The sequence below is a fragment of the Quercus suber genome, unplaced genomic scaffold (genome assembly GCF_002906115.3).
Source record: "Quercus suber isolate HL8 unplaced genomic scaffold, Cork oak 2.0 scaffold_327, whole genome shotgun sequence".
NCBI lineage: Eukaryota > Viridiplantae > Streptophyta > Magnoliopsida > Fagales > Fagaceae > Quercus > Quercus suber.
Window position 1 is genome coordinate 1 of NW_027069780.1, and position 72,089 is coordinate 72,089.

The following is a 72,089-nucleotide window of genomic DNA, read 5'->3' on the forward strand; positions in this document are numbered from 1 at the left end:
TGGTAGAGGTTTTACGCCGAGGACTTCGGTTTCCTCTTCGATAACACATCGTGTGTTTCCGTGTGTTTGCATCTTCCTTCCCTTTATCTTTGCCTTATATTTACTGCTGTAGATGCGTTTATATTTGGCATAGATTAGTTATCAATTCTGTGATTGGCTTATGTTCATGTTCCGCACATTAATTGTTTGATTATAAACTTGAATTGATATTTTATTATTTGGGGTCTAAACGTTCAAGGGTGTTTTAGACACGTATTGAACTTTCAGTAACAATGGTTACAAAGCTAGCTCAGGTTGCTACAATGTTTCTCTGGTCAAAATTCTGATCCCCTTTCTCAGAGCTCCTTCTTCATTATATACTACTTTCCTCCTTCATCTCCACCATACACGTGCATGTTAGATCTGCTGTTGTTGATCTTTGTCACATCAACCTTCCTTCCAAAACTCTTAGGTAGTAGCTATGAGTCTGAAAAGCTGCTGCTCAGGTATCACTTCTACATTTAATGCGGCTAGAGGGTTAGTTATGGAACATTTAATGTGGAGGCTGCAGCTTTTCCTGGAATTGATCTACTGCCATCTCCATAGTGATTGCTTGCTGTACTTATATTCTTCCCTGAGGCACTTTGGAAGACTATTTTTGTTGGTAAGTCTCTTTATATCAGCCTCGTCCTTCGCTAGCCAAGGACAGGATTGTCCTTGGCATGGTTTCCTAGGCGACCATGATTACCATTGCCTTCCTCACATGCGACTATAGGCCTCGTCATGGGTTTCAGGCCCAGTATAGAAGGTGGACGCATATTTTTAGGCTTCATGACCCCACATAAATCATGCAAGGACATATATAATAGCTATCTTTAGTAGGACTTACAATGTCCTAAATGTGTACCTTAATGAAAAGGTCTTCAGTGGTGACTATGAATACTCCGAATTCAACACCAATGGAGATATATGCATAGGCTAGAATCACCTATCCTTGAAGCACAAGAGAAAAAACAAAGCATAAATCAACACCAATAAAAAAAAAAAAAAAAAAAAAAAAAAAAGAGAGAGAGGATATTACATATGCATAGGCCTCCAACACTTGTTTTATAATTCTCCGTTCTTTGCCTTAGGTTAGAGTTGGACTTCTACTTAGGTTATACTTCCTTTTAAAAGAGGATAAATCAAATTAAAAAAATAATGATGATGTGGAAAATTATGAGAGTTACAAAGTTTATGTGTCAAGATATTATAAGGTTAACAAATAGTCAAACAATTATCTTATATTATATATAAATTATAATAGGAAGAAAAAACCGCTGAAACAAAAAACCAAGCTTGTTTGTGAAGAATAGTACTATATGAAAGACGTGGTGGTATTTTGTGTAACAATTGTATATAACATCCCTCATATATGAGGTGGAGCACACATTTGTATGATACACTTTCATTTAAGATGGATATTACACATAACCATTACACAAAATAATAAATCCTAAAAGAAGAAGCAAATAAGCCCTTTCCTGCTTTCCATGCGTGGACTGGTGCAAATGATAACGGCCTCTTGATTCAAATAGCTTGTCTTTCTCTACAATTTGCAAATATGTTCTTGATGCTTGATATAGAGGGCTTAGGAAGACGAGATGAGAGACTTTATGTTTTGGGCCAATCTATTGTCATTGGGCTAATGTGACAACAAATTAATACAAATGAAATGTCACCAACCAAGTACTAAACTCTTTGCTGATTGGGTCTACCTTGCTTGTAAAGCTTGAATTATTGTCCTACTGCACCACCAACAATAGAATATTACCATAAATGTTACATGTTTTAGCAAAGTTCATATCCAATTACACTCTACCCCCATTTGTTCAAGTTCTATTCTTCTGTCCAAACTCAAGACTTACACTAGTCACAAGGTCACTCGAATTCTAAATTCGAAAAAAAATTAGGCCACACTCTTAGTGTAACACTTCCTACTCCATCATCTACAACATTCATGTATGTCGTGTTTTTGTTTTTATTTTTGTTTTTGTTTTTGTTTTTGTTTTGTTTTTTTTTGTTTTTTTTTTTTGTTTTTGGTTCATTTTAAACCTAAGTTACTTTTTAAAGAAAAAAATATATATAAAAAATCATAATTGATGAAGTATAAAGTGAAACATTTGAGATATGATTTTTATTCGATTAGAACACTAGAGGCTTCCCTTCATTTAGTGCTGGTTTGGATACAAATTAATCTGGCGTTGCGTTTTTGTTCACACATTTTCTCCTTTTTCTTTTTCTTTTTTGGCCCGCATTTGTTGACAGTGGGAGACAATTTTTACTGTTCATGAACAATGTATGCACTGTTCACACACTGTGCATACACTTTTCACACATTAAAAAATATTAAAAATGGTCCCACAACACTATTCATATATTTAAAAATTATTTTGTTACAATGTTTTCAGCAATAATCAGTTTTCAGCAACAATAAGTTGTATCCAAATGGACCCTTAATTATTATTATTATTATTATTGAGTTATTAATTTCTTTTTAATGTTATTTACTTATTTTTCAGAAATTGATGCTTGATAGGTGTAAATGGATTCGGTAACATTTGATTTGAGAGCATCATGTGGAGAACAAGTTTTTATTTTGCCTTAATGAGATTTTATTTGAGCTTGTAGTAGAATCGTCTTGGATTGACCTAGGATCATGATCTTATGCGATCCCATGATTTGACATGCGATCTTACTCTAACTATATGGTTATAATGATTATAATCTAATCTAGATTGATTTAACAATCTAGCATTATAGGATTTTACAATCTTATCATCTGGATCGCAATTTGATAAGCATGAATTTACATTTATACCTAAAAAAAAAAATTATAGATGTTGTGCATAAACTAAATAAGATGAATAAATAGCTTAATGTAATTCATGCTTATCAAAACTGAGATCCATATCATAGTATCATAAGATCCTACTATTCTAGATTGCAAATTTGATCCTGATTGGAGTGTAAATCATTCTAATTCCTATAATATAGTTGGCGTAGTATTGGATGCCAGATTTCGGAACACGTAGGAGGGATCCTAGACAATTCTACTACAAGCGCAAATCAAATCTCATTCAACCAAAATAGAAGCTCACGTTCTCCACATGATGCTCTCGATTCAAATGTTAACAAAGCCATTTATATTTATCAAGCTTCAATTTCAGGAAAAAGAATCACAAAACCAAAATAATTTAAGAAAAGAGAGGGGGGGGGGGGGGGGGATTAATGAAGATGGCAGTGTCGGCAATCTCTTTCTTAGTAGCTTACTTTAACTTTTCACCATATATTTGAAAGCAATTACAACTTTTGATTCTTGAAGTTTCTAGACTATTCTTGCTCTCAACTGTGTTTATCTAAGGCAAGGCTTGGGTACAATGCATAGGAGCACCGAACCCAAACGTGTGTCCCTTTATCCATTTTGCTCTCAATTGTGTTTGCCTTTTGTTTATAGTTTGGTAAAGTTTGTGCACTGTTGCTAGATGTGATTGGCTATTATTATATATATATATACACACACTTTGTCTTTAAGGATGAAAATATTTTTTAATAGCTTAATAGTTTTTTTGACTGGTTGCCTGACGTCTTTTAGGATGAAAATATTTTTTAATAGCTTAATAGTTTATTTTTACTGGTATTCCATCAGGCAACCAGTCAAAAAAAACTTTTTGTCCTAATATATGTTTAAGGGTGAAAGAACACTATTATTTAATACATTTTCTTTTTATGTTGTTGTTGCTTAGCAAGGAGGAACTCTTTTATACAACAAGAGATTTTTTTTTTTTTTTTGTGTAATAATCTAAACTAATTTTTTTCTTTTATATATAATTTTAAATTTTATGAATTTTGAAAACGTTGATCATTTCCCATTTAGTGTCTGTTTGGCATGATTAATTTGTCAGCTTATTTTTGCTATCATTCATGAGCCCCATTGCACTTTTTGATACTATTTATGGGTTCTACTATACTATTTCAATTAACCGTTATCTTTACCTACAGTACTTTTAACAAAAAGTTTTTAATTTCAACAAAATAAGCAAATCTCAAACAGACTCTTAATAAAATTTATCTTAATTTATATAATTAGGCTCCATTCATTTCATTAATAACACATATCTTAATTTAATTTTTTTTTTTTCTTTTTTATAGATTTTCTCATCCATCCATTTTTCCAATAGTTACAATTACAAAAGCTACGGTTATTAAAATTAATATATTCAATAAAGATATAGGGAAAGGATAAGAAATTTACACTCAATTGTTTCTTTGTAAAATTTTTTTTTGATGTAAAATATATTCAGTGAAAATATTTTCTTTTTCAGTGTTAGGTTGTGTTCTTGAAAATGCTCCAAAAAAATCAAATAACACCCAAGATCAAAATAACATTGCACACACATTGAAATAGATATTAAAATCACCCCTAAAAATCCCAATGTTGACAACCACCATGAGATCCACCCATCGCCAATGAACTTCAACGCTATGAAAGGCCCTAGGCCAATCACCAATAAACTCCAAAACTGTGAAATGCCTCCATGTTTAAGCCTGAGATCGATGCTAGAGACTTCATCGATCACCTTTGTTAATGTTGCTCGCTCATTCGTTAGAGCCCCAGGGGTCTCTACAAGAGAGAAGGGAGGGTGGAGGGTGTGGGTGGGTTGTAGTGAGTTTTGTAAAACATTTTACATAAAAGTTTGATGTAAAACATTTTTCAAATTCTTACAAAGAGTTTTCCAATAAACGAAAAAAGGTTTTTTGTTTGACTAAATTTTACAATGAAAAAAACACTTGAAAATGCAAAAAAAGTTTTTTGGAAAATATCTTACAAACAAATTAACAAATGGAGCATTAACCAAACAAGGCTCGCAATAGTCTCATATGTAGTCCATATAAAACAATTTTTAAAAATTAGGGATGTGCATTCAACCCTCAAACTCAACGCAATTCAATCCAACCCACCCAACCCCGATGGCTTAGATTGGCTTTTTATGGGTTGATGGATTGGGTTGTGTTCTATTAACTTGTTTTGGAGATTGAGTTGGACTAGTTTGTGTTGGTGAGATTTTCAATCAAAGTAATGTGATCCAACCAATGCTATTAATAGTTTTTAAAATATATGTTATTTAAATTTGTTAGTTCAATTTACTTTGAATTTGAGACTTACTTTAGATTTGTTAGTTTGATTCATTTTTTATTTTTATTTTAAGATTTCATTTTTACAAAGTTGGGTTATTAGAAAGGGTGTTGGTATCGTTATACTATCAAATCAAACCCCCATTGGGTTGTTAATTTCTCAACTCGAGGAGAATAATTAGCTTGAGTGGATTGAGTTGAAAATACCTCAAACCCAACTCATGTACACCCTTATCTAAGCTAACCTTCACTTTTTTTGTTGTTGTTATTATTATTATTATTACTAGTCAATAACTTGTGCAAAGCACCAAAAAATATAACATATTATGGGTTTTTTTTAAATGTTTTGTCTATCTATTCTACCATTTAATGAACTATGATATAACAAGATTCTAATAGAATGTTAAATATAGAATAGAGTCTAAATTCAACTAAAAATATATATTAGAATAATAATTAACATTTACAATTTAATGAACTATGATATAACAAGATTCTAATAGAATGTTAAACATAGAATAGAGTCTAAATTCAAACTTAAAAATATATATAAGAATAATAACATTTACAATTATTATTTACTTATTATTATAATTTTCGTCTTCTCCCTTTTTTTTCTTATATATATATATATATATATATCAATGATTACATAAATGCATGATAGAATAAATGGAATAACGTAGCACATCTACCAAACATTTAAGGTCTATTATTTTGTTACTCTAGAACTGGTTGACTTGGAAGTATTACAAGTGCAGTAGGTGTAGTCTTGGTATATGAAGAATATTGATAATTCAAGATGAAAGTGGTATTGATGAGAATTGCAATATATGGTAGACTTTGATATGAGATGATAGAAGCTTAATTTGCATTTTATCCCTAGGCTAAAGTCCAACTCAAAGAAAAAAAAAAAAAAAAAAAATTCAAAGTGCTCATTCGATCCAATTGTTTAGGTTGAAATAAAGAACAACAAAATTATCGTCCAACTGTAAGGGAGTGGCCCTTTGGAGTTTGGACATTTATTTTTATTTATTTTTTATTTTATCTGTGGCTGAAGAAAAGGGTGGAAAATTTTGTGTTAGCCAATGAACTTCTAGGATTGGTCATGGAAATGGTTCGTATAAAAGTTAAAGAAGGTCCCAATTTTATTCTTTTCTGAGAAAAAGAAGGTCCAAATCAATTGATACTACCTATAAATAGAGTTATTCAAAATATAGTAGTTTCTGTGTGTATTTGTTTATGTGATTTTGTCTGTTTTGTTAACAAGTCATATATACAATCCAAGTGAGCTAGGAAAAAACAAAATCATACACAATCCCTTGATATGAATCTAGAATATTTCCTGGAGTACGTTTAAGATACATAATTCGATCAACAAAAGTATTATTTTGCATCGACACATGACTATATGAGGACTATTGATATACTGAGACGTTGATATTAGAAGTGTTGCACTAATTCAACCGGTTCCTTTTTTTTGTTTTTTGGACCTGAAAATATGACTTCTTATAACAGGCTTTGGTGTCAAGTTATAATTATGCACAACAACTTAATCAAATAATAATGACAATTTAGTGTGCGTTTGGGAAGCGCAAAAGCGTTTGAGTTTCTATCTATCTTTTCTTTTTTTTTTTTCTTTTTTTTTTTCTTTTTTATTTACTTTTCAGCGTTCCTAGGGATGTAAAGGCTGATTTTTCACTGTTCACGGTTACTGTGCGGCTACTGTTCATTTCTACGGTTCAATGAATAGTAGCCGCACTTGTTAACTTTTGTCCATGAACAGTGTATTAGTGCACTGTTCACGGACTCACAATTTTCACTTTTCAGCAACTTTTTCATTAAAAATGGGTCTCATCGTACTATTCACACATTTAAAAATTATTTTGCTACAGTATTTTCAGTTTTCAGCTATATCCAAACGGACCCTTAAACATGAAAAATAGCCAAAAGTGCATTCATAATATGAATATATATAGTAGATTAAACCCTAAATATACTTATAATATAAGTTGGAGACTTGATTTGTAGACAAAATAGCTCAAGCCTAATTCTATAGAATTAGGCTTGAGCCTAAGCTAATGAGCTAATATATCTCTAACATATCTGTATAGAGATTTCAGCTTCTCCTTTGAGTCTTTAACAAACAAGGTTCGCATCTCTAAATTTTTAAAGAAATAGATTATTAACTTGTTTTTAATTGAATGTTTGTTTTGACCAGGTAATGCAGACTGAACTTTGACCAGGTGTTTTACAAGTATAATACTGGCCATAGAAACACACTAGCACTGCTCTCATCGATGAGTAACTAGTTTTCCGATTACCATTGTGGTTATAGTTCTTATTCAATAGATTTATTTGGGGTATATTTTGAAACCCACTTGAGTAAATTTGCCTTGCATTTGGAAAATCCAATGGTAGTTAAGGTGAAGGCGAGGAATGAGGACAGAAACTTTATTTAGGGTTGGTATTGAAGGTTATGAGGAGTGAGAACCATGTACTGTATGGCGAAAGCGAAAGCAAAGTGAACGGTTTTAGACCCCTTAAAAACAACCAAATTGCGTAGCCTAGATTAATTAGCCAAGTTGTTACTTAGTCAAATTAAACAATTCTAGGTTAAAACAATCAAACAAACATATCAAGATATAAAGCAGCGGAAAATAAAAGAACACAAGATATGATGACCCAAGAAACCACACGGTAAAAACCTGGGGAGGATTTGACCTAGCTATCCTCAAGGTAAACCTGAATCCACTATGCGAAAGAATTGAAGTTCATACAGAAGGACTACAAGCTCCCCGCTTGACTTCCTAATGCTACCCACCAGTAGAACTTACTGACACGACCACGTGAAAACTCCGAATCCACGGACTCCTTCTTTCTTGGATTCTTCAATCAGCTACAAGCACCCCCGCTTGATTATCTTTAAGCTTCAATGGTAGCAACCAAGTTGATCATCAAGATGTAGATATTATCTTCAACTTGAAAACCCAAAGTTTTGTGTAAAGGAAAAATCCTCAAAGATCTCACAAGAGATTTACACAAAACAGCAATGTATGAGCAATAATACAATTGGAGCAACCCCAAAAATGTGGCTAGGGTTTTGTTTATATACCTAGGGTAAAAAACATAAAACCCAAAACGTTTGATGAAGTAGGGTTGAGTTGGAAATTCTGCAGAAAATTCAACCTGTGCGATTTTCGATCGATCGAGTCTAATCTTCGATCGATCGAGCCAGGCCGACAGTCCCAAGTACTTCTGCAGCCACTCGATTCCAACTTTACAATAATAAACCAACTTTGAGCAAGCCTAAACAAGACTAAATACTGTGTTTTGATCATGGTTTGCCAACATTACATATTAGAGTTCTAAATACATAAAATCCTAAGACCTTAGAACCTAACAAACTCCCCTTTGGCAATCCGTGACAAAACCCTAATTAAAAGCTCAAAGTTTCCAAGTAAAAAGCCCTTTACAAAGAAATGCTCATAAATTTCAAATTCAGCCTAACTACTATCCATCGGTTGCAAGTGTAGACAGCAGCTTAGTTGAATCAACCTATATATTCCTGAAATACTCAATAAACGCATAAACGCATGTGTGACAGAAAAGAGTAAAACAACAGGCATAACATTCTTGTAAAATTCACACAACATAAAATAAAGACATATATAAATGATCAACTCATAAATATAAATCAATAAGCAGTGAATCACTAATCAACAAGAATCAAAAACCAAAAATCTCAAACAATGTTACTCNAAAAATTTTATCAAAAAATACCTGCTAAGCATGCCAATATTCTTTACTACCAGTTACTTTTGTATCATTGTTCAGAAAGTTTGAAGCATTTAACTAATTCACATCTGTGTGATCAGTTTGGTTACAATGTTTATCTCCATATGTATATGGCTGTTGCTTCATCGGCTGTAATTTTTTTTTTTTTATTTGGGCCCCAGTGCCTGCCGGGGGGGGGGGGGGGGGGGGGTGGGTGGTGAAGATGATAACTGTGTCAAGGCTTTTTAAATTGGTAGAAAATTCCTAAGTATAAATATAGTGCAGTTCTTGTAAGGCTAATGAGTTTTAGTGTGACTGTAAGAGCATGTGAAGGATTGTATGCCTGTTCCACATGTCATGTAATTGAGCAGGTATGTGTGTTTGAAACTTGCTTGTTTCTAGAAGAAGAAAATTAATGTCGCCTATTCAATTCTCACTACATAAGAGCCAACTAATGCAATATGATGCTTGTTGCTTTTAGCTCTAATCCAGTGAATGTCGCCCAGTGACATTCATTCCCTAGCTAAAATGCATTTTTTTTTTTACCCCTTATTTACTTTTGATTGTGTTGAGTTAATTTATTTCCAAGGAGTTAATGAGGTGTACTCTGAGGGTCGAAGGCTAACTCCTAAAACTCTTGGCTAGGATATGAAGTACTACAATAAACTATAATGTCCTACTAATGAGGAAAAGGATATGTTGGATCTTGCTTTTGGGCTAACTGAGAAGTATGTCCCTCTCTGTGAAACTGGCCTGCAGATTCTCTTGATGTCCAAGCTAGTTTAAATTCTATCAGTACCTTGTTGCTGGTCTTGGCTACGTTGCCAACTGATTGCAGAATGTGAAATTGATGGAATTCGCCTAGCTAGCATTGTCCTCTGCCACATGAAAATTTGCTGTCTATGGATATAAAGCAAAGGTGCACTAGATTTTTTCTGATTAGAAGATGCAATAGATTGCTAAGGTCTTGGATGGAACTCTCACAATTTTGTAGCACATCTCATCTTAGTAAATTACAGGTCCTGGTTACCAAAGTAGTTGGTTCATATTGACCATGCATTACTATTTTGTTGACGAATCATATATTTATCTGCAAGTTCAGTGCTTTGTGTTTTTGTCGCACTTCATCAATATAAATTAGTATTGCTAATGTGGCTGCTACTAAACCCTAATTCTTAGTATTACCCTTTTATTGATTTTGTCGTGATGTTTGTTTATGAGAAGTATCTACAGCTTAGTTATATTTTAGGACTTGCTAGTTATTTGATTATGAATACAAAACTTTTTTTTATTATATATAATTCAACTATTACAATAAGTGGGGAAGAGGGCTTCGAACCTTGGTTCTCTTTATAAAGGAGACCAAGGCTACAAGGCTTTTGGTGCAAAGCATAAAAAAATGGCAACTCAAAATTTATGCTCAAGGCCTACATAAACTAAATACTAGGGGTGATAATTCAAGAAAAATTGACCACAAAAGAGTCACACAAGAAAAATCAAGAGGCACAACGCTTAAAATTGATTCATTAAAAAAAATGTTATAGGAATAAAGAATTTCCTACAATTTGTTTTACTATGCTTTTTAATTAATGATATGTACATTAGTTATCCAAAAAACTATAAATTGAATCCAACATAGAATTACACAAATTGATAAATATAGGCATAGTTACGATATTTCTTTTATAAAAGAGGTCCTTAACTACCACTTGACAAATGACAATCATTTCATGTGAGCCCTGAATCATACAAAAGTTTTTGTAAGGTCTCTCACGCACCTGAACTCACCACAAATGAATAAATCTCATCACACCTCTAGCTAGGTTTTCAAATAATCGAACATTTCCTATGGTTTTAAATCATGAGGCACAACACTTAAAAGTTAATTTATCGATTATTAGTTATTTTATTAGTGATTTTTGCTAAATATTCAGTTTTTAAAAATTATTTTGTTAAAAAATATTTATTAGAACTTATTTAGTTATGTAGCCTCTTTTTGGAACTCGACTTTCTCAAAATCAAGTTCAAAGTAGAACACAATTTTGCCAAAGCTGAGTTCTATGCAATTCAATGATATGTGGCAAACGTGGAACTCGAGTTCTACATTCCATTGAATTACATAGAACTCGAATTTGGTGAAATCAAGTTCCATGTTGGAACTCAACTTTTAAAAAATCGAGTTCCAAAAGGAGGTTACTTAACTAAATAAGTTGCAATAGCAGCTTTGTAACAAAATAATTCTCAAAAACCGAATGTTTACTGCCAAAAAAAAAAAGAGAGGCCTTGCAATGATATTTTTAAAGTGTTCTAGAGTATTAATGCTCTTTGATTTCCCTCCATGAATAATGCAATGATATGTTTAAAGTGCATTGCATTGTTCCAAAGTACACATGCCCTTTAATTTTTCTATGTAAATAAAGCCACGATAATTGATACGTTAAAGTGCATTGCATAGTTGCTAAGTACACATGCCCTTTTTTCTATGTAAATAAAGCCATGATAATTGATACGTTAAAGTGCATTGCATGGATGCTAAGTACTCATGCCCTTTGATTTCCCTCTAATTTCTCTCTATAAATACATTTTTGTACTGTTATGTTTCACACACATTAGCCTAATATATTGATCTCAAAGGACTTCCAGAATCTTAACTATTCAGTCATGGGCGATTTTCCTACCACCCGCAATAAATCATGTGTGTTCTCTATCCCTCTCCTGAGTTTTTTTTTTTTTTGGTCAGCATCCCTCTCCTAAGTTATTGTCACTCTATATGTTCGGGAAAAATATATATATATATATATATATCTCTCTCATATTTTCTAGCCTACAAGTAATTATGTTAGATATCTGTGATGCCATCAGGTAATTTGAAGATAAGAAAAGAAATGAATAAAAAAGAAATAAGATCATAAGAGCTGGAACATGAAATTGGCCGTATATATATGCAATTGTCCATTCATGACTCTGAAATACTTTCTGTTTATTTTTTATTTTTTTTGTTTTTAATTTATGTTCCTTGCAATAATCGTTTTCTCATCTTAAAAAAGTTTTATTTTTTTCTCAAAATTTAAAATAAAAAGAAAGTATTTAGCTAAACATAATATGACATATGATAGATGATATATGATGAAAAGAAAATGTGTTGTATATACATGATCTATGACTTTATTGATCATTCTTTAGAACTTCTTGGTTGAATTCTTTCCTGAACGCTATTACGTACCCATCATTTGTATAGAATGCCCCTTAATTATTCATATTCTATTGTATTGCAGTAATCACCAGATCCAAAAGACATTTTACTCCAGATAATTTCCTACTTAAAATAGAGTCATTCTCTTTACTGTCCAAGTCTGGGCTAGAGTACAATTCCGATATTTTTGAAGCTGGCGGGCATAAATGGTGGGTGCTCTAATTCTCTACCCTATGAATTGTTTAGTCAAGCGATTATATAACTTGTCTTCTTTTGCAGGAGGTTGTCTCTCTATCCAAAAGGAATTAAGAAGAATATTGTGAATGGTCACATCTCCCTTTACTTGGCAAACACTGATACGGGAGTACTTCCTCTTGGTTGGGAGGTTAATGCCAGCTTCAAATTGTTTGTATTTGATCAGATACGGGACGAGTACTTGACCGTTCAAGGTTTGCTCTCTCATAATTGATGCATGAATGTATAATTCTAATTGGAATTGAAATCTTCGATCCTTTTTTTGTGTGTCACTTTATGTTTCACCAATTGTGGTATCTCCTGTAGTTAATTGTATTTTATTTTATTAAGAAGATGACATTAATCTTTGTCATATGAAATGCATATGACTTACTTAACCCAACCAACTAAGAAATCGTATGCATTTGCATTACACGTGATGAAACGCATGTTGAGTACAAAGTTCCAAATTTGTTTGGAGTCAAACATTTTCCTTATTTATTTACTAACTTTTTTATGAAATTTTTTTTTATAGATGCTGGTGGTGGTGCTATTAGAAGATTCAATGACACAAATAGTGAATGGGGATTTGCCAAATTTCTTCCCCTTGATACCTTCTATGATGCTTCTCAAGGATACTTTGTCAACAATTGTTGCGTATTTGGTGCAGAGGTTTTCGTTCATGAACGTAGTGTCAAAAGGCAGTGTCTTTCCTTTATTGAAGAACCCTATAACAACACTTTGACTTGGAAGATTGAAAGATTTTCAACACTAGATGAAGAATATTATTATTCACAAGAATTCATTGTTGGAGATTCAAAATGGTAATATGCATAACTAGAAGTTGCACTTACATTGTTATAAAAATGAAAATCTTTCTTTTTTTAATATGCTTAAACTGGTAAAGTCTCTAACGATTGAATAAGAGATCTAGAGTTCAATTCTAGCCTACACCAAAAACTGATTAGTGTCTTAGTCTGATAATAAAGAACAATTATCAGAAGCGGACATCATAAGTTGAAACTTTCTAAAAAAAATGAAAATCTTGCTTTTCTGAACTTAGCAACTGTTATTTGCAAGTTGCAACTGATTTTGTACTGAATCCAGGAAGTTAAAGGTCCATCCCAAAGGAGATTCTATTGTAGAAAAGAGAGCAATATCGGTCTACTTGTGGTTATGCGATTGTCTTCCAACAGAGCAAAATGTTTTTGCAGAATACAAGCTCCGCATAAGGGATCAAATCAAAGGAAAGCACAAAGAAAAGAGAGGTATATCAAATATTTTTTATCATTTTCATGTTAATGTTGGGAGTGGAGGATGTTTGTTTTCAACATGCTTAAAATCGTACCAGAAGTACTACATGGTGAAACTCAAGGGTTTCTTCACTAGCTATGGATGTGTATTACCTTGTATCTTTCATTTGTTTTGTTCCAGTTCTGTTTGGTGAATTTGTTTGATTTCTTTTTCTTTTGCAGCTGAAGATTGGTTTCCTTCCTCAGACGGCTGGGGTTATCCAGAATTTTTGCTTCTAAAGGATCTCAATAATGCATCAAAGGGGTTTCTTGTGAATGATACTGTACTTGTAGAAGCAGAAATTATAGTGATGTCTAAACTTAAGTAGTTAAGTATACAGCACATACTTATCAGTGAACTACATTTGGTGATACTGTGGGACCTTTATTAATGCAATTTTAGAGATATTTATCTGTATGAGTATAGTTTAAATTCGTCTTGGTTATATAGTAATTAATGGAACAATGGATATATATATATATATATATATAAATTTTTTTTTTAATTATAAAACAATGGATATGATTGGTATATATACTTTAACCACCTCATAAATAAATATTTGAATTTTCACTTTATGATTTGTGACACATTAGCTTGTAAGCTCAATTTATTAATTACTGTTGCAAGGATCTCAATGATACCCTATATATGATACATGGATTATTTAAAGTAATTATCATAATAATTAGTGAATCACATGAATCTCTAAATTAGTTAACGTAATACATACATATATTGAGCCACTTGGCACAAAGATGACTAGTATATAGTGGGTAAGTTTTGTTATATTAAACTACAAAATTATGATAAATGCATAAATTAATTAAAATAAATATTAATCTTTATTTTAAATCTTGAATTTTTTATATTGGAATTTTCTTGAAGGTTAGATAATAAAATTTTATCTAAATTAAATCATCTTAACAATTAATAAGTTAAATAGAGTCTTAGTTGGAGAATGTTTAATTTCTTGGAACTTAGGTAATAGAGTTTTTAAACTTAAACTAACTAATTTAATAATTGACAAGAATGTAATCATAGAGATAAAGATAACCACATAGAACAACCATAACTTTAAGAACTCAACATTTTATTAGATATTAATAACTAGAATCTAACCATGCGTAGAATTATTATTGATAAAGAATTCACATCACTTAGTATATTCAAATGAATAGCTTTTAATTTTTCAAATTTTTCTAAAATATTATACATATTCACATGCATAATTACATGTATTATATATAAATTTTGTCCTCTCTCAATCCATTTTAGTTTCACTATGATGAGATTACATATAATTAATGTAAATGCATTCCTTTCAACTAATGTAAATGCATTATCATTCTTTATATTTCTAACGAAAACATCCAAAATTCAAATTCTCCTTCCCTCCTTTCCTATTGTAATTACGGAGTATTAGATTATCGCAACATTTTGGAGCTGGTTGTGCACCCTTTTTCTTAATGATATTCTTGGGTTGTGCACGTGTAAGAGGGTGAAATTATTGTTAATATAGTACAAATGTAATTAGGAGAGATATGAGGACCTTTTGCATATATATAATTAATGTAAATGCATTGTCAATTAAGATGAGTAAATTTTCATAAAAAATAAATAAAATCTATTTATTATTAACAAGTGACACATATAAACACAATAAAGTCGAGGTGTATGAATTGTGACTTGCCGCATGGAATTAATAGGCCACATGGCCTGAATAGAGTTTTTTTTTTTTTTTAAGTAAGATTGCCACAAGTAAAATATTTGAAGTTTCAAATTGACAAATGGTAAAGCCTTGGTTGAGGCTTCTACTTTAATATATTAGACTAGACTACCCCAAAGAAAGAAAACCACTGACAAAGATTTCAACAATTATCTCTTGTTTCCTCAAAATAAATGTAGCCATTATTATACCAAAAGTTGTTTTGTTTTTTTCTATGAGAATAAAATATTTTAGTTATATAGCCATTATATATATATATATATATATTAAATCCTTTGTAAGCCCAAATATTGGCCTAAATAACATGTTTTTATAAATATTTGAATGTAATTTATAGTTTTGAATAACATGTCATTGAATGTCATATCTTTTGTCCAGTGATTAAAAGAATAAAAAATAAAAATTTGTCCAGTGAATAAAAGAATAAAAAATAAAAAAAATTTACCAGTTGAGTGAATTGAAACTCACGTTAAATTCATGTGATAAAACTTTAACGGTAAATTAGACTTTTTATGGGCTCACTTAAGAGTTCAATTCCATTGAATGGTGAGAAAGGCACTTAAGATGTGCAAGAAATTAACCAAGAATCACAAATATAATGATTCATTAACTTCGGAGTGCTTCTCTTCTCAAATGGGGATGTAGCTCAAACGGTAGAGCGCTCGCTTTGCATGCGAGAGGCACGGGGTTCGATACCCCGCATCTCCACTTCCTTTTTCCAAAAAATCCACCAAGCACGACGTGTCGTTTTTTTCATTCGAAACCTATATACAGCTAGCCTAAAGCCAATCGAGCCAAGATCAAAGGCTGAGTTTCAATACCCATTTCACAAGGCGTTCCCTCTTCTCTGGTTTGCTTTTACTTTTCTTCTCACTTTTTGTTTTGTGTTTTCCATATTTTATATGTTTCAATCTGAAGTGGGTCTTCAAAGTTTTTTGAATTTGATTGAGTTTTTCCCACTTTCACTAGAGGACACCAAGTGTTCACGTTAATGTTGCTGAAGGAAATGTATCTCACTTTGTTTAAATTAACTCACTTTATATGTTTGTAAAATCAACCAACTGAGAAAATGAAAATTCTGGGTAGTTAAAAGTTCGTTACTTTCTGCGTAAAGGTTCCATTTTTGTTCCTCTAGAGAGAAGAGGCCACCTTTGTTTGTATATATCTGAGTATTTCCCACTTTCACTAGAGCCTAGAGGATACCAATTGTTCACGTTGTTGCTGAAGGAAATGTATAGCACTTTGTTTACACTAATTACCAAAAAGATTAAACTACTAAAGTAAGTTACTTTATATATTTATAAATCAACCAACTGAGAAAATGGAGCTTCTAGGTTGTTAAAGTATCTAGCTTGCTTTATTTTTTTCTCATCTACAGGACCGCCTTTGTTTGTATATGTTTCATTCTTTTTTTCTTTTTCTTTTTTAATTCCTTTTTGGTAATGGCTTAGAACTTTTTTATTTTATTATGGTCTGGTTTCCAGGTAGTTGTCTTTCGTTATGCTTGTTTGTACGATATCTCAGCTCGGAGCTAGGATTATCCAGGTTCTCACAAGAGGTACGATCATGAATTTGATATGTAAAGTAATGTGTGTAGTGCTTTAGCTTGACATTATTAATAACAATATTGTTGTTGTTTAATTAGATCAAATTCACTAATGAGTAGTAAAAAGGTCATAATTAGTGGACAAAACTCTCACTTTTTTTGGGTCCAAAAGATATGATTGGGAGGCAGTTTTTTTTTTTGGGAGAGATTGATTCTGGCACTTGAACCCACATCATGCCGCTTTGGTGGAAGACCTAATGAGTAGTAGTTTGCTAATGATTTCGTGTACATGTGGAATGAAACTAATGATTTCGTGTACATGTGGAATGGAAGCCAAAATATATGATCCCTTTTCTAGAACACAATTATCAATGAACTCTTGTTGTTATAAATTCCTTTGGTGCTATCCCCATTCTTGAATCTTAATTTATTGGGAGTGGATTCTTTTCCAAAGTTGTCCCATGTGTTAGGAGACTTAATTTAACAGAGCACTATGAATCTGTCATTACCTTATAAAAGATTAAAAAAATTTCATTTCATGTTGCCTTGAAAAATTCCAAAATTGGGCAGAACTGAAAACTTTCATTGTTAATCATGATTAGTGTTGAAGAAGAAAAGGTTAATTTTAGAAAAGTGGATTTCTATATGATAAGTCTGTCTGTGATATTGCAACAAATCTGTTGTAATTACTGTTCCACATCTTTAAACTTGTAGTAGCACATTCTTTCTTATCAACATGATTGTAAGGCACTTCATAGTGGCATGGACACTCAGTTTCATGTTGGTGGGATCTGAGATGTGATACCCTCAGGGCTAGGGAATTTTCTGTCTGTACATGTAGAACTACTAACAATCTTGCATAATGACTAGGAAGTCAGAATTTATTGGATTGCTTGTGTCCACTGACACCCTTCTTTTATTATATCTTGTGATTATAACATTTTATAACTGCATAATTTGTAATTGACAAGTAGATAATAGAAAATGTTTCAACACTAAGTTACATCTAAGTGGTTAAGATCTAGGCTTTGTTGAATTGATTGAAGTTTGAAGTCATTGGTCTAGTGCTTCCAAGTATTTTTAATGCTATCAATTGTCTCAGGCCCTGTTCCCAGCACATTCACTAAAATTTCCATAAAGTAGTAGTGTTAGTCATTATTACTTTGACTAGGTAATGTTTTGATGTCATATCTTTATTGGCAGGGCATTTGACATCCACATCAAAGATGCAACAATCACATGCATTTTGCAATCATTATTTGCAACCTCTGGTTAGCCTTTTTAAGTAAAATTTTGTATTTTTTTTTTTTCATTTAAAAAAAAAACCTTCTAAGCATGCCAATGTTCTTGGCTACCATGTTCTTTCATATCATTGTTCAGAAAGTTTCATATGCGTCCAAGCAATTGATTAAGTCACAACTGTGTAATCATTTTGATGACAATGTTCATCTCCATATTCATATGGCCATTGCTTCATTCTACTATCTTTTGGGAACAAGGGGGGAGGGGCAATAATACCAGTTTGAAGATAGACCTTGATTCCTTAAACATGCAAAAAAGGATTGAAAGAGTAGCAGAAACACAATTGGCACCTTTGTGGTTAGTGATAAAGAATTGTAAAAAGTGCTTTACTCTAGCAATGGTTTTTTTTCTTTCAATAAAAAAAATTGCAACAATAAGTTGAGTGGACCTTGCCCCTAGGTTTTGAATCCAAGCTGTCCCTAATGGGAGAGCTGGAAGTGCAACTGAGCCAAGAGTATCTTGGCTTAGTGATGGTTTGCTTGGCTCTCTAAAGAGGCAATTAAATTGAATGATACTTGCAGCTGGCCTCTCCTATCTTCAAGAAGATATAGACCTAGTTTTGTGTATTGAAGAAGTTTTTTGTGGAAGGGGTGTGATTGCAAGTGATAGGATTGAGACTGCACAGTAGATTAATTGGTTATGTAATGTAGAGTAGCTTTTGCTGACAGGTTTTTTCTATGTGCCTCTTATTTGCTTTTGTATATATATTTTGGTTTCATATCAGTTTGATCCTTTTAAGGGTGCAATCTAATGTAAGTACTTTGGCAGTCAGAGTACTGTATCTGAATTTTTTCTGCTTGAAATACATGGAATCTCTTGTTTTATCTGGCACCAAAAACGTTGTTCAGTCTCTAAACATTATCTTCATTTCAGAATAGCCATTCTTTTTGTGCAAAAGCTTTTGACAAGGCCCATGAAGAATGGAATGAAGAAAAAAAAAAGTAAGTTGCTCTTTATATGGAAAGAGGCTTATAGGGACAAAGGTTTAGGGGTTTTCATATTGATATATTCAAGAAGATGAACATGCCTACTTAAACTCATGCAATATAGTAAAATATGAAAAAATGGACTGCCGTCCTTGATGCCATCTATTACTCTCATATCTAAATTATTGGAACTCACTGTTATTTTTTCCCGTTCTCTCCTGACACCCATTTGTTCAATTCTGCAGAATATGCGTGACATTTATTGAGAAGGATGGAGAGGAGAAGGTTATTAATGTTCCAATTGGAATGTCTATTTTAGAAGCTGCCCTTGAACATGACGTAGATATTGAAGGTAATACTTGAGCATGATATTCAATGTTTTGCACCTCACCTGAGTCTCCATTTTTTGGCCTCCTCTTGATATTGCTATTCTTTTAACCTTACCAAAATAAGGGTTAAAAGCAGAAGTTATTAACTCTATCCACAATGTTGAATTATGTTTTATGTGAGATGAATTGATTCACTGTTTCATACTGCTTAACAATTACTTGATTGAATTGAATTATGAAGACAATTAGTGAAATTGTACTTCAGCGATTAGGGTCAAGGCTTTTTAAATTGGTTCACTTGAAATTCAAGTAGAAAAGTTTTAAGTATACCTACAGTGCATTTCTTGTAAGATTAATGAGTTTTAATGTGATTGTAGGGGCATGTGAAGGATCGTGTGCCTGTTCCACATGTCATGTAATTGTGCAGGTATATGTGTGTTTGGAACTTGCTTGTTTCTAGAAGAAAATTTAGCCTTCACAATAATCACTGCATAAGAGCCAATAATGCAAAATGATGTTTGTTGCATTTAGCTCTTATCCAGTGATTGTCACCGGATTACATTCCTTCCCAGGCTAAAATGCATGCTTTTCCTTTCTTTCCTTTTACCCCCCATGTACTTTTGATTGTGTTGAGTTAATTTAGTTCCAGTGAGCTAATGAGGTATGGTCTGAGGGTCTGATGCTAACTCCTAAAACTCTTGGCTAGGATATGGAATACTACAATAAACTAGAAGATCCTACTGATGAGGAAAATGACATGTTGGATCTTGCTTTTGGGCTAACTGAGAAGTATATCCCTATGCATTGAAACTGTCCTGCAAATTCTCTTGCTGTCCAAGCTAGTTTAAATTCTATATTGATACTTTGTTTCAGGTCTCGTCTAGGTTGCCAACTGATTGCAGAACATGAACTTGATGGAATTCGCCTAGCACTGCCCTCTGCCACATGAAACCTTGCTGTCTATGGATAAAAAGCAGAGGTACACTAGATTTTTTCTGATTAGAAGATGCAAGATTACTCAGGTCTTGAATTGAACTATCTCAATTTTTTAACATGCCTCATCTTAGTAAATTACATGTGGCCCTGGCTACCAAAGTAGTTTGTTCATTTTGACATTACATTATTATTTTGTTAATGAATTATATATTTATCTACAGGTTCAGTGCCTTGTGGTTCTGTGGCACTTTATCTATATAGATTAGCATTGCTTATGTGGCTGCTAGTACACTCTAATTCTTAATATTATCAATGACTTCTTTTCTCGATTTTGTCAGTGATTTTTGTTTATGAAGTATCTAAAGCTTAGTCATATTTCAGGACTTGCATATAGTTATTTGATTATGAACACAAGGCAAATTTATATATAATGATAATTCAACTATTAAAATAAGTGGGTGAGAGGGGATTTGAATTGGTTATCTTCATAAAGATGACCAAGCTGCAAGGCTCTTGGTGCAAAACATAAAAAATTGGTACCTCGAAATTCATGCTTAAGGCCTACATAAACTAAATACTAGGTGTGATCCTTCAAGAAAAATTGACTGCAAAAGAGAAACACAAGACAAATGTGGAACGTTTGAGAGACAACTGAGGCTTGCAAGTTGAACCAAACTGGCTTAGTCTCTTAATATCTGGTTACTTGCTCCTAAGGGTTCAAGATCTATCATGAGCGTGTGCAACTTGCCAGTTAGAAAAAAGGTGAGTAGGGTTCATTTATTGTAAAAGAAGATAATAAATAAAAATTAGCAAACAGGCACCAATCACCATCAAGGATTTGGTTCTTGTAAGTTTAACTCATTCATGGACCGTAATTTAGCTTGGACCAACTATTATATCCTATAGAATTTAATAGCTAATTAGTAAATAACATACTTTTATTATAAGTTGAATCATCTAGCTGCATTGTAAACCACATGTTTATCCAACCTTTATATCACCAATATTACCAATTAATGCTCCAATGTCTGACCCTAACTGAGGTTAATCTAATTCTACCAAACCCAAAAACACCAGTACATCATGGTCTTGAATTCAATTGCTTCATACCATAAGTACAGTAGCAGCACGAATTTTATGAATTTGTACAAGTTGTTGCATCAATTGGAAAATTCCTCAAATTTTAATTTAGTATTTATTTTATCTAGTGTAAAAGGAAAGGATCTTCACCTGTATGAAAGAAATGACATTACACACGTCTCAATTAAATTAATGAAAAGTTCAATCTTTCCCATAAAACATGGAGAAGTTTGTTTTATTTCAAAAAAAATGGAAGAGTTGATTGCCAATATAATATAGAGTAGTTCTAAGGCCACAAATAATTTTACAATTTTTTCTCACAATTCTAACATGGTAGATTATGAATAGTTAACTATCACTTTTACATAAATTCACTATTTTTTTTTTTCACCAATCACACACAATTTTGAGATCTTGACTTTTCCTACAACAAATTTATAAGAATAAGTTAAAGAAACGATTTAAACGCATGTCAAATAATTATCGCATGTCAACATCTCAATAAATTCAGTGTACAAAAATACTAAACCCAACATTTGCACCCTAAGTTAAGGGACACAAAATTTATTAAAATTGCTAGGTTATTATACATAATGCAACATAAAAATGGTATTAAGTATAAATTGATTTGAGAATAAATGTGCCTGAACCATGAGTGTTAATGTATAATCCAAACTTGTCATATGAAAAAGAAAAAAAAGTTAGGTGGCAAACCATGTGATACGTACACAACACAGCCGTATAAATTGGGCAGCCGTCAGTCATTGAAGGAAGCTGTAAATTACCGGCAACGGTATGTCAAATCACCCCGTTTTACAAGTAACGTGAGTCCCGCTCCCGGTCTTTTGCCACCGACACCTGTCGGTTGCGATCTCGAAAGTATCACCCGACGGTGACTAGCCTTTTTTGGGTTACCGCCGAAGACCGACTGTTACCGTAAAAGCTTAAAAATGGAACAATCATCAGTGTACTGTACAACTTAAAAAAACAGTACAACTCGTGAAGTGGTGGCATGCCTGCCTTTGTGAACACGCGCGCTTTGATTTGATGTCATCTCATAAAAACAACTTCAGTTCAAAGTTCAAACACGCTTGCTTGAAAGAAATGTGTTTTTCTCACTTTTTCTTAGTTTTTGTGAAACTCACCCACCAATGACTTTTGTCACCCCCATGTATTTGACATTTGAGAATGATGTTATAGGTGTGTTTTGAAATTAGAGAAATGTTCTGGTTATCACTAAGCAATCAACTAATTTATGCACAAAGAGGTGTTAATTTAGCTATACGGCTTTTAGTAATATGATGTAGAGGTTTACTAAACATATGTTAATAAGGTAAGACTTATGTACAATATTTAGATACTGTTTTTTAGATTCTCTTTTTAAGATTATGCAATTTGGAATTTTTCTCATTAGATAAAAGTGTATTTTTTAGTTAAATAGCCACATGACTTAATTTTAAGTGATGAACTTAATGACCAATACCTAAAGTATTGTACTTAAGTTTTGTACATGTTAGTAAACTATTTTAGAAATTTTTTTATGAAAAAGTGACTAATTTTTTTTCAATTTTTCATATAAAATTTCCTAAAATAGATGCTAAGAGTTACATTAACTGGATTTATAATATAAAATACAAGAAAGATATTTTTAGTGAACTTTTTTTTTTTTTGGGATTTAAAGGTAATTCAAATGAGTTATGTGACTTGTGAGGATAGCTGAAGCTCAAAAAATCTACATCAAATTCAAAACATTGCAAAAGTTCCATTCAAGTACCAACTCCAAAATTTTCTCCAAAAAAAAAAAAAAAAAGTACCAACTCCAAAATAAAACTGTTCAAACTCAAGTAATGATAATAATGAATAGTAGTATTATTTAATACAATCAATATACAAAGACACTTTTCAAGTTTCTAACTTTATTTTTGAGAAACAAACATATACACACACATAACTATAAATATTGTAGGCCGACATCTTAGGTGCAAGCATCAACATCATAAAAACACCTTTTCTTTTTCCCTATTTTTTTTATTGTAAACACTAAATACACCAAATGTTAGGATTGAGCTTAAAAATGCAGCACCAGGAGGCACCGGAAACCGGGAAACCCAAATGGAAATTGGGTTCGGTAATTTCGAAGAAGCAGGTTGGCTTTTTCCGTCAAATTGACCGACCACAAATAAAGACAAACAAACACACACACACACGGTTCTTTTTCTTGTACCTACCAAACTAAAAACCAAACCCGAGCCGGCTTTAACATCTCTGATTTTTTATCATCATCGTCATCATCAACGACCGGTGACGGAGTTTCCTCGCTCCAACCAATCACGTCTTGCCACCTCACCCGTCCTCTCCGACGCCGTTAACTTTTTAATTTTTTCCCGTCAATAAAACAAACAAACCAAAAAAAAAAAAACACTGAAATTATAAAAAGTCAGTCAGTCAGTCAAGTCAGTCATTATATTCGCCGATCGATCGCTCTAAAAAAAAAAAAAATTCAATCAAACACAACACACAAACAAACCCTAATCTCTCTCTCTCTCTCTCTCTCTCTCTCTGAGAGAGCCTCTTTTTTTTTCTCAGATCGCCTTATGCTGCGCTCACCGGCGCACGTTAGTTACGATCGTAATATTCCTTCCTCTCCTTTCTTTCCTCTGCATATCCATACGTGTCCTGCGCTTACCGGCGCACTTTAGCACGGCCTCCTTTTAGAGAGAGAGAGAGAGATCTAGTGAAGGTTAGTGAGGAGCGCAGCGGCGCACTTTAGCTGGACAGGACGGCGCACGTTAAGCAAGCGGAGGTGGTGGAGGAGGAGGAGCTGGAGGAAGAGATGGAAGAGGACGAGGAGATCCACTCGCCGCAGCAATCGCCGGATTCGGAATCTCCGGCGGCGTCGTCGTCTCCTCCGAGACCGCCGACGAACGGTCGTATAACGGTGACGGTAGCCTCGGCTCCGCCGCAAGCACAGCCGCCGCCGCAATCTCACCACCACCACCACAACAACAACAACAACACGCTAACCCTAGCTCTCCCGATTCAACAGCCTCGATCCTCCGGTTCCGGCGCCGGAGGATCCGGCGGAGGAGGAGGCGGAAGAGAGGACTGCTGGAGCGAAGGCGCGACGGCGGTGCTGATCGACGCGTGGGGAGAGCGGTACCTTCAACTGAGCAGAGGGAATTTGAAGCAGAAGCACTGGAAAGAGGTCGCCGACATTGTGAGCAGCAGAGAGGACTATCGGAAGACTCCGAAAACCGATATTCAGTGCAAGAATCGGATCGATACGGTGAAGAAGAAGTACAAGCTCGAGAAGGCGAGGATCGCCTCCGGCGGCGGACCGAGCAAGTGGCCTTTTTTCGAGAAATTGGATCATTTGATCGGTCCCACGGCCAAAATTCCGCTCGCCACGCTCCCGAAAGTGCCGGTGGGAATTCCGGTCGGCAATCGGTCCTCGGCGGCCGCCGCCGCAGCCGCAGCCGCGGCAGCGAGTCAGTACAGTAACAGTCAGATGTTTAATAAACAATTGAGTAATAGTAATAGTAATACTAAGCAGAAGAAGTTGGAATTGGTGTTGAGAAATAGTGGCGGTAGTGGGAGTGGTAGTGGTAGCGGTGGTGGTGTTGGTGTTGGTGGTGGGCAGAGGTTTCAAATGTTTAAGAAGCGGGGCGGGGCGGAGACAGATTCAGACTCTGAATTGGAGGCGGAGGAGAGGGACTCAATGGATAGTTTGCCGCCCCCGGTGATGACTAGGACGGAGAGAAAGCGGCCTAGGATGATGGTGATGGGGGGGAGAGGAGGGGGGAATGTGGAGAGGAAGGAAAGAGGAGGAGGAGGAGGAGGGGGATGGGGGAATGCAGTGAGGGAATTGACTCGGGCGATATTGAGGTTTGGGGAGGCGTATGAGCAAGCTGAGAGCGCGAAGCTGCAGCAGGTGGTGGAGATGGAGAAGCAGAGGATGAAGTTTGCTAAGGAGTTGGAGTTGCAGAGGATGCAGTTTTTTATGAAGACCCAGTTGGAGATTTCGCAGTTGAAGCATGGTGGTGGTGGGAAGAGAGGTGGCGGTGGCGGTTGTGGTGGTGGTGTTGGGAATGCTAGTAATTATCATAGTAATAACAATAACAATAATAGTGATGATAGTAACTAGGGTTTTAGATTTGGGGTTTTAGGATTTTATGTGTTTTTCTGATGAGTGAAGATAGACCCATTGGTGAGAACGATCTGTATTGGAAATTGGTAGTATTTATGTGTGTGTGCAAGTGTAAGTTTATTGCGTCTTAGTTTGATCAGAGTTGCAACTTTGTTAATTTGGTGGAATAGACTGATTAGATGCTTAAATTACAATAGAATGTGACGCCAATTGTCAATTTTTCTTTGCCTTCAGTTGTTAATTATTCTACCCTTAGAAATGTGCAGCTTAAACCTATTGATTTAATGGTCTATATAATACAGTTTCTCATATCCTATGTTTGCTAGCTGTTAGTTTGAATCTCATGCTCCTGCTTTTTCAATGAGCTTTGCTTAAAGTCCATTTTTTGAGATGGTATGGTATGAAATTTGGGTTTTGCTTCATGTAGTTTCCTGTTATGAATGTAATTTATCTTTTGTGATTTTTGCAGAACAGCTTATTTGGTTCTGGGAATTTAAATGGTAAAAGATATAGTTGAAGAACTTGATTCTTTCCCATAATCCTACTGTTACATTGTATGTATAAAAAATAGAAATGAGCTATCTGACAGGGGAAGCTCTTTACCTGGTGGAATATCATGCGTTATCTTTTCAATGACATCTTCATGTGATATCTATGGCAATTCTATGCATTCATGAAGAGCTTAAAGGCCTTTTTTCTGAGATGATATGAAAATGGAGCAATTCTGCGCATTGATGTAGTTTGCTATACCATAAAACTTATTAGTTCAAGTAAATACCTGTCAAGAATTGATATTGACATCTCTGAACAGATTAATTGTTTCCAGTGCTTTAGAGTTTTAGATACTATCCAAGGGGCAAAAGGAGCAATTCTCTGCTAAAACTAGTCTGCAGGGTTGAAAGAAGAGTTCACTCTTTGCTCTCAGCATAACTTTGATTCAGGCAAGATTCTAATGGGCAGACTGAGAATTATTGATTTGCTAGGTGGAAGCCAATAGTTCAATGCCCAGTATGACTGGCAAAACCCTCACATTAGCATAAAAAGAGCCATAAGATGTCATTTAGCAAAAATGTGGAAAGATGCTGAGATCTAGAAACAGAGATGCAGGGTAAGAAAGTCACATCCAAGGGTGAATGTGTACGTTTAAACTAGAACCTAACTTTCCCAGATCTGAGTCTGCTAAATGAAACCTAGCACACTGAACATGCAAATTCCAAACCAGTGCAGGAGCTTCTCCAGAAGCATTCTGTGAACTGCTTCAAAGTTATATCTCTTCATATAGAATGTGACAATCAACTTAAGCAAAGTTCATTTTATTTCCAGATCATCTTCAGGGCAGAGAGAGCCAGCCATTTCAAGGAAAATCCAACACATATGATTTCTAATCCGTAAACCACACATAAATAGCACCCAATTATATATAGTAAGATAATCATTAATCAGCTGCAAAGGGAATAAAGAAGATCCAGACATCAGTGAATCTTGCAGGTGAAGTTTTGATCATCAGGCACTCCCTATATAAATGTGAAAATAACTTCACTGCAAGCACAAGCATCTTGGACTTTGTTAGCTGTATATGTGGTCGGCAATGCCGCATATGTGTTGCCCAAAACGCAAAATTAAAATTACACTATTTCGCTTTCAGTCAGAATCATTGAATAATTTGAATGTGCTCCCATAGTGGATATCAGTGCTTCCATTTTTCATACTAGTAAAGAGAGTGGGGCTGATGGGCTCAAAAGCTAATAAAATCTCTCTGAAGATCTGACAATATGGTTGAATTGTAGAAGCAACAAAAGCTGTTGTTTATCTTTACATCAGTTTGATCGGATTCTAAAATTAGATCTCATCTGATTTTGACTTTTCAAGACAATATTTGCAGAATAAACACATTGTTACTTTTAGTCTTACTATCTACTCTTCATATCTGCGTCCAATTGTGTTGCATTAATCATGAATGCTATAAGGTAACATAATTTTTTATTAATCAAAACTTAGGTATCAATACTCTAAATTTCTCAATTAAAAGTGCATTGGCAACAAGCTAATACACTATATGGTTCTATATTTGTCAATAAGCCATGAAAAAAAGTAAAAAACAACACCTAAGAATGTGTACCTTTTATTTGGACATCAGCCATGATACAAGGTGGAACAATTCAAGCATTGTATTTCATTAGTTTCCTTCCTAGGAGTTACTGAACCACTTGTTTTCTATAGAAGTGTTAAGATGAGCCAGAATAAGAAAAAGTGACACAGCCATTAGAAAAGGTCATTCAAGGGAAGAATTATATGCAGTACTGTCCAATAACTTTCTTTGTATGAAGTAATTGCCTTCAATAACAGTAATGAACGAGCCCACTTCACATGGTATTGACATATATGTATTGGTTGCTCTTAATAATCGAATCTGCAAACTTCACATGGTATTTATATGGCACTTCTGCTATGTTTAAACCCAATTATTCATGCTATATAATACTATCGAACATGCAATTGTATTGGTAATATATACTTTTTTTTAATCTGTGGTTGAACAGTGAAGAAACATGGGAGAGAAGATTGATGAAACAAGAAATAATACAAACGACAAACTAAATTGTCTGACTAAGCATTTTACCAAACAACCACCTCAGGCAAATGAGTGCCAGAAGGATTTGGACCTTAAAGTGTCCAAAAAAAAAAAAGTGTATCAGACACTTTGTTTGGTCAGCAATTCACAACAGCTTACCGACTATATAGTAATGTCCATCTAGAAGAAAAAAACACATCTTCCACAACCCTTAATTGCTGGATGTTCTGCAGCAAAGACAAACGAGGATATCATTTGGACATCCAGTCATTCTGGATTGTCTGTTTGATATAACAGTGTCAAATCTGAACCTTTTTTTTTTTAGCTCAAATTTTTTTCAATTTTATTTTTTAGGTATAAATTTTTCAAACAATCTAAACATCCAGTTATAAATATCAAAACGTGTCAGTTGAGTTACGACTTTGTACGCTGACGAAGAAAACAAGCATAACCATTCTCTATAGTCAATCCCATACATGTGTGAAGTGGCCCACCTATTATTCAAGTGGTGGGCTCGCCTTAAAATTGAAATATAAGGCTGATTGTTGAAAGGCAAAAAGAAGTCCACCCATCATGCAATTTGAGACCCTTAGATATATAAATGATTTTCTATGGTCCAACCGTTAAAATTACACTCAATGGTTCTAGGGGCCACAAAAACAAGCATTGTCAGGTGAAGGTGTTGGTGGATCTTTTATAGTGGGCTCACAAACCATGTGTATCAAAATCCTCCTCCATTTTGCTTTTGATTCTCATGATAAAAAGAAAGTCTTTTTTTTTTTCTTTTTTTCTTTTTCTTTAAATAATATTTTTGGGTTAACCTTAAATCCATCTAAAAGTTATGGGTTTCTCATATTTTCTTCTCAATTATAATCCCAATCAAATGATAATAATCATATCATAATTACCAATTTAGATAAGTAAAATAGGTGGACTTTAAGGGGCAAATAGAGCCACATCCCACGTGCCTTAATGATACATAAAGGGTTTTGCTCAATCTTCATTTTTTTTTGACACATGTTCAACAAGGATTGGTTAAGCAAAGTTTGTCAACAACCAAGCTAATCATGTTTGGCCAGTCACTCAAAGATGGAATACATTTTCATCCATTGGTGACCACATTGAAAGTTTAAGATGTTAACCCCTTTGAGGAAGAAAGTAGATGAAGAAGATCTATGTCATTGACACGTACCCAAAAAAATTGGATTGTTGTTGTTGCTGCGCAAGTGTCTTACATCCAAACCACCAACCAAAGAATAGCAAATTTTGCCAGTAATGAAGACTTGTATTCTCTTTCATTTCAACTTTTCTGGGTAAGAAAGAGACACAAAGGAGGACAATATCATTGTAAGAATTTTACTTTCTAGGAAAAAAGAAAAAAATTTATACTTTGTGTTTTTTTCTTTTTTTTTCCCCTATACTATTTTTCTGTAAGAGGCAAATTGGTAACTTGGAATAGCATTTAATGAAGCCCACTTTTGGTGGCTCACTAAATATATGATTACTTTTCATAGATAATGTTTAAATAAATATTAGATAATGCTATTCTAAAAGAAAAGAGTATTACCTCTCTCTCTCTCTCTAAAAAAAAAAAAAAAAAGAGTATTGTAGCTGATCAGTGAGTTTGATAATCTAAAGTTAGATTTAGGACCTTTTATGCTTTAATTTGAGCTTGAATGGTAGGTACACATAGAATATGAGTAACATTCAATTGTACTTTTTCTCTGAATTAGTATTTTTTTTTTTTTCCCTTTCTTTATTTGGGGATCTTCTTTTTGGTAACTATATTATATATTCCTTAATTTCTTTTACCTATGAATTTACTACACAATTTATTGTTTTGGTAGGTACACATAGAATATGAGTAACATTCAATTTTACTTTTCTTGCTATGAATAAGAATATTTTTTCCCCTTTCTTTCTTTGGGGTCCTCTTTTTGGCACTTATATTATATATTCCTTACCAATGAATTTACCAACACAATTATTATTATTTTAGTATTATTTAGTAGGTATTTTCACCAACTAAGATGAAGATAATGGCATTGGCACTTTTTCTTCTTCTATTTCTCTCTTTTTTGTGTGTATGTTTGTGTGCTAGATGGAGGATTTAATTAAAGCCGCTAAGAGCTAGTCTTGTAACTTAATTGGTTAACACCTTTTTGTATTTTCAAGAGAAACATTCAGGGTTCAAATCTCATTTTTCTCATTGTAACTATCAAATTATTATTATTTTTTTAAAAAAAAAAAAGTTTAAAGCCGCAAACAATCTAGACAAAATCAGAGGAATAATCTCACCTCCTACACGACATTAAAAACACCAAATGAAAAATGGTAGTGATGGAAAACATTCCCATAGAACTTTGCAAAACAGTTACAATTTTGTACTATTGTGGACCACAGAAATTAGAATTATGCATTGGCACTTATACATTATAAAGAAGATTGTGCAGTACATGAACAAGACATTCATAGCTTCTTACAATCATGGCCTGGAAGTTAGAAAGACTGTTAAGCAATTCAATTTGCCACTTGAAAAGTAGCTGACTCCCTTGGTCTTGTGAATGAAGTGCTCTTTAATTCCTAAAACTACTGAATATCATGGTTCTTTAAATGCTTAATTTGAAACATGGATGAATAGGTTTTGTGAATCCTCGAAATAATTAAATGAATTAGGTTTTGCAATTTTGAAGAGGACATATGAAGGAAGACCGACCAACAAGTTGTTGCAACATCATGATAATATTGCCATCATGGAGGACAGGATGCAAATATTATCCATCTAATCTATTGGTAAATTTTGACATTGCATGGACAAGATAGGAAAATTTTATTGATAAGTGACAGAAAATGAAAAATTAACTGTTTGGTTACAATGGCCAAACCTCTGTTGACTTGATTAGAATCTAGTGGTATTTTTTTTTAACCATTAAAAATGGTAACTTTTTTTAGTTCCCATGACATTGATATCAAAATGGAGTAACACATGTAAAGTGTATGGAACCAAATTTTGGGTGAAAAGAAAGAACATAAAGAAAAGAGCATAGGAACAAAGATTTTTGATTTCTCCTTATCTTTCATTATCCAAAAAGTTCTAATATTAGCAGCATAATTTAGTAAAAAGCGATTTACTCTATACTCTTTTATATTATGTATTTCTTTTTACCAACAATAGTGACCAAGCAATTAATGTGTGCATTATTGAAAAGTGAATACGACTATGATCTTTTGACAAGGAAGAAAGGTGTATACAATACAAGCAGCACTCTATTAGTCTATTTCTTGTATCTTAAGTAATATATCAAAAACTTTTCTTAGACAAATCAAAATAATAAATTGTTAATTTTCTTATATTTCAACATTGGCATTGTCTAGTTTTTTCGTCGATAAGATTCTAGATTCAAATCTCCTTTCTCCAATAATAATAATAATAAATCATGTATCAAAGATGAGAAATTCTACAAGAGTAGTGCTATAAAGGCATCAATTTTCATAACATTTTTTCACAAAAGATGGCTTAGTAGGTTTTTATTAGTTCTTGTTTGGACTTATCATTAATATCACTTCACAATCTACCATTAACAATTTATCAACTTGACATTTATAAACTATTTAGTGAAAATTGTGGTGGTTTGGGTAAATGCTATAGTAGTTTATTAATGAAAACATTTATTTGGTTATAATGGGATGGAAACAGGATGGGTAGAACTCATTTTTTTTTTTTTTTTTTATATACTAAATAAATACTTCATTCAAAACAAAACGAGAGAAATACAATCAGGAGAGGGCCTAGAACCATTTCTATCCATAACCTGAACTAACATAGGTGACAGGTTGGAGATGAAGACTAGCCCCGTCCAATTAAAAAAGGTAGCTCAATGGGCTAAGTGGTGGGCAGAAACATTGCCCCCTCTTAATACAAAAGAAAAGGAAACATATTTAAAGAAATTAACTAAATACAAAATGTCCTCCATACTTGTTTTGATACTCCAATGGGGAGTTGTTTCTCAATTTCCCAAAGGCTCTACTTACATTCCATGCATCTCCTTCAATCACAATATTCTTGTAACCTTCATTTGATGAAACCTTCATCAAGCAACACATCCCTCTTGCGGAGCATATTTGGCGAATTCTCTAAAGTTATTTTTGAGAAATAATTACAATATGCTGCTAACTCCGCAGTTCGAATTCTTTTTCCACTAAACTCCCAAGCACTTTGTACATATAAAAATGCCAATTCTCTAAAGTTATAGATTCTACAATACCAAAATTTCCTTTATTGGGTATCTCTAGTGATTCGCTACTAATAACACTATTTCATATGCTAGTAACTTTATCATATTGATCACTTCATAATTGTAGTTATATTGAGCACCAACTCCTCAATTTTTATAACATTTTTCATTATATTTGTTCACATAAGAATTTGACAAGTCAAATAAGATGGTATTTACATCAAACCCAATAGTAGGTTTCCCAACATCACATAATAGCTCATATTTATTTTGGGCAGACAAAATCACGATCACATATATCAGATAAAATCAATATATACCACAAACATTAGAAGTAGAATAGAAGTAGCTATCATAAATTTGGAAATGGCGAGTGGACATGGTTGGTAGTTGCCTGATACCACATAACTGACAAAAGACTGCCATGTTGGTAACGGCATATACTTGGAAGGTCTAAAATTGATACTAGACAAACTACCTTTAATTAAACTAATAATTCCCATGCACAATCTCTCTAATACTTAACTATCATTGTAGTTAAAGTGATGGCTCACAAGTCATATCAATTTTTAATTTATTGAGCTCAAATATATCCTATGAAATAATGTTTTTTTTTTTTTTTTTTTTCGGGTGCTTTGTTAGTTTAGTAAATGGCCAATCTCCTAAGTTTGATTTTCAAATTCTTTCTAAAAAATTAAAAAAAAAAAAAAAAACCGTCTTTTTCACTTTGAATAAAGCCCTAAGAAATTACCATCAATTGTGTTAAATGAATTTCATTTAAAAAATAGTAATAATTAAGGGATTTTGTTGTTATCATGGTGATGATTATAATTATAATTATTTCTATTATTAATAGTATTTTTTTATTCCATATGAAGCTGTGCTGACTCAAATGATGGTGACAAGTGTCGCAGCAAGATAAGTGGATTTTGAAGACCAATATGATAGTTTCTTTCGAGGAATTTTAAAGGAGGGTAATATGGTAATTTCACATATCAAAAAATATTTAGAAAAACCGGGGTCGCTGCTTTGGCTGCACGATATGCTTTTTCTTTCTTTCGCTCTCACTTTTAAAAGTTTTTTTCCCAAAGGAACCGTTAAATTTAGAATCTCTACTTAATAGTGAATGTACCAAATTGACCACGCTTAAATTACAAAAATGCCCACCTCATTCAATAGTGGTCCATCCCATGATTCCACCTATAGGCTATAAGATCATGTATGTTTGGACAATGATGCCCATTTTCTTCACCGAAAGCTTTCCCACCAGGCATTTTTCAAAAAAGAAACAAAAAGGGAAAAGGCATTATTAAAAAATGAAAATAAAATCTATGTGTTGCTTTCATCTTATCTCCTTTTAAGTTATAATATTTTTTTTGAAATTATTTTTCTTCCTTGATATGTTAATGAGTCATATATATTAGGAGTGAAATAATATTGAAATAATTAAGGATAAATTGTAATTTGTTATTTGTAAATAAGAATTTCTTGCATGAGAGAATAATTATGAACATGATAGAAGTTTTTCTTTCTCCTTTTAAGCCCAAAACACACATAGAAAACATAACATGAACATAGAAGTCTTAACTCTTAACTCTCATGTAGTTTGCATTTCCATTCTTAAGTAGTAGTTTTCCTTTTTAATTTTTAAATATAACACTGATTATAAGAGAAATTTGATATGATTTGTTGTCGTATTTAATGATTCATGTCTCTAAATTTGCATGAATTTTCAGATTAACATTTGGAAGTTTCTCATTAACATGATATAAGATTTAAAAAAATATATATATATATATATATAAAATCTAAAATCATGGAATAGAACAACCCAAATAAGATATTTTGACTTAATTTGAAGTTACATATCGCATTAAAGGGAAAATGTAGCTCATAATGTGAATTGAAGTATTTGGTAGTCACAACTCATAACACTTTAGAAAAAATAATAATAATGAACTCATAATTAGATTGATTGTGAATTTTCTTTTAATTTCTTTCTCTTAAAACATGAAACTGGATGAATTAATATATTTATCAAAAAAGAAGAAGAAGAAAAAAAAAATGAGTTAATCAAATCATTACCTTTTATGAAGACAAATAAAATTTTCTAATTTTTTTTTTTGATGCACTAATTTCTTTTTATAATTATGTTCATTCTTTGCCCAATATAACTGACGTGGGCTTAAAATCTCAAGGGTAGTTTTAGAACTTCGTTGTTTATCAACCTAATAAAGTCTCCAATTTTTTGTTTCTCTATGAAAGTAGACTTGATAACCATTGATGATGCTTCCAAAGCCAACACAGCTTCAACCTCTAATCCAACTAAATCATGTAAACACCTACTATGAGAATGTTCCTTTGCACAAGCTATTTGACTTGGGTAATACTTCCTCCTCTCACATGAGGGGTGAACCCATGGTGGGACCCACGCGTAGGGCCCACTCCTCATGTGAGAGGAAGGAGCATTGCTCCTAGAGTATCTAAGTTTTTCTGTTTGGCTTCATGCTCAATTTTGGAACTTATTTAGGTTGGCCATATTGATTAGACTATCGACATCAAATTTTTCACATTTTCCTATGAGATAGGTCCAATTTAGTGAAATGACCATATTGATTACGATTAATAGATGCTCTTAGTCTCTTACACATTTGTAAATGAAAATTTTTAAGAATGAGATAAGTCTAATTTAGTTAAATGACCATATTGGATCCGGTTAAAGGGGGCACTTAGGACATTTGTAAATGAATTATTTTACGAAAGTTTTAATACAACTTTCATAAGAAATATAAAAATTATTAAAAGAATCATTTACTTTCTTTTACCATACAAAATTTTTTAAAACATTTTTTAAACTAATGCCCTTAATATGTCTGCTAACGTTTTCTTTTTTTATTTGAAAAATGACAGCAAGCTAATACCAAGTCAAGCCCATTCGAGTAAATTGACATGACCAACACCATACAGTCAAAAGTCCATTTCTGTAATTTCAAAATTTTAACATCACACTGTTATGACTTAAAAGAGTCATTGTCTCTCAATCCTTGTTGAGCTTTTGTAGGATTTGCAAATTACAAGCAAACTTGTCTGAAAGCACACACAAAAAAAACACAAACGTACTCTCTCTCCTCTTCCTATCTCTCTCTACTGTATCAGAGAGTGTAGAGAGAGAAAGAAAGAAAGTAATACATTTGAGGGAAGAGTAAAGCAAAGACTATCTTGTCAATGTTAGGGTTTTCTTAGAACTTAATGAATAAAAAAATAGTAACAGAAACAAAAACAAACCCATTAAAGTAATTATAAAAAAAAAAAAAAGAAAGTTATTCTCAAAGAAAAAGAAGAAGAAGAAGAAGAAGAAGAAAAAAGTGGAATATATAAAGCTCAGAGAGTGAAAATGTTGGTAAGCATTTGAACCCGATTAGGAGGATCCGATTTCTACAGTCCAAGATCTCAGGTACTCTTTGGTTTCACTGATCCTTCTCACATTTACTTAAATTATTGCAAAGACTAATGGGTATTTTGAAAATTCTATTTTTGTTTCTGGGTTGTGTGTATTAATGCGTATATCTATTTGTATGTGTGTATTTTCATCTGGGTCTGACTTGGTTTTGCATTTGAATTTGGATTTATGAGTGTAAACTGTGAAGTCTTTGTGGGTTTGGTTTGGTTTGGCATTTGGGTTTGGATATTTGTTGAACCAGATCTGGGACAAGTTTGATTTGTGTGAAGTTTGGGTTTCTATTTTAGTTCAAGAGCTTGAATTTTTTTTTGGTGCATTTGGTTTTGGAGTTGTTCTTTGGGATTGAGATCTGTTGGGTATTTTTAATAAGCAATCTGGTCAAAAAGTTTAGTGGGTTTTAGCCACTAGCCATCCACTTTTTTAATTTGAACTTACTTTAAGTAATCCAGTTGGATTTGAAATGTGGATTACCATAGATGGTTCCCTTATTTGAGTTGAATAATTAAAGTTTCTCACCTCTTTATTAACTTCATCTTTATTTGTAGTTTATGAATTTAGATTATGTATTTGCATCATCACTTCTATAAATGGTAACTATGTTTCTGTGTATTTTTTTTTTTTTCCAGAATCTACATTGTGGTAGTGGAGTTTTGTGATTGAAGTTTTGCTGGTTTATGACTTGATTAATTAAAGTTGTGAGGATCTGGGCTTGCATTTTACCGAAAGTGCATCTGGGTATATGAATAATTCAGAGAAGAGCTAATTAAGCAATAGTAGGGGGAAGATGAAGTCTGACATGCCTCTTGATTATGCTGTGTTCCAATTGTCACCAAACCGTTCACGGTGAGGATAACTGTTACTGGGTTTTAGATTTTATTACTCTGTCTTCCTATTTGTATTGTTTTGATATGGGGTTATATTCTTCTTCCTTCCTGGGCAGTTGTGAGTTGTTTGTCTCAAGTGATGGAAACACTGAGAAGCTTGCATCAGGATTAGTAAAGCCATTTGTGACCCATTTAAAAGTTGCAGAAGAGCAGGTTGCACTTGCAGTTCAGTCATTAAGCTTGAAGTTGAGAAGCGAAGAAATGCTGAGACGTGGTTCACTAAAGGAACACTGGAAAGGTAACACGTACTGCCAGTTGAAACAAATTTTAAGTATACTTGGATTTTGCTGCCTTTCTACATAATACAGTTTTGATTTTTCTCTTTGACTTGATTGGAACTTGCTCTCCAGGTTTGTTCGGTTTGTTAGCACACCAGAGGTCTTGGAACTGGTTAACACATATGATGCAGAGATGTCTCAGTTGGAAGCAGCCCAGAAAATATATTCACAGGTAATAACCACAATTCAATTAATTAGACAACCAACGTGCTGATAATTGGAAATACAATTATTTTTATCACTGAATTTGGGAAATTATTTTATGTCAGAGGGCAGGAGATCAGAATTCTGGGGCATTAGGTATGCTTTGTTTCTTTCTATTTGACTTTAGATAGTTTATTTTACTTTTAATCTCGGATGTTCTGATTACAAGAAAACTTACCATGCAAAATCCTGTCTAGGAAGACATTATATATTTTATACACAGAAGCAAGTATGATGTTTAGGATTTCCTTAGATTTCACTTATTTCTCTCTGTTTAGAGGTTCATGTTGTATTATTCTTTTGTGATATTAATCTGTGGACAGTAACAGTGAAAGTTTAAGCCAAGAGTGAGAAGTAGGACATTAGAGTTAGTGGAGATGCCCAGTGGCTGACCATTATTGTTATTTTGTTTTAATCATTAATAGTGGCAAAGTCTGAGTTGCGTTGATTCTCAACATAGGCATAAACCAAGGTGCCAATTGTTGGTGATGATGTTATGATCAGAAGAATAGCAATAGATATCCCATTGAGACTGCTGAATTTCTTGAATTAATTTTCTAAGGTGCCTATTAAAAACCTTGTACATACTGACATTATACATAATGGGAATATGCCAATGAGCTCTAGCTTAAATGGCACCTTGTCCCCCTGTAAATGCAAGTGGAGGGGAGGTTTTGGGTTCATTATGCACTAGGTGCATGTGAAATTACTAGTTAAGAGAAAATTTTTACATAGTGATAAAGGATAAAGCACAGAACATCAGTTTCACCTATGTTGTCAATCTTTGAAGCATAAACTGCTACAAACTGGACTAAATTCTGGCTAGCGGGGATTGTTTTATATAAATAGAGCACAAATCTATGCAAATGTAATCACTGAGTGCCTCTTCGTGAAGCCTATAATAAGTTATGCATGCCAAAAGCCTTGGAGTCTTGTCAAGATCATATTCTTTTTGATGCAGTTATATGTTTAGTTATACATTTGTGGTGTAGAATGTCAAGCCGGAAGTATTCAATTAGAATGACTTCCTTATTAGAAAAAAAAATTATAATGTCATATAACCTGCTAATGTATCAAATTCAACCAATCCAAAAAAAAAAAAAAAAACCCTGCTAATGTATGTCAAATTCATTAGCAATCGGAATTTTATTTTCTTTGTAATCTGATAATTTAGCTTATTCCTCATAGAGGTGATATACTTAAGTCACATGATTTATTTTGACATTATCTATCTAATTATGATCATTTTCTTCTAGTAATACATAGTGGATGGTCACTATAGTTGCATCAATACCCATCTTACACAAGGTTTGGCACTTATATCAAATTGCGTTTAGAATGAGACTATGTTAAGTTTGCATTTGTATGTAGTGCATTGGTGCCTAAAGAAATAAAGATTCCATTGTTTACGTTATGGCCAGTTTACTTGGCAAAGGGGGAGCTTGATTGTGTGCATGCAATAATAACAAGTACTACAATATATATTGAAATTTTAACAGTGTACCTTCATGAATTTTGAAGATCAACACCCAGTATCCTTGCAAAAATATGACACTAGAGTTTTGCTATGGATTGTATTGAAGAAGTTAGTGGAGAGGAGAAACTTATTTCATCATTTTGTTGTAGACAAAAGTGGTTGCATCATGAGAGAAATATCAGATAAGAAAAAAGGAAAAAAAAAAAAAAGGACCTTTGACCTAGGTAAAGCCCATGACCTGTTCTTTTAAAGATTGGATCTCTTCCTTGGAGCTGTTGGGATTTGCTAGCAAGCTCAGTTTCATTAGGTATGGAGTACTGGATCGGACTTGGGAGTGGGGCACTGAGGCAAAGATGTACTAATGATATTACTGCAACCTTTCTATGTGCAATGGTTCTTATAGTGAAGACAATCTAGGAACTAGGAATTGGTGGCTTATCCGATGGAATCTCACATAATTAACTTGCCATTGTACTAAGGGTATTATGCTAGGCCTGGTTTTTGGGTTAAAGACTATAGTGTATCTTATGATCCAGGTGGTGGCTCATTGGCTCAATAAGTAGACCTCTTTGATTTAGTGAATTTTACTGTGACTAATTTTGTTTCCGGGAAGGTATTTCTTCTGCTTAATCAAGTATGTGACGCATTTTACATAAATTGGTCTACCTGTTGTGTTGATGCCAGTAGCACACTACTGAGAAAATGAGTTGTAGTTGTGTGTTCTGCTGAGGGACATCTGCTAGAGATTTTGATCCAAATCTTTTCTGTTTAAGAGCCAGTCATGAATTGTTTATTGTACTGGAGATCATTATCACACTTGAGCCTATAGAAGCAATTATGGAGATTCTTTAGGGAAATAATTTTGAACTATTGAATATACCCATGCATGAAATTTAGTCCTTTGTTTTATTTTTTGTCCATATTTCTTTTTCTTTTTCTTTTTTTTTGTTGGGGGGGGGGGAAATATAGGATGTTGTGTCATACAACTGTGAATTTGCCTTCCCAAGATACATACCCAAAAGAAAAACGTAATTTTCCTATGATGTCATGGGCCATGATGGTTTCTGGGGGGAAATTGGGAGAGAAATGCAAACTCATTCTGAGCTATTGTTTTTGGTAAAATCATTATGTAACATATTTTAACAGTTGTGGTAATGCATCCTGAAAATTTATCTCTAGGAATTAAGTTTTTCTTTTAATAATTAAGCAAGTATGTTGTTGAATTCTTTGTTGTCTGTTGTGTTAAGATCAGCTGTTCGCCAATATTACTAATGTTATCTTTTACTTCGCCAATTTCCCAGCTTCAGTATGGTTCTTTGGAGTCTTATTTCCTTGGAATATGTCATGGGCTATGTTCTGCCTAGCTGCCTAGGTTATTAGACACCTGAAAATTCTTTTGAAATATTTTATGCTGGAACTGTCTAGTAAAAGCTACATTATTTTTAAAGCACAAGTTGTTAATATGCTGATATTGGATAATATGCTCCAGGTGGAGATGGAATAGGAACCGCAGGAGCAGCAGATGCAACAAAGTAATACTTTCTTTTCTTCCCCCCTAGTTTTTGTTTAAATTAAATTTGATCAGTTTTTCAAATTACTTAACATTTACTATATTCTGGGTTTCATTTTGTTTTGCAAATGTTCACTTAGTCAATTGCACGTGCCCTTTGAACATCAGCCATTGAAGATACTTTTGATATTTATTTAAGATGTGATCTCCCATTTTGCTGTGACTGATGTATGCTAGCTTGGATCCTGCATCGCAGAAATGATGTTTTGAAGCACTTTTTGATTTGATTAGTAGGTCTGGGATTTTCACGAACTTAGGAATCATCATATCATGGAAGTCGACTGGAGTGTCAAAGATTTGATGTTTTGAGCAGGTGGACAAACTAGCATACATGGTCAACAGTTAAGAAAGGGCAAAGACAAAGTTATGTTGATCATGGCCAATGATTGAAGTACACAGTTCATAGTTAAATGCATAAATTTCTTAGAAAAATGCCATTACTTGGTCATCAACAATCTAAAATGACAAATAATTTTATAACAGATGTTCTTGATATGTTGAATTGACAACTCTCTCTGAGTTGCTTACTTTTTTTCTTATTTTTGTTTTGCTATTTTCACTCTTATCCAGGAAGGAGCTTCTAAGGGCCATTGATGTACGGCTTGTTGCAGTCAGGCAGGACTTGACCACAGCTTGTGCTCGTGCATCAGCTGCTGGTTTCAACCCTGATACAGTGTCTGAACTCCATCATTTTGCAAATCGGTTTGGCGCTCATCGCTTGAAGTAAGAACTCTCTAAGAAATTCTATCTTCAAGTAAACCTTATATATCTAAAGCTCCTATTCCTCCTGTCAGTGTGTGTGTGTGCGCGCGTGCGCGTGCGCGTGCCTATTCGTGTGTGTGTGTGTGCCTGTGCATGTTTGCTTGTGGATGTGGCATCAAGTGAATCCATCTTTTTGTAGCACTTTAGTCCTGGGATTTGGTAGCAGTGACAGGGAAGAATCTTCCTCTGGTTTGCTGGGATGGAAAACACAAAAGAAAAGAGAATTGAAGAGGAAATGTTTAAAACTTCTCTCCCTTCAGGTCAAAATCTCTTCCCAAACTGCATAAGGTGGAAAACTTCAAAAGTAATGCGTGCTTGACGGGAACCTTTTATGCCACAATGCTTTTTCATCACACCAATTCCAAGTGGTGTGGACAATGGATAATGAAAATCCCTTTTACTGAAGACATATAATAAGGGGGAAGCTAATATACTTAAAATTAACTGTTGTTTCAAGTTTTCATTCCATACGTTCACCATTTCCTTGGGGGGTTTATATAGAAATCATTAGCAAGTATGCCAGGTCAGTAATTTATTCACAAAACTTCACCCTCACAACTAGATTTTCTAATAGAATAGAACATAATTGCCAAGATTTTACCCTTCACCTGTTCTTCCCTTGACCTTGCTCCTCTCATTGTGTTATCTTATCAAAGGATTTTGACACATTGTCTACTGAATTGGTAGCATATGCGGTCAAGTCAGGGAGATACCTTGTTTTTTAATGGAAGTTTAACTTATTTGCCATGTTGTCAACTAATTCTTGGTATAATCGCAATGTCTTTTGAAACAGCTTGTGTTCGAAGAGTCAGTTGGGGCATTTTGGAAACCAAAGTGCAAAGGTTACTTCTTTTTGTTTCTCTTAGCATTTAACTTGAGTCTTTTTTTTTTTTCTTCTTCTTTTTTTTCTTCAAAATTTAAAAAACATGGGAGTGTGTTCTGGTTTTATTTGGTTTTTGAATTGGTTCTTTTTTTTATGTTCCCATTACTTGGCTAAGTTTTTGGATTGTGAAAGTAGCTCCCATCACTAATTATTCCAAAGAAGTCCATTGTCATTTTGATGATTTTGATAATGCCTCATTTTTATAAAAAGCAATAGTGATGAGGGCACTAAAAATTGAAACATTATGGTTCCATGCAGTTTTCAAATGCCCCAACTTTAGGCTCTTGAGTGAGGAACTTGTTAAGCTGTTTGGGCCCATAATAATCAATGTTGATAGGTCACATCATCCAGGGTCCACTTGCCTAAATTTATGCAATTGCCAAGCTACTTGAAAATGAAATTTTAGCACCTAGCCTTAAAAATGTACGGTATAGCCAAAAATATAAAATGGGCTGGCCTGAAAAGTGCTTGTGATCTATCATTTGGTGAATAAGATTTGTCAGATGTGAGTATAGGAAAGCACTGTAAAAAAAATTTTAATTTTAATTTTTTAATTTTTATCTGGGGTCATTATTGTAATGGGTTATGGTTATATTTCATGATTAGTAAATTATGAAATCTACCACAAGGTGCATCATATAAGTCCCAAACAAGCAGAACCCAGATCTTGCTTCCTTTCAAAACTTTGTTCTTTGGGTTAGTGGGGCCCATTCTTGAATTGACCAATCCTTGGCCTGCTCGTTTGTTCCATTCCCAACTTGTCGGTTTCATCAAGGGGTGGGTAATAAATCCCAATTTTTATGGGGTCAAGCTCTTGTTATGATGTGCCAAAAGTTACCAAAGCTCCCAAAGCTCCTCAATTTATCAATTTTTTACAGTCTTTAAGATGGTAAATTATGCTGGATACCATCTGTTCTTTTACTTTGTGGTGGACCCATGACAAAGATTTTATGATTTTTATCTAGTGGACCATGTTGGACTTCTTGCACAAGTATGATTTAATTAATAAATAAGTAATAAAAAAGTACCATCACATTCAGTATTGATTTGGAAGGTACGGTAGTTATAGGGGTCCTTTCCATTTTTCAAAGCCCATCTGGCTTTCTATTTTCTCTCACCTTTTTATATAGTTGTACCTTTTTTTTTTTTTTTTAAATATAATAAAATTATTTATTTTCTTTCCTTTTTTGTGTTCATCTGGCTTTCTATTTTCTCTCACCTTTTTATATAGTTGTACCTTTTTTTTTTTTTTTTAAATATAATAAAATTATTTATTTTCTTTCCTTTTTTGTGTGTGCAGTGAAGCATGCACCAAATTTAGGTCACTGTGCCAAAGAAGACCGGACCTCTTAATCAACACGTGGAAGCCAGGTGTCGACGACACAGCCATCCGATCATCCACAGGATCTGACATGTCAATCGATGACCCCACTTCAGCAGAAGACCCAAACAATGGGACCCACCACCCAACAACAACAACAACAGCAGCAGCCGGTCAAGACCAACAACATCAAAAACAACAACACAGTTTTGGTACAACGCAACCCCAATCACAGATATCCACGTGTCAGCAGCCCAAGTTCCCCACGAGACGAAACTTAAACGAGAAAAACGAACCCACCCAACCCGCCAATACTGCAACAACAGCACAGCTTGCAAACAACATTAACAACAACAACAACAGCAGCAGCAACAACGATAACAAGAAAGAAGATTCTCTGTCTGTGACCGAGTCATCAGACTCACCACCATTTTCTTCTTCTTCTTCTTCCATCGCGGCGAGTCAACCCGCGAGGCGACTCAGTGTGCAGGACCGTATTAACCTCTTTGAGAACAAGCAGAAGGAGACTGGTGGCGGTGGTAGCGGTAGTGGTGGCGGCAAGCCGGTTGTTGTCGTTGGGAAGGCGGCGGAGCTCAGGAGGCTCTCTTCTTCTGACGCGTTGTCTGCTGCTGCGGCGGCGGCAGTGACAACGCCACCTCCGCCGGTGTTGAGGAGATGGAGTGGTGCCAGTGATATGAGCATTGATGTTAGTGGAGACAAGAAGGACGTAGAGAGCCCCTTGTGTACACCGTCTTCTGTTAATTCTCCGTTTGTTTCGCAGCCCAAATCGAATAGCAGTAATGGGTTTTCGGGCAGTGGAGCTGAGGATCATAAGGATAAGGATAATAAGAAGGGATTGTTGAATGACACTGCTAGCTCTGTTGGGTTGAAGGATCAAGGTAAAGAACAGGAAGATGTGGGAGTGAAGGGGTGGACTAATTGGAAGGATCATAAAGTAGTGGGGTCTCTGAATCAATCAAGGGATTTCAGTGATCAAGAGGTTTCATCCGGTGGTGGGGTTAAAGATCATCAAGTTGTGAGTTTTGCAAGTAAGGTAGGAGGAGACGGTGCATCTGATGGCGGATTTGTAAATAGGGATCGGTCTGAGGTTGTTGGAGGGAAGAATCAAGTTGGAGGTTTTGGAAGCAAGGTAGGGGATGGATCATCTGATGGTGGATTTGTAAATAGAGTTGGGGATTCGGGGCCGGTGACTCAATCGCGTTCTAGGGTTTATAATAGTCATACCCGCTCTTTTTCAGGACAGTTTGAAGTTGGTAGTGGGCTAAAACTTCGGGAAGCCGCCCCTTCAGGTCTGGTGAAAGGAGTTGAGGGTGATCAATTGGATCCTCAGTCCAAGTGGAGATCTTTTACGAGAGAACTAGAGGAGGTGGGAAAGAAAGAATTGGGTTCATCAGATAGGCAACAATTGAAAGTGGAAGAATCTGGAACCCAGAACATGAAGTTTCAGAAAGTGGAAGAATCTGGAACCCAGAGCATGAAGTTTCAGAAACCAGTTTCTGCTAGTCGTGAGCAGATTAAGAAGCCTCAGGGTAGTAGGAAGGATGAGGCTGGTTTTTCTTATGAAAATAACAAGTTGGATTATCCTGGTAAAAAGGCTTCGGAGGCTCAAGAAAGCATTTCTACGATGCCAACAATGCCATTGGAGCAAGTTCAGAGAGTTAGACAGTCTAAGGGAAATCAGGAGCTCAATGATGAGCTGAAAATGAAGGCTAATGAGCTTGAAAAGCTTTTTGCTGAGCACAAGCTTCGGGTTCCTGGGGATCAGTCTGGTTCTGCACGGAGAAACAAGCCTGCTGAAAAACAAATGGAAAAGGCAGCAAGTTCACAGTATAAAAAACCAGAAGCAGTGGAGGTAGCTCCAGCACAATTATCTGAAAAACCTTCAGTGATTGAACCAGCTGGGACTTCTATTAATATGGCAAAGTTCAATACCTCTACCCCTCCGCCAATGAAGATGGTAGATATTCAGGATTATGGTGATAGTCTGAGGAAGAACTTTGCTGAGCTTCATTTCACAGATGATTCCAGAGGAAAATTCTATGAGAAGTACATGCAAAAAAGAGATGCTAAACTGAGGGAAGAATGGAGTTCCAACAGGGCAGAGAAGGAAGCCAAGATGAAGGCCCTGCAGGATAACCTTGAGCAGAGTAAAGCTGAGATGAAGCTCAAGTTTTCTGCCTCTGCTGATAGGGATGTCTCTAGTGCTCGTAGACGTGCAGATAAACTCAGATCTTTCAATTTTCGGTCGAGTGTGAAGAGGGAACAGGTATTCTTATTATAGTTATGTTTTTAGGAAATAAGTGTCCCCTCATTCAAATTTATGTACCTTTGAGTATGATATCAAGCTTAATGAGGAGTTGTTCCCAGCTTATTGTGCTGTCACTTGGGATTTATTTGAAATTGTATAATTGAATGCAAAGCAATGGTTCTTAAAAGCTTTGACACATTCACCTATATTTTTCTCCTATCCTCCATGGATCATTATTTTCTGCATTTTTCTCCTGTCATTTAACACCACACCTATAAGTCCTAATATCATCTATTCTCTTAACCAAATTAAATAGAACTTTTCATGCTTGTGAGCTTAATCCCAAAACCCTAAGGAGTGCGCATGTAGATTTATAAGTGCTTATTGGAGGTTAAAGTACTCCTTTTGAAGTAGACTTGGGATTAACATATAGGACATAAGTGCTAAATCTGATGACTTGTATAATTTGATGTGTACACTCAATCTTAATTCTGAAGCCGTATTTTGGTTTTTGATTTTCTTTCTTGTAACTAATCATAATAAGATTGTGCTTTCACAGCACCCAATAGATTCCTTTCAGAGTGAAGACGATGAAGACCTTTCTGAATTTCCTGAACATAAATTTTATGGACAAGACAGATTTTTCAGTGAGCCATCTGTGGGAGATGTTGCTTCCAGAAGTGCTCAAGCAAAGAAGATTTTGCCTAACAAAAATGTGTCTACATCTACTCCTCGCACCACAGTAAATTCAGTCACACGGTCATCAGCCAAAGTCTCCAATTCCATTTCTGGGAGGAGAAGAGTGCAAGCAGAAAATCCTCTTGCACAGTCAGTTCCCAACTTCTCAGATTTGAGGAAAGAAAACACAAAACCTTCTTTGGGAGTTGGCAAAACAACCCCCCGCTCACAGGTGAGGAACTTTAACCGCAGCAAGAGTATCAGTGAAGAGGCACCAAATGCTAAGGAAGAGAAGCCCCGGCGGTCTCAGTCCTCAAGAAAAAGTGCCTCTAATCCTGTAGAGTTGAAGGATTTGTCTGCTGTGAACTCTGACAACTCTGTTTTGGCTCCATTAAAATTTGATAAAGAGCAGACTGAGCAGATCCCATCTGAAAAAATTTCAAAGAATGTGGATTCAAAGGCTTTCCTCAGGAAGGGTAATGGCATAGGTCCTGGTGCTGGAGCTAGTATAGCTAAGCTGAAAGCTTCATTGGCATCCGAGACTTTGGAAAATGACGAAGAATTTGAATCAGCAGATGATGTGGATATGGCCAAAGAGGAAGAAGAGGAAGAAGAGGAAGAGCTTGAAACCATGCCAGTCGAAGATTGTGCTGACATGGATAATGGAGAAACAAGACTAAGTCAAGAATATGACAAGTCAGCTAATTCTGGGTCTGAAAATGGCGATTCCATTAGATCTCTTTCTCAAGTGGACCCTACTTCTGTTGCTGAATTGCCTGCTACTGTGCCTTCAACTTTCCCCAATGAAGGATCTCTGCAGGACTCACCAAATGGAAGCCCGATCTCATGGAATTCACGCATGCATCATCCATTTTCATACCCACATGAGACCTCTGATATTGATGCTTTTGTGGATTCTCCAATTGGGAGCCCTGCATCTTGGAATTCTCATAGTCTTACCCAATCAGAGGCTGATGCAGCTCGAATGAGAAAGAAATGGGGAGCTGCTCAGAAGCCTATTATTGTTGCCAATGCATCCCACAATCAGTCTCGTAAGGATGTCACAAAAGGGTTTAAACGGCTATTGAAGTTTGGAAGGAAAAGTCGCGGGGCTGATAGTTTGGTTGACTGGATCTCTGCTACAACTTCTGAAGGAGATGATGATACAGAAGATGGGCGTGATGTTGCCAATAGATCATCAGAAGACTTGAGGAAGTCAAGAATGGGATTCTCACATGGTCATCCTTCTGACGACAGCTTCAATGAGAGCGAGTTCAATGAACAGGGTAACTTACTCTTTCCCCTTTTTTTTAAGTTTGCATATTTATTATTTTTATTATTTAGAAGTAAATAAATTCATTGAAAAATCGATAAGAAAAGCACTGCCCAAGTACACAGACTGTATACAAGTGATTCTGCAGAAAGAAATAAGGAGAGAACAAAAGTAACGAATAAACAGAAACTAATGAAAGCTCATGGAATCCAGAAATCTAGAAACCCTTCTGCAGAAAATGGAGTTCAATTGTTGACAGCAAGCATAAAATTTTGTCACTTAATAAAAAGATTTCAGTAGTTCCATTGGTGCTGCTTGCTTATATGGGTTAAGTTTCAACCATCATTCTGTAAAATGATCATTTTCTAATATAACTGCTGCCAACTTTGAGTTTGTGGTCTGCATGATAGCCACTTGCAACTTATTTAGAGTGTGTAACTTGTTTTCCACTGGGTTAAATTATGCTTTTGTTATTTGTTGCATCTTCTCCTTTATTTGTTTATTTCTTTTCTTTTTTGTGCTTGGGATAGACACAGAAATGTAACTTTATTTCTCCAGTTGATCACTTAATAATATTAAAAAAAAAAATTGATCAATCAATGGCTTTCATTTCTTTCAGTCCAAGCCTACAGCTCTATCCCAGCACCTCCAGCAAACTTCAGACTAAGGGACGATCATTTGTCCGGAAGCTCCTTAAAAGGTATGGTTAATCAGCATTAATCTGATTCTGTGTTGTTTATCATACTTTTCCTAGCAGTAACATTATCAATGCGATGGAGCTGAAGAAATAGTCTCTCTGTCAGAGGTGACTCTTGATCAAAATAATTATCATTAAAGAATTGTTGAACATTTTTCTGACATTGTTATACCCAAATATCTAATCTTACCAGCTCCAAGATCATTTTTCTCGCTCTCATCATTCCGAAGCAAGGGAAGTGATTCAAAGCCTAGATAATCATTGAGTGGATGGTCCAGGGCAATGTGTTGGATTGTTGAAATTGGTAGGGTGTAAAGGATTATAAGATACAAATGCTTGAGGTAGGGATGATACGAACATTTATAAAAAGATCTAGAATGGACTATGTATATCTTCTTGGTCTCATGAGGCCTTCCTCATGATTTAGTCGGTAATCTCATAGCGTGATTCAATATTTTGTATATGCTATTGAACGAAGAGTCGCTATTTTTGGTTGTATTTGTCAAAATTTTGTGAATGTTTGTAATCAAATTACGTCAGAGACTTTTGTCATTGAATTTTGTTGGGAATGATAGGCACTTATAATAGTTGACTAAACCAAAAAATATATTATTATTTATTTTATAGAAATGTTATCTCCATAATATTTTTATAACAAATTTTAGAGGGTAAGTTGTTATTTATTTCAAAATAGACCCAAAACTAATATCATTTTTGTATCCATCAATAGTAGCTTACCTATGATTTGTTGTGAAATTAATGTGAAAATGTTGTTAACTTAGCATTTTTTTTTTTTTGATATATAAGAAACTGAGATCTTAACTATTGGGAAAATATTGTTATAACAAGTGTTATAAAATTTTCACAAAACTTTTATTTTCAATTGTGGTTTGTCATAGTTGCATATTTTAATATTTTACGACCTATAAGAATTGGACACTTCAATAATTGTGAAAATACTGTTAAATTTGTTGTATCAGTATAACAATATATATATATATATATGTGTTGAGGTCCAAAATTTCACAATAAAGCCCACTCCATAAAAAAATAAAGAAGGCCCAATTCGTGCAGCAAGAAGAATCAACATCAAGGCCTTATATATGTTCAGATTTCCAGCAAAAAAAGGCCATTAAAAAGTCCAGCAAATTCCAGTGAAAGAGCTGGGACGGGATCCCCAGAGGCTGCCAGAGGCTCGGGATCCTCAGGACGTGCAGCACAGCTAAAGTGAATTAAAGCAGATTTGAAGAGAGAAAAGAGACAAAAGGCACGTGGTAACCCAGACATGCAGTGGAAGTACAAAGCAAAACGCAGGGTTTATAAGATACAAATGCTTGAGGTAGGGATGATACGAACATTTATAAAAAGATCTAGAATGGACTATGTATATCTTCTTGGTCTCATGAGGCCTTCCTCATGATTTAGTCGGTAATCTCATAGCGTGATTCAATATTTTGTATATGCTATTGAACGAAGAGTCGCTATTTTTGGTTGTATTTGTCAAAATTTTGTGAATGTTTGTAATCAAATTACGTCAGAGACTTTTGTCATTGAATTTTGTTGGGAATGATAGGCACTTATAATAGTTGACTAAACCAAAAAATATATTATTATTTATTTTATAAAAATGTTATCTCCATAATATTTTTATAACAAATTCTAGAGGGTAAGTTGTTATTTATTTCAAAATAGACCCACAACTAATATCATTTTTGTATCCATCAATAGTAGCTTACCTATGATTTGTTGTGAAATTAATGTGAAAATGTTATGAACGTAGCATTTTTTTTTTTATATATAAGAAACTGAGATCTTAACTATTGGGAAAATATTGTGATAACAACAAGTGTTATAAAATTTTCACAAAACTTTTATTTTCAATTGTGGTTTGTCATAGTTGCATATTTTAATATTTTACCACCTATAAAAATTGGACACCTCAATAATTGTGAAAATATTGTTAAATTTGTTGTGTCAGTATAACAATATATATATATGTCAGTTCATATAAATATTTTTTTTAAAAAAAGAACAAACCAATGACCAAAAAAAAAAAAAAACCTGTAGTTACAGTGCCAAGAATTTATTTTCAGTTGTAGTGGGTCACAATTTCATATTTTATTATTTTATTTTAACTTATAAGAAATTAACATTTTAATAATGGTGAAAATATTGTAAAATTTATTGTGTCAGTATAACAATATACGTGCCAACTCATATAAATATTTAAAAGGAAAAAAAAAAAAAAACTACTGTAGCTACTTTGCATTTGCCCTTAGTGCCAATTGAACAAATTAAAAAGTCATTGTAGCTATTGTGTATTTGCACATTCACCCTTTTTATGCACCAGCCGATATTCCACGCGATGTGTGGTGCATTTTGAAATATTTTGTTAAAAAAAAAAAAAATCTTTTTAATTCCTTGTGTTCATTAATACAATTATTGTTAGTCATGATTAATTTATAGAGTTTAATAGTAAAACTAAATTCAAACCAAACCCTAGTTCCTAACCATAATAGTTTCAGTTACATGAATGGAAGTTTTTTTTTTTTTTTTTTTTTTTGAGAATCAAGACTTTGAACTTTATTAAATAGTAGGCAAAACTGCTTGATAAGTAGCAATGGTGTGCAATGAGATATCTTCCATCCACACTAGAAAACTAGTGACATGTCGTGCATGTCGAGCTAAGTTGTGAACTACACAACTTCCTTTACTTAACATATGAAAANAGATATCTTCCATCCACACTAGAAAACTAGTGACATGTCGTGCATGTCGAGCTAAGTTGTGAACTACACAACTTCCTTTACTATAAACATATGAAAATCTAATACAATGAAATAAATTTGCAAAACATTTAACATCTTCACTAAATAAACTAAAGGATGCCAAAGAGTACAAGTCTGCCTCCAAAGCATTTATAACAATCTCTAAATCTCCCTCTGGGATGACATCATTCAAACTCAGATCAGCAACTAATTGTAGAATCTTTGATGTAACCAAAGTTTCAAGATCCAAGACAGTTAGGGGGAGAGGGGCGATTTTGACCATGTGCCAAGCCCTTCCTTGGCAATCTCGAATAATCACTCTAATCCCTGCCCTATCTTCTTCTTGAAACATTGCATCAATGTAATTCGTGCCTGCACCCTCCACAGTTACATCAATAGTCGATCTCCAAAACAACACTAATCTACCTCCCAAATTCGATCTTGGGACAATGAATATATTCTCACAGCCTATCTTCCTTAACCTATCTTTTAGCCTAGTTTCATCTACTCATGTTTCGGCTAAAAACATAAAAGAGGGATATTTCGCTTGCACCAAATCTGCAAGCTCATTCTTTGTACATGGGTTCCCAAGCTCACGATAGTCCCACACAAGGCAACTCATGGCGATTGGCAGGGCTGATGCACAGCCTCCACCATTAACTTTGACGAGCTTTCATCAACTTTCATCATCTGGGATGAGGAGCACAGGTTACCAAGAGATATTCCCATAGAAAAAACCTCAGCTGACTTGCACGTGATCAGGGAATTAAAGTGGGCTAGACCTGTTTTGGTAGGAATTAAATTCTCATTGACAACTAACCCCAAGTTTCCTTTCATACCTGAATCCCCATTAAAACGTGCAAAATCTGCATCAATTTCCTTTATTTGAATTTCAAATAAAGTATCAGATGTAACCCCCAAAGGAATTAAATAATTAGCCAAACCCGTAACTCCTTCATTATAGCCCATATTCATTGATTCCTGAATTTCAGCAGGAGACAACTGGCTCGGATTAGAGTCCTGGTTTGCTGGGATAGCTGAGTCCGAGTGTAACGGTTCCTTCATAACCGTTTCATCATTAACGTGACTTACACCCTCATTAATGATTGCTACTCCTTCAGTTTCTCCGAGTGTAAAGGATGCTTGCGTTTCTAGAAACCCGGCCCATAAATAACTTCCTTCTCTAATAATGAAAATTTGTTCCACTGTCTAGCCAACTCTTCCATAGTACATGAATGGAAGTGTTGGAAAGTAAGAAAATGACGTACACTAATAGGTGTGATAAGATGCTCTAGATTTTAACATTTGCATATGATGATTATTGTCTCCAAAAAATAAAAATAAACCCAGTTGATTAGTGAAATTAAAAATAACATCCCAAAGAAAATAACGGGAAAAATAAAATTGACATCAAAGGGACATTCCAATTATGATGAAATGTTTGTGGTATTTGCAAAGGTGTGGAGAGAGAGCAATTAGATATGATTGGATTCCTTGCTATTGCCTGTCATGGGATTTCATAAACCACTTCTTTTTATTTGTATGTAATAATTCCAACAAAACACCTAATATGTTGAAATTGTAAACTCTAATATTGAATTGATAACAACACAATTAAAACCTAACCCTCTGTTGCAAACACTAATATTAGATTGATAAAAAAAGAAGTTTATATTAGTTAAAGCGAAGTATTTGTGTTTCCTCTTAGCCAAGAACACAATTACTTTTCTAGAATAAAATTTCAAAGGGAGAAAAAGAATAAAATTTCAAACTCTTACTCACCATGTTTGAACTTTACAAATTCCAAAATGCAGAACCGCAATTTTGTCATAGGATTTACTCATTTCAAGCACAATTTGTCCTACAATACATCAAGAATTTGAGTTATAAAAACGTGATTGCTAAAAAACGTGTAGCTAAGGATTTTAGAAAGGATAAAAAAAGGAAAAAAAAAAAAGAAAAATTAAAAGAAAAAAGTGATTGTAAAAGGAGACTCATGGCTAGAAGGAGGTGTACTAATATATAACTTTGATAATTGAAAGAGGCGGGCAACTAATGGGTTAGATATAGAAGAGCTATATAACTTAGATAATTGCAATAGGCGGGCAAATGAAAGGTTAGATGTAGAAGAGTTTAATTAATGCTATTTCTTTTTCTTTTTTTTCTTTATTAAACAATTTATGGTGTACATGAAAAGGGATGCACCATTCATGTGAGATGAGGGAGTACGCATTTATGGTACTCCGGAAGTACCTAATAATTTTTCATATATACCATAAATTATTTAATAAAGAAAAAAAAGAAAAAGAAATTATTGTGTACTCTAGAAGTGCACAATAATTTCACGGTATACAGTATACTTGAAAGTTTAAAAGTTATTTTAGTCAATTGAGACTTGAGAGAGGAGTGATGAGGAGTAATAAGTAATAGATGAGGTGTAAGTTGAACCATAAAAAAAATAATAATAATAAATAAAAAACTAGATGGCTACCATAGAAGGCGCCACATGACAGAATTTTATGCTTTTTTGCATGAGGTCTTTGTTTTTATATATAGATTGATGTTACGTTCAATGTGAGCGAAGAAACTTTTTAGTGTGCTAAATCATCAAAGCTTCAATATAGCTCTGAACATCAGCCATATTTGAACCAGTAAGTCGTATTACCAATATTGTATTAAAGTACAATTTTAGAGGGTGGTGGCAATGGTAAATCTGCCCTAAGAACTTACCCAAAAACAAAAAAAAAACCCGTTTGGAACGTGTCTATTCAATTGCCTCCATTTGGTACATCTAAGAGAAAAAGACCAGATGATTGAGAGTCAGATGAAATTCCTTTCTCCACTTTGCTCACTTCTATCAAGGCCCTTCTAAAATATAATGAAGTTATCATTTGATAGTTTTTGTTATATACTTGTTTTGAGACCGTGTGGCCAGTCAAATGTGAAAGCCTGTATAAATTACCTACCTATTTTACACTGTATAGCCAGTATAGGTGAGAGCTGGAGTTCCTTTCAACAAAGATTGTACCCAACATATTAACCTTTTTGGCCCCCAAGATAGTGATCAGGAAGGGTAGTAAATTAACTGTGAAAATGAAAACTCCATGGACCTTTCCTACTTATTACAATACATGCATGGACGCTCACTAATCAACCACCGATCAACACATGCAGTGCTAAAAGCAAGGATTGCAATTATAAACCGCAATGCTGCGTAAAAACCCATCACCAACACCCATTAGCAAAACCAATACCAGTTTTTTACAGACTAGTGCTGTATAAATCTGTCTAATACTTTCAAATATGCATTGCTAGTAGAAACGATGGTGTTCAAATGATTAATGAATGGTATAAATTGATGCCCAAGGGTACAGAAATGTCTACAGAGAACGGATTAGCTGTTTGCACCCAGACAAGAAAAATGGATGTCAGGAAGTAGGAAAATTAGCAGTTCAGAACCAGTACTTCCCACCATCGCTAAAGCATTGCAAAGACATCCCTATACATGGATAGTAGAATTTACCAAAAACTACAGCCCTTAAGCTATTCGGGATACCAACATACCTGCATGAAAGAGCATATTTAGGCAGAGATTAGTTTTATATCTAACATCAACTCTGAAAAAGAAACGATATCTAATTATATATCTGCATAGTCATGAAAATGAAAATCTTCATATCCTCAATCCTTGTAGGATTTAAGTCACAACATAATGTAGAACAAGGGTAGGAATATTGAGATAAAGAGGAAAATAAAATAAACAGAACAAATGCTAGGCTTCACCACCTAGAATCTACTTGAAAACCTTAGGCATCATCACCTAATTGCATTTGGCATCACCGCCATACAAAGAGAAACACATACCATGAATTTCTTATTCCAATCCTAATGTCTTTCATGATTACAAGAGCACTAGTTTAATAGAATTTCAACTTTCAAGAATCACATCCATATGAAATATCTAATTAAATCCCATAAAAAAAATTCAACATTAAAAACCAAATTCAAAAAGAAAATAATTTCAAGTTCAATATTAAATCTGAAATATTTTTGGTGCTGCTTGCATCACAATAGTTGAAAAAAAACACTATAATATGTGATCTTAAAATGATAAATATATCCTATAACCAATTAAGAAGTGTAGGGATAGAATGGTGTGGTGCATAAAATACCATGATAGTAAGAAGAGCATAAAGAAATGAATAAGCTTATTGAATTGACAAAAAACTGTCTTAAAAGCAAAAAGAAGCATTTAAGCGCAATAAATTACTAAGGCATTGGTACTTGGTGATTTCATGAGCAAGCATTTCATGCAGAAGATAAGCATGGCATAACAATACCTTTTTTTCCTACGGAGAATTCTATGTTATTTAACTAAATTGATAACTAATATGAGCGACAATTAGAAAAGTAAAATGAATTTTAAGTGCAAAAGTGCTTACCTAAAATTATGACTGTAAATAAGATCATCAATATCAGTGGAATTGATTTATTATATTAACTTGAACATATAAGGGAGATCTTTCATATCGCCCAACATGCCCCAAGCCAGTGGCACAAGATCGATCATAACCTTTGTTATCACACTTGAGTATATTCCTTGGGAATTGCTATATCCAGAAGCTAAATGCTGACCCTGTCAAAGAGACCCACACCAATAAGCATGAATAAAAGTAAATCTTGATAAGGCTTGACACTTCCATCCACAAAATATAAAATCCTATTCAATCCTGCTGAAATCAGAAATGGTCAAGTGATATTCTATCTTCAAGCACATCTGAAACAAAGAAGAGTGTAACCTACATACTAAAAAGAATTTGAAAACACATTAAATTGATGGGGTTTTGGAATCCCTAGCATCTTCTATTTTATTCCCTTCCTTTTTTCTTAGGTAAATATAGCCCACGTACCCACACAACATGAATTCGCCCTCCGCTTCATATTTGGTGGTTTTTATTTTTATTTTTATTTTTATTCTTTTTTTGGGGTGGGGGGGATGGTGTTTGGTGGTTCGTGCATATACACTTGCAGACACAGACTGCTTAAATTTGTCACGATGATCTCTCTTTCATCTGACAGATCATTGCAATATTAGCCTTATTTTCCTCTTTTTCTTTTTTCATTTGTGTATCTGGTGCATACCTCATGTACAGGGGCTGTACTCATTTTTCCTCTTGTGAATACATTTTTATCACTCATCAAATAAGAATAAGCATCATAATATGCATCCTATAGCAGCATTTCAAAATTAAATGCAATGCATGACTTTGTATCTCAGGAAAAATGACGATAAGATACTTCACTACACCATATTTTCACTTTTAACAAGTGCTTTCCTACACTTTTTCAAGTGCATTTTAGGAAAGCATTTGTCAGTGCAAATGGGGTCATGTCACATAGTGCAAACACAGGTTATAGCCAAATGATAACTCAATCTTCCTTATTATTCCCTAATGTAAAGAATCTATACTAGTGAATTGCTAGACAGAAAGAAAAATATTTAAAAATAAAATAAAATTAACAAAAAACCGCACTTTTACCCCTAATTTCCACTTTCAACAATTTATTTTCATAAATTTTAGTGTAGCAGACATCCACAAAATATCATCATTATTCTAAATAAAACTATTATTCATATATTTATTGAAATGGGACCAAAGTGCTTCTGTGGCAGCACTATATTCACTGCTTTGCCAGAGGTTGATTACCCATTTATGTGGTATAAACTGTGTATATGCATTGCGACATCAGTATGGTCTAGTTAAAATTACCTGTGCACCATGAGAAACGTTAATGTATGTTGGGGAATCCCTTTGCTCTCTCCACCTTTTAACCTCTTCGTATAATTCCTAGTGACCCTGTTCACAGGTGCTGTCCATAAGTTATTCAAGAAACCAAATACATTCAATCTGCTCTGGATTCCTCGCAACTTGTTCTCATGGAAGAAGTTTTTAGGTTTGCATTCATTAGCTTCCAGGTCCCACTCTCATCTTCATCATGTCTTATACAAGAGGTCTCTCGAACACAATCTGGTGCTTCAAAACCCAACTTTGTAGAATAATGAGAGCCCACCTCCTCAGGTTATTCTCCTTCCTGGGATCAAGGTTGTGGTTGATATGTGTAACCCCATTAATATTCAGGTTTTCAATTTCTCTGCTGCTGTGTTCAATGAGCCCAGATGCACTGTCTTTTGAACTTGATGCTGTGGTTGGATCAATAAATCTTTTCAGCATACCACTGTCTTCTAAATCATAACGATTGAAGTTTTCATTGGGATTTCCCCCAGAAAGAAACAATGCTAACCCATCTCTGTCTTGTTCATTCAAGTTAACCCACTCATTATTTCTCATGGGAACTCGCAATGAAGTATCCTCCAAGTTTTTCTCCACATGAATGATTTGTTCCCTGACGGCTCTGACAAATTGCTTGTCTCCGGAATTATATCTTCCCGCATTTAAGATTTGTCTGTCATTGATGACAAGTTGACTGCTCTTCCAAAATCGTCCAACTGATTAGAGATAATAACCAGTATAAGATAAACAAATGTAAAGAACCAAACACATATATATACATAGGACATGAAGGTCAACATTAATAACTACCTGCCATTTTGCTGTTTCAAGGGTGGTTGCAAGATCGTGCCTATGATAATCAAGTGACAAAAGAAGCTTTAAGTCTGGATGTTTGACTTGAACAAGACTTTGCTCATGCAACAAAAGTCGAAAATTGATTCCATCCTAAATGCCAAAGTAAAACAGAGAACTGGATCAATATAACTAAAAAATTCTAGGAAAAATTAGACATTGCGGGTTCAAGTGGGCTAGGTTAATGATCACACGCATGAGACCCTTCTCTTTCGATTATCAAAAAAAGAAAAGAAAAAAGAATTGAATCATATTAACTTAATATTCTAGGAGATGAACCTATTACACAAAAAGGGAAGTGTCTACTGTATATGCAATGTGTGAAGTTATCATATTTACTTCTTGTGTTAAGAGAACAACTCTAATGGCTTGTTTCTATTCTACTCCCCCTCCCTCCCTCTCAATCCAAACAGGCCTAAATTTTTCAAATTTCAAATTAAGAAAGCAACCAAAAAGCAAAAGTTGTTTTTGGTGGTGAAGTTCCAAAGAACCATTAGGGAAGCATCTTCTTATACCTCATGCAAATTTTCAAACCCCCAAAAGGAAATTCAAATGCTGAAACATAGAGAATCTTATCTACTATACTAAAAATCAAAACAAGTAGCAATGTATGATCCTTAAACTTGCACAACATAATATGACAATATTAGCACCTCTAGAAGATTTGCAGAACAACTCAATCCACTATTTCTTGTAAATTTCCCTAATTTTTCATTTAAACCAAAGAGCGATTATAAACAATCTGGGAAAGCAATAAATTTGCCCCATAAAAAAGTAATTCAGAGGTGCAACTACCTATATGCTTAACATAACACCCTTTTGCCACATAAACCTCAGATTATCATTAAATCCACAAAAACCGTTTCAAAAAGCAAACTTGCTTTATTTTCCAAAAGAACGATTGTAGACAATATAGGAAAGCAACAAATTCACACACAAACTCAAAAGTGCAACTACCTAAGTGCTTTATTATTATTATTTTTTTATCTGTATCTAAGTGCTTAACATAACACCCTTTTGCCACATAAACCTCAGATTACCATCAAACCCACAAAAACCATTTCAAAAAGCAAACTTTCTTGCTTTATTTTCCAAAAGAACGATTATAAACAATATGGGAAAGCAGCAGATTCACACACACACACACACACACACTCAAAAGTGCAACTATCTAAGTTCTTTTTTTTAATCTGTATCTATGTGCTTAACATAACACCCTTTTGCCACATAAACCTCCGATTTTCATTAAACCCACAAAAATCCGTTTCAAAAAGCAAACTTTCTTGCTTTATTTTCCAAAAGAACAATTATAAACAATATGGGATAGCAGCAGATTCACACACACTGTTAAGGGTGAAATTCAAGAACTATGTATATCTAGTTGTATTCGAGGTTAGCTGGTCCGCCAAGAGAATTAGAGAAGGGAAAGAAGCAAGAAAAGAACTTGGAACTGAAATGTACAACAATCTTATTGCTTGATTTTCCTTTACAACAGCAATCATCCTTTATACACCCTCTGCCACGAGCATAACCCCTCCAGCTGTCAATAAAAGCTTAACTGTCACTAACTAACTCATTACTAACTAACTCTCTAACTGCCACCCCCACAAGGCACAAGCTACTCGTATACAAGAATTACCATACCACACCACTACAATTATACTACAACCATGCTGTTACTATTTCAATATATCACTGCAAAATCATTCCTATCACACACACACACAAACTCAAAAGTGCAACTGCATAAGTTTTTTTTTTCTTTTAATCTGTATCTAAGTGCTGAACATAACACCCTTTTGCCACATTAACCTCAGATTTTCATTAAACCCACAAAAATCCGTTTCAAAAAGCAAACTTTCTTGCTTTATTTTCCAAAAGAACGATTATAAACAATATGGGAAAGCAACAGATTCACACACACGCACACAAACTCAAAAGTGCAACTACCCAAGTACATTTTCTTTTCTTTTTCTTGATCCATATCTAAATGACAAAGTCTCACATAAGATAGAAATAGTAAGGATGAATGGTTAATATATGGTTGTGAGGCTTGTGACATTAAGGCATTTATTTGGTAGTTTCCGAACTTTAACGGTTAATTGATGCCCCACCCTTAATTAAGGGTCTGTTTGGATAGCACTTATTGTTGCTGAAAGTTGCTGAAAATTGATTGTTGTTGAAAATACTGTAGCAAAATAATTTTTAAATGTGTAAATAATGTTGTGGGACCCACTTTTAATATTAAATATTGCGTGAACAGTGCGTGAACAGTACATGAACAATGAATTTTGTCCCCCCAAAGTCAAAAATGCCGGCAAAAAAAAAAAAAAAAAAAAAAAAAAAAAGAGAGAAAACGTGAAGATCAAAACGCGCCGCAACAAAACTTGCAATCCAAACCCACACTAAGGGTGGAGGATGCTCAAGTCCAGCATGATGTACTGAAGTTCTGTTCCATGTTGAGAACCAAAAAAAGAAAAAAATCGACCACTAATGCAAGCGTCCCTTATCGGCAAAATAAAATGACTACTTCGTCCCTTATCAGCAAAACCCAAAAAATGACTACTTCATCCCTGACCAACCCAGAACCCACCCAGCAAAACCCATCAGCAAATGAAAAAGCCTTGTCGGTAAAATAAAATGAATGAAATGAATAAAATATTACAAAAAATAAAATTCATAAAATAAAATATATAATTGTCGAAAAAGTAAAATTCAACTCTTACAAAAAATAAAATTCATAAAATAAAATATATTAATTGTCGAAAAAGTAAAATTCAACTTTCAAAAAAAAAAAGAAGTAAAATTCATAAAATAAAATATATAATTGTCGAATTCTAGCTTCGCTTCCCTATTTGAACTAGCTTTGCTTCCCTAAGTGAACCAAAAACCCAGCTTATTACCCAACTTCCTCTGCTCCAAATGGGTTAGAATGAATCTATATATCTGAATATATCTTTTTAACAATTTTTACGTATTTCATACAATCTTCTCTTGGTTACTACAGGAAACGAGCTTAATTCAGACGTCAAACTTGCTGCTCAAATAGTTCTTGGCCTCGTCATTCTCATCATCACACTCCTTCTCGCCCTTCCCAGGTTTTTAACTAACAACATTACTTTTACATAACTTGGAGCTTCCAATATAAATAAGTTAAGTTAAAACAGAGTGTGCATTGCTTCATGCTCTGTTTTTATTGGTTTGTTTGAATTGCGTAGTTCGAATTGTCCGTGGTATGAGNTTTTTTTTTTTTTTTTTTTTTTTTTTTTTTTTTTTTTTTTTTTTTTTAATTAAAAAAATAGTGTGGATTTGGGCTCATAAACAAAAAGATGTGGATTTGGATGGATTTTTGTACAAGGCCCAAATCAACCTCGATAGAACACTCTCTTTCATCATCTCTTTTGGGAAATGGTTCTTAGTTGTTTTCCTAATCGCCAGTCAAAGATTATGATTGATGCATATCTAATTGCTCTTTTGAATGATCTGGAATTGGGTTTTCATATTTTGGTGGATGAGAGTTGAACATATCTGGATTTAATCGGTTGTCCAACATTTTAACCCAACTAGTAAATTTGTTTTGGGCCATTTAACTAAATTAAAAGTGCGAATAATTTTCTTCCCCAAAATATAATCCAAACTCTATTCCAATCAATTAATTGCCAATATGATCATAAAAATAAAATCATAGTAAAGGAAAATACTTTTTACATATTTTAGTGCCAGCCATAAATAAATAGCTAGGAACTAGAAAGAAATAAAGGATGAAGAAGCAATGCCCTCATGATGGGTTAGCTTAATAAATAACAAAAGAAAACAATAGTGGGAAAGAAAAATTTGAAACAAGTGATAGTTTTTTTTATTTTTATTTTACTATCATTGTTATACCTAACAAATTGAATTATTAGAGATTATATAAGACTTCTCATCAAGATTTACTGTAAGTGACTCTTAAGGCCAAATTGAGAGAGAAGAATGAGACGGGGAAAATGCAAATAATAATCATTTCCTTATAATATTTGTTTATATATATATGTGTGTGTGTGCGTGTGAGATTAATAACGTTAATTTGTAAATATTATATAGTAAATTCATTGTAACCTTAGCATCATTCTGCTAAGTGAAGTCCATCAAAATTCTTTCTATTCTGACTCAAATTTGAGCTTTGGTAATTCAGCAGCATAGGATCTTGGTCAATCCAATGAGGAGTTTGGTGTCTGTTTTGGTATCAACTTTTTTGGCTTTTTGCTAAAAGTTGGCTGAATTATAATAGTTGTTACATTTACTAATTATAAAATATTTCTCTTTGCCTCCAGTTTCATGTTTCGATTCCCACGATCAAAGTCCATTAAGAGCCCATTTGTTTCAGCTTATAAGCTGACTTCCTTATCTAATTTATGTATAGTTTTTTATGGCTTTAATTTTTTTTTTTAATTACAATTGTATTTTTACTCGACTTATAATTTAAGCCAATAAGTTTAAACTATCATAAAGAAACACTAAATCAAGAAGATGCATGGATTAATTTTGTTAGAATAGTCTAAACTAGTATTATATTGTCAAAACAAAGAATGGGTATTTTAAAAAAAAATGAGAAAGTTATTTATATAAAGTAACAGCATTTGACAGTCTGAGTACTCTGCACTAAATCATAATTTACTTGTCATTGATCTTGTAGTTTAGTGGTAGTGTCTAATCTCTTCCATGACAAATATAGGATTCGAATGCCCCCTCATTTTTATTTTATAAAAAAATATTAAAAAAAAAATTATTTACATAAAAATCATAGCTAGTGTGTAATTATGTGTACATATACCCATATAATGTGTTAGAATAGATGCATCAAATGGCTTCTTAACCACTTACTACATTAATACTTGTGTAGATCAACAAATCTTTGTTAGAACGAAAAGGTTGCCCTAGAATCAATATAATCATGTCCAAATCTGACTGGTCCACTTTCTATTCCAACAATCGTAATTTGCCACACTTTTTTTTTTTCACATGCACATGCGATACATTGATTTTTTCCCCCTGTTTAGGAAAATGCATACTAGTGTAAAAAATGGAATATTACGGGTGGAATAAAATATTCTCATTCTCATCAATATTATGAAAGTTTCATTAATCAATTTAATATATATTGATTGGAACTAGCTTTGGTCATAAATGGTATCATTGATCAACTAAATCATCTAATTGTTGGGTATTTGGTAATTACATTTTGACCATTTGTGACCTCTTAATCATAAAGAAAAATTTTGAAAAGATAAAATCTTTTAATGCATAATTAATTTAGTTACTTAATGTTAGTATTAGCCATATGTTTATTTATTTATTTGGAATTTGTTTGTAAATAACTCTTTTTAGAACACATCAAGAATAATTTTGAAAAAATGGATTAAATAATCTCAATGGCACATGAATCATGATGGGTGAGAGAGTTTCAACTTCTTCCTCCCCACAACCCCTTATTGACGCTTTGTAAATTTTTTCTAACAATCTGCTTTTGTTTTAGATTTCAGCAAGTTGAGTTGGTCCTAGAACTCATTTCTGAAGTAGTTGGGACTCTTGACCGCATTGTTGTTCTACTCCTACGGTTAATAAGCGATCTTCACCAAATAATTGTTGTTCAAAATTATTGCTGTAAATTACCTAGTTTTTTTTTTTTTTTTTTTTTTTCAGATAGGTTTTTTTACTCTAATTTAATTTAAGTTTATATGTGTGTGAAGCTCCTTCCTAGATATTTGAATCGTGGCCCTTACCTTCTATATTCCATAAACATTTATATTTGTAGAGTGACCACCACACTAAAGATGTGTGNTTTCCTGTGGTTGGGAAAATTTGAACTGTTTGGCCTTCTGATTGTTTTAGTACAATTCATGCTCTGTTTTTCTTTTTCCTCTTTTATACTGGTTAAAGTTTATGAATAATAGTGTGTATCTGGTTTTTCCAACCAAAAATAATAATAATAATAATAATAATAATAATAATAATAATAATAATAATAATAATAATAAATAAATAGTGTGGATCTGGGCCTTTCTCATTCTGCTGGCCGGTTTGGGAAAATGTTTTGGGCCTCCACAACCAAATGTTCTATTTTGGGCTCATAAACAGAAAGATGTGGATTTGGATTTCTCAAAAAAAAAAAAAAATGTGGATTTGGATGGATTTTTATAGAAGGCCCAAATCAACCTGGATGGGACACTCTCTTTTGGGAAATGGTTCTTAGTTGTGGATAGGACACTTTCTTTTGGGAAATTGTTCTTAGTTGTTTTCCTAATCGCCAATCCGAGATTATGATTGATGCATATCCAATTGCTCTTTTGAATGACCTAATCGCCAATCCGAGATTATGATTGATGCATATCTAATTGCTCTTTTGAATGACCTGGAATTGGGTTTTCATATTTTGGTGGATGAGAGTTGAACATGTCTGAATTTAATTGGTTGACTAACATTTTAACCCAACTAGTAAATTTGTTTTGAGCCATTTAACTAAATTAAAAGTACGAATAATTTTCTTCCCCAAAATATAATCCAAACACTATTCCAATCAATTAATTGCCAATATGATCATAAAAAAAAAAAACCATATTAAAGGAAAATATTTTTCTCAAAAAAATATAGTAAAGGAAAATGCTTTTTACATATTTTAGTGCCAGCCATAAATAAACGACTAGGAACTAGAAAGAAATAAAGGATGAAGAAGCAATGCAAATAACAAAATTGAGATTATATAGGATTTCTCATCAAAATTTACTATAAGTGACTCTTAAGGCCAAATTGAGAGAGAGGAATGAGATGGGGAAAATGCAAATAATAATCATTTCCTTATAATATTTGTTTGTGTGTGTGTGTGTGTGTGTGTTTGTTTACAAACACATTAATTTATAAATATTATATAGTAAATTCATTGTAACTTTAGCATCACTCGCACAATAAATCTAAGGAAGGACAACATTTTTCATGATTTATTTCACAAGTCCTAATATGGCTTATTTTATAACAAAAGTAGCAATGGTATATAACAAAAATGGTATTAGTAATAAAGTTGATTGAAAATAATATTATTCTAATCATAACTGGTTACGTCAACAATAAACAATTGAAAAATATTATATCCTCAACATTACTCTTTTTATTACATGAACATTAGTAACATGTGTCAAGATGCTTAAAATTAGAATAGCTTAAAGGGAGTGCTACTTACTCTAAATGGTAGTATTACTCTTTCTTCTTATAAATATGAGAGTTAATTAACAATTGTGTTACTCTTCCAACTTCCAACATCTATTTTTATAGCAATTTTTCCCCACCCCACTTGATCCACCCCTCCCTGCTTTAATCTGTGCGAATTTTTTTCGCCCTATAAAGGTGGTGGGGCAAGGATGGGGCTAGATTTTAGCCCCACACCACAGGACGGGGCAAGGATGAGTTTAGACGTTTTAGACTCACCTCGCCCCACCTTGCATTAATAAATGTTATAATTGTAAATTTTTCATACCCTAAAATTCTACTATTTAAATATACACATCAATATTAGCTTATTTTATTCTATCCAATATGGCTTTCTGCCTCTATTTTGTTATTTGTTATACTATGAGATTTTGTTTTTGTTGTGATATTGTCTTTGTTAAACACTTAGATAATATTATTCAGTTTTTGTTAAAAATTAGTTTAATTTGATGGAATAAATTTAGTTATAATTTTGAGTATATTTTTATTAATGAAATAGTTTTATTAAAAAATATTGTAATAGTTTTAGAGCAAATTAACAAAAAGTAGAGTTTTATGGGGGGGGGGGGGGTGGGACTTCACGAGGCCCCAAGGGGCCGGGAGGGGGTAACAAAATTTTTCCTGTCATGCGGGGCAGGATGGGAATAGGGCAAAATAAAACTCTGTTGGGCAGGAGGGAAGACCCCATCCTTCGGCCCCGCCTCTCCCCACCCTATTGTCATCCCTAAACATGGACATTAGTTCAATTTTCAAATGAGGTTGAAATCTGAAAGACAATTTTGATTTGTTAATTTTCAAACTATGACTTAAATCTGCTGTTATTAAGGTGCTTGAAATAGAAGCCAAATCCACACTCAAGGGTCACTTTTTTCATCTTCTTTTTGCTTCACATTTAGAGCAACTTCCTGCGTGAATTTGCTGAGTGGAGTCCACCAAAATTCTTTCTATTTTGACTCAAATTTCAGCTTTGGTAATTCAGCAGCATAGGATCTTGGTCAATCCAATGAGGAGTTTGGTGTCTGTTTTGTTATCAACTTTTTTGGCTTTTTGCTAAAAGTTGGCTGAATTATAGTTGTTACCTTTACTAATTATAAAATATTTCTCTTTGCCTCCAGTTTCATGTTTCGATTCCCATGATCAAATTCCATTAAGAGCCCATTTGTTTCAGTTTATAAGTTGACTTCTTTATCTAATTTATGTATAGTTTTTTATGGCTTTAATTTTTTTTTTAATTACAATTGTATTTTTATTCGACTTATATTTTAAGCCAATAAGTTTAAACTATCATAAAGAAACACTAAATCAAGAAAATACATGGATTAATTTTGTTAGAATAGCCTAAACTGGTATTATATTGTCAAAACAAAGAATGGGTATAAAAAAAATGAGAAAGTTATTTATATAAAGTAACAGCATTTGATAGTCTGAGTACTCTGCACTTAATCATAATTTGCTTGTCATTGATCTTATAGTTTAGTGGTAGTGTCTAATCTCTTCCATGACAAATATTGGATTTGGATACCCCCTCATTTTTATTTTATAAAAAAAAAAAAAAAATTATTTGCTTAAAAATCATAGCTAGTGTGTAATTATGTGTACATATATATAATGTGTCAGAATAGATGCATCAAACTTCTTCTTAATCTCTCTCAAAAAAAAAACTTCTTCTTAACCACTTACTACATTAATACTTGTGTAGATCAACAAATCTTTGTTAGAACAAAAAGGTTGCCCCAAAATCAATATACTCATGTCCAAATTTGACTGGTCCACTTTCTATTCCAACAATCGTAATCTGCCACACTTTTATTTTTTCATGTGACATGATATACTGATATATTGATTTTTTCCCCCCCTGTTTAGGAAAATGCATACTAATGTAAAAAAATATTACGGGTGGAATAAAAGATTCTCATTCTCATCAATATTATGAAAGTTTCATTAATCAATTTAATATATATATATTGATAGGAACCAGCTTTGGTCATAAATGGTATCATTGATCAACTAAATCATCCAATTGTTGGGTATTTGGTAATTACATTTTGACCATTTGAGACCTCTTAGTCACAAAGAAAAATTTTTAAAAGACAAAATCTTTTAATGCAGAATTAATTTAGTTACATAATGTTAGTAGTAGCTATATGTTTATTTATTTTTTTAACTTTTTTTTTTTTTTTGGGAATTTGTTTGTAAATAACTCTTTTTAGAGCACATCAAGAATAATTTTGAAAAAATGGATTAAATAATCTCAATGGCACATGAATCATAATGGGTGAGAGAGTTTCAACTTCTTCCTCCCCACAACCCATTATTGACACTCTGTAAATTTTTTCTAACAATCTGTTTTTCCTTTAGATTTCAGCAAGTTCAGTCGGTCCTAGAACTCATTTCTGAAGTAGTTGGGACTCTTGACCTCATTCTTGTTCTACTCCTACGGTTAATAAGCAATCTTCACCNAGAAAAAAAAAAAAAAAAAAAAAAAAAAAAAAAAAAAAAAAAAAAAAAAAAAAAAAAAAAAAAAAAAATCTCCAAATACAAATAGACAACAACCGCTGTCAAAAATGGTTTGTAAGTGATACAAAAATAAAATCAAATAAAGTACTTAACCATCTGGATTTCTTTCTGTTTAAAGCCACATTTCTCATAGAACGCTCTATTCTCCAAACTGCAGTCAAGAATCACCTTATAACATCCCATCAAACGAGCATGCTCTGTGAGGAAGGCAATAATTTTCTTGCCTAGTTTCAACCCTCGAGCATTGGAGTCAACCACAACATCTTCAATGTGCCCAACTTTGCCACAATTCCTCAAAAACTTTTTCTCAATGAAAATGCTCCCAGTTGCAATAATTTTCCCAGAAGATTCGTCTTCTACCACGGAAATAATGTGGTCATCTCCAAGGGCGCTGAGCTCCCAAAATCGATCTTCAAAATCTTTGTCAGATACAGAGTCACAAACAGTTAGTTGCCCCAGTAGCTCTATGAATCCTTTGTTTTTGTCTTAGATCTGTAATTTTTGGACCTGAAACTTCTGTTCTTCGCTAGACGAGTTACTGGCACGCATCTTTTTTTGAAAGTACTTCAGTTCTTTGCCTAACTTATTAGGAACAGAAGGAAAATAACGAGGACAAGGCAGATCAACGAATGATGACCAAAATAATAATAATAATAATAATAATAATAAAAAAGAATGTCATACGAAAGAAAAAATCAACAAGAAACAAAAGATTAATACAATAGAATGTTGAATATAACGAGGACAAGGCAAAAAAAAAAAAGAGAACCTGGAGTTCAACGTTGTTGTGAAGATGCTGAGAACGTTTTCTCCCTTTCTCTTTTCTTTTTGTGTGGGCCCGGTTGAAAAATCTTATACAAAAGTTTTCTTTCCGCTCTCCACCAAACAACATTACAACACACAAACCAATTTTATTTTCTATTTTCTCTTCACACTTTTCAATTTACTATATTTCACCACCAAATAAACACATCTTGAATATCTGTTTGAAAACAATTTATTTAGCTAAAACTAAAATTTTTTTGCTGTACAGTGAGACCTATTAATAGTACCAAAAAGTATAATAAGACCCATAAATAGTAACAAAAATAAATTAAATAGTAGCAAAAATAAGTTAAATAGTAGAAAAAAAAAACTAAGGTTGCGTTTGGTATTAGCTTAAAAAACCAACTTTTTTTACTATCCAATTTATTTTTGCTATTATTTATAGGTCTCATTGCATTTTTTGGTACAATTCATGAGTCTTACTGTATTATTTTAATTACTTTTTAGTTTTATCTACAATATTTTCAGTAAAAAACTTTTAATTTTAGTTAAATAAGTTGTTCTTAAATAGACTTTAATTAGTAAAAAAAGTTTGCTTTTTAAGTCAATGGCAAACAATGAGTGTGTGCATGCGTGTGGATTATGAACTTTTTGGCTTATGATCGTGGGTAATATGATAACTAAAATATAGGTGTCAATAAATATGCCTTTTCTCTTATTGGCCGTGCCGGGTTGACATGTACTCCCTCCGTCCCATTTTTTTTGTCCTGTTTGAAAAGTCAAACTTTTTAAGGGAACATCATTTATTATTTTGTCTATCTTTTAAAAATGTATAAGTTTTCAAAACTACCCTTAAAAAAATTTATCAAAAAATTGAATTAGTAAATTAATAGGGGTATAATAGGAACATTAGTAAATTAATGACTTTTATTTTTAGAAATAGGACAATATTTTGGGACATCTCAAAATGGAATAGAGGACAAAAAAAATGGGACGGAGGTAGTACTTATTCTCTAGTTCAAATGGTGAAAACCGTCTCCAAGATAATGGTACACATGTTTTTGCCCTCATGTGTGTAATGTGACTAATTAGTAGTGACCATCATCCTCTTTACTAAACATTGATTCATAAATTGTATCCCAAGAAGGAAAAAAGACAATGTGGATATAAATGGCAGTACTCATCTTTGTACCATTTTGAACAGGCTTATTCTTTCATTGAAATCTCAGCCTTTCATATAGAATTTGGTCTTAAAAGCAATAACTGAGACATAGGACATGGTATTATCTACTTGGAATTTAAACTCTCATTCTCATCTTATCAACGAAGCCTCAAGTTCCTTGGATTAATCCTAGCTCTTAGTCACTCCCTAAAGAATATAAGAAATACTATGTTTTTAACATTTTCATGACACTGTTATAATAAATTGTAAGTGATAAGTTGTTATGGGTTGATATTGGTGGGCAAAAAATTAATTTTAGTAGTAAGTTTAAATTATAACCAATAATAATTTACCACCTATGACTTGTTGTAAAAATATAGCACTAAAAAAAAAATTAAAAAAAAAAAAGCTTCATAGCACTTCTATATAGGCTTCTTGCATATCACTAATAATACCTGATGGTATGTTCAATGAGCTACTCTTTTTTTTTTTTTTTCTTTTTCTTTTTTTTGAATATGTTCAATGGGTTATTGGGGAAGAATAAAACCATATGTCGTAAACCAATGTTATCAATAACAAGTTTTTTATGTCAAAACTTGTCACACATCCTTTGTAGGTATAAAATTGTCATTCAATAAAATAAATAAATAATTGTAGGTATAAAAATGAAAGAAAATTATAAGTCATATTTTTGGAAAAGAGTAATGACATTCGGGGTCAAATTCCATTTTCCCCAACTATCAAATTATTAAAAAAAAAAAAAAAGTTGCAGTCGAGACTTTTCGCAATCACTTATGAACTCAAGATTCATCTAGTAAATAATTCTATATGGAAATCAGCACATGCCTGCTTAATACACATTTAAACAATTCAATCCAATCAAATCCACCCAAATTATATCATACATAACCTTACAGGTGGATAGCTAATAGGTATCGTGCAGCTTTCTTGTATTTTCATTTGTTTTCTTTTTGAAAAGTCTCATATTTTAAACTATGAAAACGTAATTGTCCATTTTGATGCTAGTTGGATTTGATGGTAAAATGTATCTCTTTTATTCCTCCCTAAGCTTTGGGAGTTCCTATTGGAGATGGTCCGTGTTCCCCACTTTGTGGAACAAGACTTATTATTTTGTTTTGAAAAATGTATCTATCCTTTTTTTTTGAGAACCTTTTGAGGGCAGTGTCATTGTCAATCTTTCATGTATAATTGACTATCATTCATTGTTGGATGCTGTGGTCTCTTCACCAGTGGATCCAGTCTGGACCCTTGTTAAATCACATTTTAATGACAAATGAGGAAAGCTTTGTAAATACAGTGTCCATTTGGATTAAATTTATTGTTATTAAAATTAAAAATTGAAAACTGAAAATACTGTAGTAAAATAATTTTTAAATGTGTAAATAGTATCGTGGGGTCTATTTTTAATATTTTTTATTGCGTAAATAGTACTAAACAGTGCATGAACAGTGTTTTTTCCTATGCAGTAAAATCATGTGATTTTACTGTTCACTTGCAGAGGGGAAAAAAAAAAAACAACAACAACAACAAAACAAAACAAAACGAAAAACACAAAACGTGGACTCAGCTTTCAGCTGAATCCAAACGCTCTCATAAACTATTGATAATTTGCTGCCATCTAGGGAGGGATTATATGTTATAAAAACACTCACAAGCTTCTATATCAAAGAAATCGTTTTCATAAAAAAGTGAAAACAACCCATCACAATTCGAGAAAATACTGCTAAGATTTAGTATCTACAACTATAAATCATTACTTAGTTAACAAAGATACACATTTTTTTATATATTAATACTTCCTAAAATGATAAGTCAATGTCTAAGGAAACTATGATTATGAACATTAGCCGGCCTCCTTGCATTACAAGCTGGCCGTGCACTATGTTGTGTTGTCTGTCTTTAGGGATTAACTCACATACCCAGAACAAGGCCATTTGTCCATTCAAATAGCGTTGCAACTTATAAAAGAGGTTAAAATCTCCCTTTGGTTGAATAAAGAAGGATAGTATGACACTATTAACTTTAAAATTTGATGAGTCAACAAAACGTATTGACATTTTTTCAAACTAGAACAATAGACCCTCCTGTTCTTATGCATAATGTTGCTAGTCCTTGTACCTTTACAATTACAAGACCTCAACTCAGACAAAACAAAGAGAACCTTGAACCTATATTTCGATTGTTCTGATCCTGTAGAGCAACTTGGACTATACTAAACAGAACCTTTAACAACTAATCTTTTTCATTTTTTTTTAAGATCCGATAAGATTTCAAATTTATGAGGTCTACTTTATAATAATTGTTCTTTACTATTTAGTTAGGCACCGAAATGAACTTTTTTTATTTACTTAAGCAAGATTAAAACCTAGGCTTGACAAGAGAATTTACAGGTTAGTTTAATCGGTAATCCACCTTAGACTAATTAACTAAACTAAAATACTGGCGGAAGAGGCAAAGTATAGTGACTAACAAACCAACAATGGACGCCAACTACAATGTAGTCCTTGTTCTTTTCTTCTCCTCTATAGTCTCTCCTTCCCTTCATCTTCACCACTTCCATTTCAAGCTCATGCCACATTTCCACACCATCACACTCCTCCATCATCAATGGCTGACTCCTCCTTTGAAATGGAATTCTACTCCCTCAAGCCACCAAAACCACCTCCATCTCACACCCACCAGCTCACACTTTGCCACCTCTTCCAGCTCTCATCACAGGTCCCATACTCCCCCACCCCTAGAAGAACCCGAAACAGACCTCCGG

The 72,089-nt window shown here is 33.6% G+C and overlaps 4 protein-coding genes, 1 non-coding gene and 1 pseudogene across 8 annotated transcripts; 5 read left to right on the plus strand and 1 right to left on the minus strand.

Annotated features, from left to right (window-relative positions):
- Positions 1-12,206: 12,206 nt before the first annotated feature.
- Positions 12,207-14,058, plus strand: LOC112013097 (MATH domain and coiled-coil domain-containing protein At3g58210; the record flags this gene model as incomplete). The annotated part of the gene is made up of 5 exons (XM_065783052.1): positions 12,207-12,333; positions 12,404-12,573; positions 12,894-13,182; positions 13,466-13,626; positions 13,834-14,058. Coding segments are annotated over 5 exons (893 nt in total), but the record flags the coding sequence as incomplete, so codon positions are not given.
- A 1,957-nt stretch (positions 14,059-16,015) lies between these two features.
- On the plus strand, positions 16,016-16,088 carry TRNAA-UGC (transfer RNA alanine (anticodon UGC)). Its single transcript has one exon. It is a non-coding gene; the product is annotated as a tRNA-Ala (tRNA).
- On the plus strand, positions 16,070-26,456 carry LOC112013078 (uncharacterized). 4 transcript variants are annotated; one of them, XM_065783061.1, is made up of 9 exons: positions 16,070-16,230; positions 16,865-16,938; positions 18,130-18,197; positions 19,102-19,169; positions 19,400-19,506; positions 19,861-19,910; positions 20,190-20,272; positions 20,357-20,462; positions 26,116-26,456. In XM_065783061.1, exons 2-8 carry the CDS (start codon positions 16,881-16,883, stop codon positions 20,430-20,432), a joined length of 510 nt encoding a protein of 169 aa, XP_065639133.1. In that variant the 5' UTR covers positions 16,070-16,230; positions 16,865-16,880; the 3' UTR covers positions 20,433-20,462; positions 26,116-26,456. The 4 variants fall into 4 exon arrangements, with proteins under 4 accessions (XP_065639133.1, XP_065639134.1, XP_065639132.1 ...); XM_065783062.1 differs by lacking the exon at positions 26,116-26,456 and adding an exon at positions 20,641-20,756; XM_065783060.1 differs by lacking the exon at positions 26,116-26,456 and having other exon boundaries at positions 20,357-20,756.
- On the plus strand, positions 23,503-25,955 carry LOC112013077 (trihelix transcription factor ASIL2). The gene has a single exon (XM_024045470.2). It carries the CDS (start codon positions 24,333-24,335, stop codon positions 25,641-25,643), a length of 1,311 nt encoding a protein of 436 aa, XP_023901238.1. The 5' UTR covers positions 23,503-24,332; the 3' UTR covers positions 25,644-25,955.
- Positions 26,457-35,476: 9,020 nt separating the features above from the next.
- LOC112013054 (uncharacterized) lies at positions 35,477-48,766 on the plus strand. Its single transcript, XM_024045444.2, is given in 12 exon segments — positions 35,477-35,907; positions 36,540-36,756; positions 36,854-36,966; positions 36,969-37,035; positions 37,148-37,247; positions 37,345-37,375; positions 40,246-40,288; positions 40,897-41,049; positions 43,272-45,579; positions 46,121-47,525; positions 48,132-48,212; positions 48,403-48,766. Coding segments are annotated over 11 exon segments (4,425 nt in total). The 5' UTR covers positions 35,477-35,907; positions 36,540-36,697; the 3' UTR covers positions 48,468-48,766.
- Positions 48,767-67,326: 18,560 nt separating this feature from the next.
- On the minus strand, positions 67,327-68,215 carry LOC112013061 (glucosamine 6-phosphate N-acetyltransferase-like; annotated as a pseudogene).
- Positions 68,216-72,089: the final 3,874 nt, after the last annotated feature.

Bases quoted from the DNA above. Each gene is read 5' to 3' on its own strand.
- LOC112013078 (XM_065783061.1), top strand. From the start codon at position 16,881: ATGCTTGTTTGTACGATATCTCAGCTCGGAGCTAGGATTATCCAGGTT. The intron at 19,507-19,860 runs GTAATACTTGAG...ATGTGATTGTAG, and splicing joins ACATGACGTAGATATTGAAG to GGGCATGTGAAGGATCGTGT. The intron at 20,273-20,356 runs GTATATCCCTAT...ACTTTGTTTCAG, and splicing joins GCTTTTGGGCTAACTGAGAA to GTCTCGTCTAGGTTGCCAAC.
- LOC112013077 (XM_024045470.2), top strand. From the start codon at position 24,333: ATGGAAGAGGACGAGGAGATCCACTCGCCGCAGCAATCGCCGGATTCG.